Source organism: Rosa rugosa, chromosome 1 (genome assembly GCF_958449725.1).
Source record: "Rosa rugosa chromosome 1, drRosRugo1.1, whole genome shotgun sequence".
Classification (NCBI taxonomy): Eukaryota; Viridiplantae; Streptophyta; class Magnoliopsida; order Rosales; family Rosaceae; genus Rosa; species Rosa rugosa.
In genome coordinates this window covers 1932476-2001142 of record NC_084820.1, presented here as the reverse complement: position 1 = coordinate 2001142, position 68667 = coordinate 1932476, and the positions used below count along the sequence as shown (strand labels likewise).

The following is a 68667-nucleotide window of genomic DNA, read 5'->3' as shown; positions in this document are numbered from 1 at the left end:
GTTTTGATATGTTGATCTTATGACTGTCCCAGTGGCTTTGTGTGGTCATGGGCGAAGATCCGACCGTTGGATCTTCGTATAATTGCTAAACAGTGACTAGGAGGCGATTCGTGAGAATCCGTCCGTTGAATTTTCGTATAAATTAGCGGAGATGTTAGTAAGGACGATTCAGGAAGATCTGACCGTTGGATCTTCGTGATGATTTTTGGAGGATGATCCTAAAGGCGATCTGTGAGGATCCGACCGTTGGATCATCATTTAATTTCGATCCGACCGTTGGATTGTCGTTTGATTATGTTTTTGAGTTATTGGCTAAGTTAAGGTCATGTCTGATTAGGTGATCGACGGTTTGATTTGGCGGACGATTCGTGAAAGTGTATTTTGAGCTGTTAAGAAGACGCAGCGGGAATTTAGAGGTGAGTAAACCTCACGTGGTTCATATTACGAACCGAATAAATTTAATTACCTTGTTTTGTCGTAATTGCGTGAAAATATTTATGAAATAAATATTTGTTTTAAAATCATATGGACTTGATCAACTACGGTCCATGGGTAAGTAAAATGATTTTTACTATACAAATGAATTTCTCGGTTTTATTGCATGTGAACTATAGTTGGTATTAGTGATTATCCCTGAGCGGATAATTACGTATATATATATTTACGTGATTATATGTGAATGGTGTGACATTGAAGAGTGTGGAATTGGGATGATTAAATTATTATGAATTGACATGTGACTTACCATATTTATATGTGATGAACATGATTGATGAGTTCTTGTTAATATTCATGATTTACATTGGAGGATGTATAGAGTTAGAGAATGTAGGGTTCTGAGGATGAGGTGTCCGAAGTTCGACGGTTAAGGATAACCGGAGTGTTTGTGTACTGAGGACGGGGATGTCCAAGGTGCGACGGTTTATTATTAACCGAAGTTGTGTGCTGAGGACGGGGATGTCCAAAGCGCGACGGTTTATTATTAACCGAAGTATATGGTGCTGAGGACGGGGATGTCCAAAGCGCGACGGTTATAGTGTTAACCGAAGTATTTTTGCCGTTGCTTGACCCTAGGCCAAGGTGTCAGAGGTAACGAGGCAGTTAGAGCTCTAACGTGTTATGGGATGGGACCAAAGTGGTGATAGTGTTGTGAGATAGGACCAAAAATGGTGATAGTGTTGTGTGATAAGACCAAAGTGGTGATATTGAATGGGTTTGACGTTTGCGTCGTGGATGTTGAGATTGTTGGTTGTATTGTTGAGTTATAAGAATTGTAATTTAAAATCAACAGTTCTTTCTTGTTTACTCATACTGGCTGTAAAAAGCTTACCGGGTTTTGTGTTGTTGCAACTCCCGGTACACTATTCAAATTGTGTAGCGGGAAATCCTACAGGTCAGGAGAACCAGGACGGTGATCGGGCTGCTTAGAGTAGTGCTATGTGAATTACAGCATTATATTGTGAGGTTTGTTATGCTCATTTAGAGCTTTGCAATTTTACTTTGTAAGAGTGAATTGTAATAATTAACTCGAGGGTTTCGAGTTTTTGTGTTGAGTGGCGAGTGGTGTGTTTGTTTGTGAGAAAAAAATTCAGAACGTTATTTGTATTAATTGTTTATTCATGTTTCGGATTTGAATTGGTTATTCAAAATTCGGGGCGTGACATAGTGAAAGGGAAATATTGTGACCAGTTAAGAGTGATGTCTTTCTTCCTTAAACGATGAGTTTACAAATTTCAATTCCCCTCAACCACCTAGTCTGCCTCGTTCCTTGTTTCCCGTCACTGCAGCTGCCTCTGCTACAAGGAGTGTCAACCGTTGTGGCAACCATTACGTCTCCCAAGTTCTCATCTTCCAAGCAAGCATCTCTTTTCCTAAATTTAAGGCAAAGATTTTGTATAGATTGATGAGAAAACACTGCTTTACCTAGAAATCCAAATGTTCTGAAGCTTCAAAGCCTCTCCAATGGAGTCTATAAAAGGAGAGCTTTTTCAGTGTAAAAGGGGGGAGCACAAATCGAGCAAAAGCCCAGAAAGTTGAGAAGCACCTATAGCAGTCATGCCTTCAAGCTTTCAAGCATAAACCCAGTCCTCAGCTACCCTTCCAAATCGTCCTTCAAGCCTTCCCAGAAATCTCAAATCCAAAAACTATCCAATTCTCTCACCGCAGTGTGTTTCTAACTCCCACACCACGCTTCACGCTGCAAGCTCTGTTCATTATCTGAATCACACACAAAAATCCCCCCATTAATCAATTATTGGGTTGATAATTTTGGCCTAGTCAATGCTTAATTAAAAAAAAACCCTCACACGTGCATTCGTGCATGGTCATAGACAACTTTATAAAATGTGTCGATCTACAATAGTGTACAGTTTATATATTAAAAATCAATGTACTTATACATTGATATTATTTTTTCATCCTTTTACGCATTTCAATTAAAACATCATACAAAATTGTAATTTCAGCAAATTTGCCTCCTCTTGTTCACCAAAGCCTTTCCAACTAATTCCTATACATAAATTTGGATAATCTTCTACATTTTTTGTACTCCGGGAAGAAGTCAAGTAACAAACGTTACAACAATGAATAATACGTACGAATCACCAGAGCCTAGCTAATTAGACTATAACTTGACGTTAAGCCTTCTGAGCCAAACCGAGTGAAGCACCATATGAATCACGTCAAAAGGCTTAGCAGGTCGGTTGAGCTCAAAATGCCTTCTCACTTTCATCACCCTCTGCTGCATCTTCAAGTACTTTTTATCTGAAACTCCCTTCAAGATGGTCTTTATTTCTGGTATTCTACTAGACGGGATGAAAATCGAAAACTTGCTCCAATCGAGCACATCGTTAAAGGGCAATTCGTAATTGTCCGCAATGATCACTGGAACACATCCCGATTGAAGTGATTCGATAATCCTAGGACTTGCCACTTCCCAACCACTAGGGCAAAAGCAAAACTTGCTCTGTTCCATCAACTTATTGTAGTTGAGCTCCTTTGGAACCTTCTCGTACACTAGAATTTCAGCGTCTTTATTTTCCCAGTGTTCGAATAGCAATGGTCTTATGTCTCCATGAGCTCGACCACCAGCGAAAAATCCTAGTATTGAGCGCTTATCAGGTGGTTGGCCAAGAGAGAAAGAGTTGAGCTTCAGTTTGTCTAAAATGTTGTATTCTGGTACAGAAACATCTCTGATGGGTTTGAAACCTTCAGAGGTGTTGGCATTGCATAGTACCCTCATCAAGTTCGCATAGAGCTCAGGATCATCTTTAGTAACTCCTGGTGCCTGAAAATACATTTCTGTTAGAAATATCCAAGATGTAACTAGAGAGCACATCATCAATATACAAAAAATGCACATATGATAATGAATCAGAAATAGTGATTGTGGTAATTGAATGGCCAAACGATTTTCAAACCAATTAAGATTTGGCAAGTATGTATTACCTAAAAATAAATGATTTCAATCATCAAGCACAAAAGTATATACAGATTGATATATGTCCCGCATTATTTGTGGACATCCATGCCACTCAATACCTATGAAAGAAATCGACTTATGTATACTCACCCAATCATGACAAGAGAGCATAAAGTGGTCGGCTCCTTTGCTTCTATTCCAGTGTGGGTACCTGTCTGCTATAAGATTGACGTAATCTTTGACCACCCGTACCATCCGAGCACGATGCCAGTCGGTGACCGGCATGTAGATGTACTTCACAATGTTGACCACACTCACAGGAAGAAAATATACATGAGCCTCATCATGATGTTGAGCCATGAAGGGGCTTTTCCCATTTCCCATTTCGTCGATAAAATGACCTTCGATGGAGTATATGCAATCCATTGGCCCGACATGGGTCAAGGGAAGTTGTCCTTCCTTGTAACTCCACACCTTGAACCTCTTTATCATCTCGATATGACTCCTGAGAACAAATTAATGTAGTTGAATGTGAGCACCAAATTGATGTTTCATCTTCACTTCAAAAACGAAACCTAGTATTTTCTACTATAAATTTAGTCAAAGTAAACAACAGCAAAATTCAGGACTATTACTAGCTGGCTAGATAAGTTATCAAGTCATAGATCGAGTAAGGCCATCATATATATATATACCCAATTGTGACCATTGCTGGCCAGGTTCTGAATCCAATTTTGTAATCTAGATTTTAGATTTTAGATTTTAGATTTTAGATTTTAATTGCAAAACAATTGAAGATGAAAGGTTGAAAGTACTAAACTGATGAAACGCATAAGCATTCCTGTATATGTTTCCCCTGGGAATGAAGGACTCTTCTTTATCTGATGTATAATTCCGAGTCCGGGCTGCTTTGTATATAGCGGCTCGTGCTTCAGCCAAACCTTCTTCCTTCTTCTCCAGCAGACTCTTTGCTTTCTAAACCAAGCAAAACAAAATAACAATAAGTAAAGAGAGAGAGAGAGAGACAATTCGTCGATCTATTAGTGTCTTCTTTGTGAAGGGGTCATATTTTAAAATATAAAAACAAAATATGTTGGGTTATGCTAATTATAATCCAGAAATATTATTGCAAATAAACTATAAATAAGAAAATTCAGGGTATTAACGTTGCAAAGAAATGATGGATGATGAATCATACTTTTTTAGTCGGAACAAATGGTGGAGGGCTGCCATGTTGATGCTCATGTGGATGATTCTTCTGCTTCAAATTCTGCAGATCATTTAGAGTATCGGGTGCAGGTTTAGGGCTTAGGATGGAAATGTTAGCAACTTGTGCCGGGATGTTATTGAAGAAAAATACATCAGTGATATGGTAGTTCTGGTTTTGGAGTACGAGAGTCAAGTAGGTGGTGATCAGAAGAAGGAAAAGAATAGTTGGTACAAGTACATACGAGGGAGCTCGGGATTTTAAGGACGTAAAGGTTCCCATGGAGTTTCAAATCCCTCGTGGAGATCTCTGCTACTCGATCTTCTTCTTTCTCTCGTTCTTCTTTAAGTTGGGGAAGAGTTTTTGAGAAGAGAGAAAATTACATGGTTTGATATATAGATATTAATTACTAATTGGCAAGGAAAGCTTTTCTGGCTGGATTTTGGATTTTGTACATATATACTTGTTTGTTTCCATATCTGTTATGATTTAGGAATTAATTGTGACTTGTGATTGCATTCTCAAAAAAAAAAAAAAAAAATTAATTGTGATTGGATATATAATTAATGTTTTGAAGTAATTTCTTCCTTTTCCATATATTTCGAATACATGGTTCATGCATGGTTGGAATTAAAAGTTCAAATTAGATATCTTATTGGTCAAATTATATTCAATAAAAAAAAGCCAATTAAGAAAGAATGAAGGCCAACTTTTAAATAATATTTTCCATCTAGGCCAGGTAGAAAATAGATCTTCGATCGTTCAGGTCACCCAGCAAGGTTTAAGGTTTTTGCAAATGTTACTCCATCACTAGATGACCAACATTGTTTTTTTATTTTTATTTTTTTGAAATAAAGGTTTATTGCATTAGATGACCAGCCAATAAGCCACAAACCAACATTAGTGTATTTGTATAACCAATTATCTAAACCAAAATTCTTTTATCGATCGATTAGGGATTATATAATTTCTAATCGATAAAGAAATTTTTTTTCATATAAAATTTAGGTTGTATATTTTTTTTTGGTAACCATGTGGTCAAATTTAGGTTATATTGACCTGGAAGACAGTTGTGAAGTTAAATTTCTGATGCATGTATGCATTTATTGGTAACCTTGAATTGTGAAAGATTTTAGTTTTAATACATTCACTATATTAATGGAAAGTCCTTTGATTGAAGAAAAGAGAATAATTAATTCAAGGAATTGGAAACCACATTATTCCTTTCATTCCAAGAAAAAACTCATTCTTTTATGACAGGTTTACCTAATTGGAATGAAGATATTCATAAATGAGATACAACCTGAATGAAAGAGAAAATGAATAACTCTTCATGTCCCTAAATGTATTTGTTGTTGTACCAATCAATCTCTTTCTAATGTTTACATTCTTAGCGGGTTCTGTATGATGTGTAATAGGTGTGAACTTCTCCTGCACACACACGAGTTCCAATGAACATGAGCAAAATAGCAAACCAGATCTTCAAAAATACTAGCGATATAGCCCGCGCGATGCCGCGGGTTTGTTTGCTTGATGCAACACTTCTAATTTAACATTAACATTTTTGGGCCAATATTTGTTGTCAAAATAATCTCACTTTTGAAGAATTCATTCAATTTACTCCAAATTAGAAATTCCTAGTAACTATTATCGCAACTTAATGCTCAACACACATTACCTTCTTTGCGGCAGATAAGAGAGGTTCTCATTCAAAATGTACTAACAAAGAAATAGAGATAGGACAAATACAGAATCACATAAATCAACATTCCAAAGGCAGGCCATCCTAAATTGGCATTCAAAGTAAGGCAGGACTGCACACAACTGTGCAACCACAACTTTTGGGTCGAATAAACATAATTAGAACATTAGAAGATACTTTTTTTTTTTTTTTTTTTTGCGCATTCTAAAACACTCACTCTAGCCAACATATATAGTTTTGTTCAAATAATCTTTTGCTTGATTCATCAAGTCTGGTGCAATGTTAAACCTGAAAAGAAAAGAACAAACGGATTTAAAAAGAGAAGTAAATGAAGTTTATATTGAACTTATGTCGAAAGACTGTTATACACAATACAAAGGGTCAAGAGGATCTTCATCTTTTTTTTGAAATGTAGTAAAGAGCTTCAATTGGCATGACAAAAACGTTTAAAAGTGCCAAGTAAAGCAACCCAAACCATTCTCCAAGCTCTATTCTTCTCTAGTATAGTAACTATAGAATTCATTCAAACTTGTGACCCTAAAAATTTGCGCACAAATATAGCAGAATAGCATAAGTGGAATACGAAATAGCTATAATCAATGAAGCTTTTTGTTATCTAACTCCTCATAGAATACTGATCCATGCACTCTCACTCAGGTAAATAGTGAACCAAACTATAATAGAGATTCAAAATAATGTGGTTTTGAAATGAAAGCTTTAACCAAATGGTCTTTTCCATCTTTCAATAGGTGAATAGATTTTGTTTACCTTGTTACAGGATCAGGGTAATGGCAGACCTGCTTGCATACAGAATCTGCATAAACAAATACAATCACTATAGAGAGTGCACCTCTGTGGAGTCAAAACCTCTGATCCTCTAGTTTTTGTTCACTTAAACTAAGACGTTGACTAAACATAACAGGAAAAGAAAGTATCCATACGTTCAGGCTTGATGTTCAAAAGCCCATATTCCAGCTTGTGAGGGAAAGGAAAAGGGAAGAAACCTCACTATTAAAACTGGAAAGGAAAAGGGAATAACCTTTTTAGGGCAATGTATTACAGTTTAGAAACTCTACATGACTGATTCAAATAAACAGAGCTACATAAATTATGTATTGAACAACGTGAAGTTGATAAGACATACATATCATTAACATTGAATAGAAATCACTGTGGAAAAGCAATTTGATCGTGCAAAAATAATTGAGATAGTTAAGTACAATTCAAACAACGGGAAAGAATAACAAACTAACAATAGCAAGTGCACCCTCACTAAGCAATTCCTATACGGTTACTCCAACTACAACTAACCATTTAAATTGATGTAATCATTAAACAATACTATATCATACAGATCACGTATGAATTACATTGGCATATATAAGAGATCATATAAATCACCTGAGCCAATTACTGTTAAGTGGGTGTGAGCCAGAGAATGCAAGGAGCTGTACACAAACAAATGAAGACAGGTTTTAGTAAAAAGAAGAGAACAGGGAAAAACTAAAAACAAATCAAAATTTGAGAACCTCATCTGGAATGGATTCAACCCTCCGATCTTTTGTGTACACATGATCTTCTCCCATGGATTTTAGACTATGTCAAGCCCTAAATCTCTTCTGGCTTTTGGGATTATAAAGTTGCAAACTTGAAAATTAGGTCCAACCCTGAAACTGAATCAAACATACAAAATCCTCATAAGTAACAATTTTCTTCAATACGAAAATGTATTAAGCAAAAAACCAACAAATGTTCTTTCCCAAATCAAAACACATACCAGAAATCCAGAACATGAACTCTGAGAGGGAAAGTTATTGTTGCATTTTCTCCTCACAAAATTTTTCAATAAATGTGTCTGCTCCTTAGGAACCACTCATTTGCAAACTCCCACCAGTTTGGATCAACCTTCCTGAATCCCTGAACATTGATTTAATGATTTTGGAGACCGAAATTAAATCTCTACAGACTTTCCTCTCAATTAGAAAACTTCATGGGGGTCCGAAAATTCAAATCACAATTCACAATTGACTGGAAATCCTATTCTACTGAAAATTGTTTTTACTTCGACAACAACACTTGGTTTGCTTAAGGGTGTTTGTGACTCATTATTTGACCATATAGCAAAGAACACTCGTATCAGTACTCAGTAGTTACAGTGAGCTCCAGTAAATAATGCAATTAATTTTTTATTTTTTTTTTCAAAATGAACATACCTTCGGGCTTGGCATTACATTTACTCCCTGCATGAGTTATGATTGCAACGCCTCATACTCTTCCCACTTGACATAACGGCAGCATTTCTGAACTCAAGATGTATGGTGTCCTACATTCATAAAATTGTTGGGGTTTATTGGAATCTATCAAAGATAAATTACAAAAAAGCGAAAAACGGCCAACAACAGATTTGGTAAATACATAAATGTCTAATATGGTGATTAAACTTGCAATTCCTCAATGAATATTTTTCTGCACAACAACAATACCCAGAAAGAATACGCATCCAAAAAATTGAGCAATCCAAAACAAAAACCCAGAATCAGACAAAAGAAAAACTTACATGCGCAATCCAAAACAAACCCAGACCCAATCCTTCTTCTCCTTCTTTCTCGTGATTTCACTCTGCCATTTTAATATGGCCATTGAAAACACAAACATCCATTCCGCTCATATAAATTGGGGATTTGAATGCCATGATTGTAAAAGCGCACTTGTAAAGTTAGTGGCTTGTCGAACTGAAATTGGAATGGAGCGACTGATGTTGATAGAGGCTGAAGTTAGTGGGAGATTGTTGATTTTGATGGCTGGGTTTGATGCTGCAAAACAGTGAATATGGATGTTGATAGAGGCTTCCCGAAGAAACTAAGAATTTGGGATTTTTGCTTATATAATGAGGGGACATATGGCAGACCCGTAAGTCAAAGCAAAAACAGAGGGCAAAACCGTCATTTCCGCTTCCCAGTAAACAGTTAGGAATAGTAAACTCAGCTTTAGATATATGTATAATTATTGATAATAAGGGTAAAATGGGCAAAATTGCACACAACCACAAACACTTATGAAAGAATAATTAATTATTGGATTCACCCCTTAGGTGAACCTGCTCGGTCAGTCCTCTCTCAACCCACCAATCATGGATTGCCACCTATATTTAGTTAACTTAACTCTTTACTAAAAGAAATAATAATAAATCGGATGATGTACTTTCTAGGATAAAAATCTCCCAAAGTTAAAGAATCACCCTAAACTCTCTCTAGCCCTAGCGCTGTGAGAGAGCAAAAACACCAAACCGTTTCCTGTCTGGCGGCGGTCAAGGATGGCGTTGGCATCACCGCATTGTCACTGTACTGGCTGCCTGACGGGCACTTCAATGCCCTGGGCTGAGGTCAAGAGAGAAGATGTTTGGTTGGCCAGTTTGATGACATGTTTGGGCAGCTTTTCTAGGCGTTTGTGGTGGCTCTTGTGCAGGATGGCGCGTTCCAGATCCAGCGGCGGCGTGGATCTTGGAGCGTCTGGGCGACGGTGCGGCTCGAGGCTGGGCGCTGCTTCGGCAGTGGCTCGGGGCAGTGCTGGCTAGTGGCGGAGCTCGACGGCGCGGCTCGTGGCGAGGCTGATTTCACGGAAAGAATTGTGGGCGGCGCTGCACAGGCGGCTGCAGGCGTGGTGGAGTGGTGGTATGGGCTTGGGTCAACCCTGTTTTGCTGAGCCTTGAGTTGGGCCTCTTTTCTTTGGGACTGCCCTATTGGCCCTTCTAATTTAGGCTGGGTTTTTTTAGCCCTAAGCCCTTTTCTATGTTTTTTTAGTTAAGTCAAAATTACAATAAATTCCTTGTATTTAGGAAGCTAAATACCGTTGTGCACTCTATGTATCTCTAACGCCTCTGGAGTAGTACCAAGGAGGGTCTCCACTACCTCTACGTATTTGAATGTACAATGAGAATGTGTATTTATATGTACCACTTGTGGGTACTACCACTAACTTCCTGTCTGTCTATGTCCTTAAATGACAGCGGAAGGGTATGTAACGGCCTATTCTGACTTGTGATGAATATAATATTTCTTGATTAAAAAATAATAATAATAATAATAACAACAACAACAATAGTAAGGGAATGACATTAAATAACGCTGTTTTCCCAAATTTCATTCATACTGATAAACTCTTTGAAACAACAAGACGTCCCGACTTCTGAGACCCAGCGAATTTTGGCGATTAAAAGCTATACCTATGGGTAACTCCGACAAGGACGAACAGAAAATTGGAACATTATATGTTCGATCAATTCTTGTTCTTATTCTTGTTCAATCAATTCTTCTTTCTGGTAAATTGATTTCATATGTATGACTTTGATTCTTCTTCCCTTTTCTTTTTCTTCTCTGGACAATGGATCTCATATATACGACTTTAATTCTTCTTCTTCTGTTTTTCTTGGGTTACCAAACTCCTGAATATTCCAATTATCATGATGGTATAGAAAATTGCAATGGGGGCTTTTTATAAGATTGTCATGAGCGTATTCCAATTATCCAAATCGTCATTCTTGTAATGATTATAAAAAATGTGCATCCACTATATGGGGGATATTCCTATTGGACAATTTTTAGGGGTGAACGAGCATATTCACCCCTGTTGTCGATTAACATATTTTTACTTAATAAATTTATAATCCAACGGTCTATATCTTAAATTATCCTTTAAAGATCATCTCTGTAAAAAATGAATCGAATCAGAAATCGTTTAATTATCTAATTGAATCAAACAAATGGATGGTTCTAACAACACTTATTACTACTATGATGAACCGTCCATGTATTTCATAGAAATGAATAACTAAAAGGTATTCAATTTGACTTATTTTTTACAGAGCTAATCTTTGTATTACGTTATATAACATGAATGGTTAGATTAGAAAATTATAAATTTATTATGCATTAATCGCAAGAGATGGTGGATATGCTCAATATGCCTCTCAATATTGATGATTGATGATATTGCCTAAGAATTGTTCATCCCTATTTGGGTGCAATTTATGATGATATTGCCTCTCAATATGCCACGTGTATTTGGTTATGTCATGAAAAATACCCCTCAAAACACGTCAATCTTGATCATTATTCAACAAAAATGAAACAAAAATAAAAATGATGGTCAACGGACCGGACGGGTCTAATTTCAATCCATTCAAGTAGCTCACTGAAGAAGTTTCTGTTTAAGTAAAATAGATTCGAGAGAGAATTGTATAGAGAGATGTGTATATTATTATTGAGAATAGGAGCCCTATATATAGGGATTACAAAGTACTAGTTCTAATGTTACAAGGAATACCAATCCGTGTAGGATTGGGAAATCTAGAACCTTCTCTCCTATTGCTACTCCTAGTTTGATAAGGCACACTAAATCGATATTCCTTCAACACTCCCCCTTGTGCCGCTTCAAACTTGGTGGTGACGCTTCATCCGTTGCCTCGTTAAAAACCTTGCCAGGTAACAAAAACCCAGTGGGATAAAAATAACCCTGGTCGAAGGACAAAAAGAGCACAACACGTCCTTCACTCTTCGAGATCGAACATGTAAACATCATAACTCCCCCTGATGTCGATATCTCCCCCTGATTGCTACAATCGTGGGAGTTCGGATATCTTTCTCAATCCGATGCTCTTCACATGTTTCTCGAAGGTGGATTTAGGTAACGACTTGGTGAATAAGTCCGCTACATTATCCTCTGATCGGATTTGATTCACTTCAATCTTCAGAAGTGATTGTTGTTGCTGATTATAAAAGAACTTAGGCGATATATGCTTGGTGTTGTCGCCTTTGATGAAACCTAACTTCATTTGTTCAATACAAGCTGCATTATCCTCATAAATGCATGTAGGTTCATCTGTGGTAGACTTCAAACCACAACTTCCTTGAATATGTCGAATCACAGATCTTAGCCATATACATCCACGAATGGCTTCATGTAGAGCAATAATCTCTGCATGATTCGAGGAAGTAGCAACAAGGGTCTGTTTCGTAGACCTCCAAGATATCGCAGTGCTTCCCATGGTAAAGACATAACCAGTTTGGAGCGACCTTTGTGAGGGTCAGAGAGGTACCCTGCATCAACAAATCCCATCAAGACATCATTGTCGTTTTGATGGAGGGAGATAGCAGGACGCCGGCTACCATGAGCGGCGGCGGCAACATGACCAGCGACCATTCCATGGACGGGGGCGTTTTGCCTTTTGGGGTCCGATCCCAACTTTCCGTCATTCATTTTCTCTCTGTAGGGATAGAATAGGCCCATATCAATCGTACCTCTTAGGTATCGAAAGATGGTCTTTACACCAATCCAATGGCGGCGTGTTGGCGCAGAGCTATGTCTAGCTAACAAGTTCACTGCGAATGAGATGTCTGGTCTTGTGCATTGAGCTAAGTACAATAATGCGCCTATTGCACTTAAATAGGGCACTTTGGCCTCTAATGGTTCTTCGTCCTCATCCTTTGGACGAAACGGATCTTTTCCGGGCTCAAGACTACGACCAATCATTGGAGTACTCACAGGCTTTGCTTTATCTTCATGAAAGTGCCTTAGAATTTTCTGAGTATATGCAAACTGATGGATCAAAATCCCATCACTACGGTGCTCGAGTTCTAAACCGAGACAAAACCGTGTTTTCCCAAGATCTTTCATCTCAAATTCGGATTTCAAGTATTTAGCAGTTTCCTTCAACTCATCTAGAGTTCCAATTAGGTTCATGTCATCGACATAAACTGCTACGATTGCAAATCCGGAACTTGTTCTCTTAATGAACACGCATGGGCATATTTCATTGTTAATATATCCCTTCCCAATCAAGTAGTCACTTAGACGGTTATACCACATCCGTCCGGATTGTTTTAATCCATATAGTGAGCGTTTTAATCTTATTGAAAACGCGCTCCGTGGTTTAGAGCCACTTGATTTGGGTAATTGAAGTCCATCTGGAACCTTCATATATATCTCTGAATCTAGATCCCCATAGAGATATGCTGTAACCACATCCATAAGCTGCATGTCAAGTTTTTCGGAAAACTACCAAACTGACAAGGTAGCGGAACGTTATAACGTCCATTACGGGAGAATATGTCTCCTCGTAGTCGATTCCAGGGCGTTGTGAGAAACCTTGCGCCACAAGGCGGGCTTTATATCTAACTACCTCATTTTTCTCATTACGCTTTCTAACAAAGACCCATTTATGGCCAACAGGCTTTACACTTGGGGGTGTCTGCGTTACAGGCCCAAATACCTGTCTCTTTGTTAGTGAATCCAATTCAACCTGGATCGCATCTTTCCATTTAGGCCAATCTGCTCTTCGTTGACATTCTTCAACAGAGCGAGGTTCGATATCATCATATTCTATAATTCCTTTTGCAATATGATATGCAAATGCATCATCAATCGCCATAGAATTTCTATCCATCATCTCATGTACACTAGTGTAATTTATGGAGATCTCTCTATTCTCTGGAGTTGGTTCTGACATTGGAGCGTCCCCCAATGATGTCTCTTGGACATAACCATAATCCGGAATATTCTCATGAGATGGATTATTCACATCGATGATTAATGGATTATTTTGTGCCAAACTCGCTTTCTTTCTTGGGCGAGAATCCATCGAACCTATGGGCCTCCCGCGCTTCCTGGCAGGAGCCATGGGCCTAGCCAAAACGTCACCATCACTGTGAGAGGGGACGTTGGCGCCATGCTCATATCCTCTTGAGTTGGCGTCATGTTCTCTAGTTTTAGGGACATCAATCCTTGCAGGCACGTTTGCAGCAGGTATGTGTGATCTCGTCACTTTAGCGATATCAGAAAACGCATCAGGCATCGATTCTGCTACGTTCTGAAGATCGAGAATTCTCCGCACTTCAATTTCGGACTGTGCGGTTCGGGGATCAAGATGAGACAGAGTGGGGACAGACCACGACAATTCCTGTCGTTCCTGTTGAACATTGATGTTCTTATCTCCCCCTAACGACGGGAAGACTGTCTCATCGAAGTGACAATCCGCAAATCTAGCGGTAAAGAGATCGCCTGTCAAGGGTTCTATGTAGCGGATAATCGTTGGAGAATCATATCCAACATAAATGCCTAATCGTCGTTGAGGACCTATTTTGGTGCGTTGTGGAGGCGCAATAGGCACATAAACTGCACACCCAAATATGCGTAAGTGTGAGACATCAGGCTCATACCCAGTAACCATCTGGGACGCAGAGAAGGGTTGAGTGGCAGTGGGTCTCAGACGAATAAGCACAGCTGCATGCAATATTGCATAGCCCCAAGCAGAAATAGGGAGATTGGTGCGCATTACCAATGCCCTAGCGACCATTTGTAGTCGTTTAATGGCGGCTTCTGCGAGACCATTTTGGGTGTGAACATGAGGAACAGGATGTTCAACATCAATCCCAATGGACATGCAATAATCATCAAAAGTCTTTGATGTAAACTCTCCAGCATTGTCTAATCTTATAGACTTAATAGGATGATCAGGGTGGTGAGCCCTTAACTTAATTATTTGTGCTAGGAGTTTAGCAAATGCAGCGTTCCTTGTGGACAATAGCATGACATGTGACCAGCGTGTCGATGCATCAACCAATACCATAAAATATCGAAATGGTCCGCATGATGGTTGAATAGGTCCACAAATATCACCTTGGATTCTTTGCAAGAATGGTATATTTTCTTTGGTATCCTTTGCATAGGATGGTCTCGATCCTAACTTTGCTAAAGAGCAGGCTTTGCAGAACGAATGATGGGCTTTAGAAACAACCAATGAGGATTTTGGTTGAGCCACAAAATCACAAGTGACTTTAGAAGTAAAAGTTGGAGACAAAGGAGCCTTGGTGGCGTCAATGCCACCCTGAGGCCGCAGGGGGAAGGCGGCGCCGGCCAAGGATGGCCGGATTTGGGGGTGAACGGCGCCGTGAGGCGCAGGGGCTCCTTCGGTGTCCAAAAACCGAGTTTTACTTCTTTTCGTTCTGAAAAAGGGATGTCCGTGTGAAGTCTTTAATATACGGATCATCATGTCACGACCTGGGTGTCCCAAACGGTCGTGCCAAAGCCTATATGTGTCGGAATCCCATAAATCATCTCTCATGACATGGTTGGATTCAATGACTCGAATAGTGGTTGCATACAACCCACTAGAGCGACACATAAGTTTCTCTAAGACTCGTTTATGTCTGTAGTCATTAGAGGTGATGCAAAGGAACTCTTGTCCATTCTCACAATGTGTTTCCACATGAAAACCATTGGCTCTTATATCTTTGAAACTCAATAGGGTTCTTCCTGCCCTAGGAGCATAAAGAGCTTCGGTGACATTTAAAATTGTGCCATTTGGCAATATAAATTGGGCTGGTCCTCGACCATGAATCAATTGAGATGATCCAGCCATCGTAGTCACAGAAGATTGAGTAGGCGTCATCTCAAGAAATAACTGCCTATTTCGAAGTATGGTGTGCGTAGTAGCACTATCCACGAGGCATTCTAGCTCTCCGGGAAACATACTTGAAATTAATAAAGTTCGAATCAAAATCGACACTTTATTTCAATGAAAGCCAATGATTACGTCAAAGTTTCTAAATTTAATCCAAAAAGGGTAATCAAGCTTAGACAAGTAGTAGTTACTCAATCCGTTTGGTAATTCCAATTTGGTTGTGACCAGGTAAGGTAAGGCGAGATTTTGGTGGAGCGTTGCTCACTTTTAAAACCGTTCTCTCAGTTCAAACCTTGCCTAGACATCACAATTACTCTTGAGTACGCCTAGTGAGAAAGAGTTATAACCACTGTCTTTGTTGATAGTTTCCAAATTTTTGGATATGGATTGAAACCAATGACGCTTATATGGTCAGATTTTTATGCTTACGAACGCTCTTAGTCCGTAGCCTACGAACGCTCTTAGTTCGTAAAAATCGATGCTCACGGACGCTCTTAGTCCGAAGATTACGAACGCTCTTAGTTCGTATGTAGTGTGAATCCCCACGATTCCGCTTTGAATCGAACCCACGTTCTATGAAAGGTGGGATGAAGAAGAAGGGAGGTTTTTAAGTCCCCGAGAAAAAGAAGAAATATTTAAATTTCAAAACTTACTCTTGAATACTTACTCATGAATTTCAGAATTTGAAATTCTCAATACACGCGCGTGTTGATGCAGGCGTGTAGGATTGCAGGCGTGCTATCGATCCTGGGTCGGGGATTGCAAACTATCTTTCAATCCCTGCTGTGTGGCCGATACAGGTCTGGCCGAGGTAAGCCGAGGAGCTGGCCGACAGATGCGTGCGCAGGGGCGCGTAGGCGCTGCAGGGGCAGGCACGCAGATGAGGCTAGCGTGGGCTAGGAGCTGCTGCAGTGATGCTTGAAGGTGGCAGCAGCAGTTTTCAAGGATTTTTTTTTGTTGAAATTCGGAGCAGATCTGCCTCTGAACAGCTTTCACTTCGATTGGTGTACAGGTCTCAAAACAACTCCGATAAGGCTGAAATTCGGAGGTCAGATAGTAGAGATAGAGACGAACAACTTTGATGAAGGAAGAATTTTGATATGAGGTCCCTATCAAGACGTTTCGGGGCTTGCAAGCAGACTGATCTGCACAGTAACTAGCGTCCTGCTGTGCAGCAGGGGCAGCAGGTGTGCGGCGATGCTGCAGGGGCAGTAGGCGGCACACGGGTGCGTAAGGGCTTCAGGGGCAGCGTGCAGCGCAGGGGCGCGCAGGTGGGCAGCAGCGGCTAGTCTAGCACGGGCTAGGTGCAATTGTGAAAAGGTGATGTTGAAGAATTTTCTGGTTTTGGATTTTTGATCTCAAGGTTAGGGCTCGTGCTGATAACGTGTTTAAGTAAAATAGATTCGAGAGAGAATTGTAGAGAGAGATGTGTATATTATTATTGAGAATAGGAGCCCTATATATAGGGATTACAAAGTACTAGTTCTAATGTTACAAGGAATACCAATCCGTGTAGGATTGAGAAATCTAGAACCTTCTCTCCTATTGCTACTTCTAGTTTGATAAGGCACACTAAATCGATATTTCTTCAACATTTTATTACATGAAAAACAAACCTTGCACTAACCGTTGGAAGTCATTAACGTACATGAGTGATTGACTCTAGTATTTCTCAATAACATATATTTTGTGCATGGGGAACAAATTAGCACTTCACTTGCTTAGAAATCTGATGAAGCTTACGGTTTATGAGTTTGACCGTACCCAAATGCATGATCTAATCTCAAACGCATTTTTAGGAGAAATTTGCATCTTTCCAAGAGCATTAGAAATTCATAATCTCAAGTGGTGGCATTTGTCTTGGATCACAATCTTCTTGAGACTTGCTTCCCTGGCCTTGATTGAATTGCAAGTCATTTATCCACTGGCAGAACCAAGGATCGTGCCATATGCCTAAATTTGTGCATCAATCCACTATTAATATTTAAATGCACCAGCTTTTAAGTGATTATATGACCCACACGATTAGACTATATATGCTCTTTGTAAAAACGAGAAAATTACACATAAGTTGTTGTTGATCATGATCAAGTTCCAAGCTTAAAATTAAGTCGTCTCAACCACACTGAATGAAGTACCATGTGAATCACATCAAATGGCTTAGCCGGCTTGTTGAGTTCAAAATGCCTCCGAACTTTTAAAACCCTCCTCTGCATCTTTAGGTATTCCTCATTTGGAATTGCTTGTAAGATGGTCTTGATTTCTTGTATTTTCGCGACGGGAATTTGTATTGAAAATTGGCTCCAATCAAGGACATCACTAAAGGGTAATGTGTAGTTGTCGGAAATTAACACCGGAACACACCCTGCATAAAATGCCTCCACAACTCGAGGGCTTGCCACTTCAAAACCACTAGGGCACAAGCAAAACTTGCTTTGTCCCATTAATGCGGTGTAGTTCATGCCCTTGGGAAGCTTCTCGTGGACTTGAATTTCGTCATCTTTGTCCTTCCAATACTCGAGCAAGATTGGTCGAATCGGTCCATGAACTCTACCCGCAAAGAAGGCCAGAATTCGACGATTGTTTGGAGCCTGACCCAAATTGGGGGGACCGAGCTTTCCAGAAGGTACAAATATTTCAGGTAATGGAACATCTCTCTTAGGTTGGAACCCTTCAGAGGTGTTGGCATTGCAAAGCACTCTAATGAAGTTTTTGAAAAGCTTCGATTGGCCAGCTGAAATCTCTGGTGCCTGAGTTATATTAGGAAAAATCAGTCCGGATATATATAAACACAGTATCTACACCACTAGGATTGGTAAAACATTTCAAAACGTTTTAAAATGAAGCAACATACCCAATCGTGACATGAAGCCATAAAATGGTCGGCACCTTTGCTCCTATTCCAATAGGGATACTTATGTGACACAACGCCAATGTAGTCCCAGGTAATCTGTTGTAGACGATCACGATGGTAGTCCTGTTTTTTAGTGATAGGCAAGTAAACATAGTGAACAATGTTAGCTACACTAAATGGGAGGAAAAACATGTGTGCCTCATCAGGATCTGTAGCCCTAAATGGGCTCCCCTCCCTTTCTATTTCATCTATGAAGTGTCCTTCAATGCCATATATATCATTCATAGGACCAAAATGGACCAAGGGTTGTTCTCCTTCCTTGTAGCTCCACATCTTGAACCTCTTCATCATCTCTAGGTGACTCCTAAAGATCATAATTAATAATAATTAGAGCCATAAAGTAACCCTTAATTAATTATAAGATATTAAGCATCTTAATTGGGCACGTAAAACTCAACTGGTGAAAAGCATAAGGGTTTTTGTAAATGCCTCCTCTTGGGACAAAACTCTGTACTTTCTCTGATGTGTAGTTTTTAAACTGAATTGCCCTGAGAATTGATGCTCGTGCTTTAGCTAAATCTTCTTCAATTCTCTCCAAACTAGTCTTCTCCTGGTCACAGAAGTAACACCATAATTAATAAATAATGTGTAGATAAAACTAATTAAAGTCATAAATTTAAATGCGCATATATAATCTGCTCACTTTGGTACCGTCAACCTTGTTCCTAATCCTTCGCGATCGGTACATGGAGCTGGTGAGAACCTCATCTAAAAAAGCTACTTGTGTCGATGGAGTTGAGTTGCTGCTCTTTTCTGGATTAGTGAAAGGTGTAGTGAAAGAGGACACCAAAGAAATACTGAGATGGGTTTCAGACGATAAAGGTGCGAAGATTAGGAGGAAGAACAGAAGACAAAACAATGTAAATAACAAAAAAAGTGCAGGGCAGCGAAAGCTCATGGCTATCTGTTTCGATCAGTTCTATATCAAACACACTCACTGACTCACACACCCTCTATATATAAGAAGCTAGTGAGGATGAGTCGGTTACTGGATGAAGAAGAAGATGATGATGATCGTTAAGTGAGCAGAAGCTAGCTGAATTTTCCTGACTTCTATGGCTTCAGTAATTGTACATGCATATAGAATTTGACTTATATTATAGGTTTCATGTTGACTACGAAGATTGCTGCAGTTATCGATGATATTCTGCAATAAACTTATATGGAGTATGTTGCAAGTTGTCAGAATTAATTATCAACTTTTGCCATTCATAGATGGAAGTATATATATATGGTACATCATCTTTAAGTTAAAAAGTAAAACTTAACTGTTTTTACTTTGAGCTACGTACTTAAGCTAATTATCCGATTCTATATAAGTGAAAACTGAAGCATGAACCTGGGGAGTCAGTAAACTCTAATCCCAAAGGTATATATTTCGAGTTGGTCAAATTCACTTGGATGTTTTGGTCAAATTCACTTGGATGTTCTTATATTAAGCGTATAATGTGTATATGGAATAGGAATTGAAGTGAATTTCTTGGATCACAAGCTTCTTGAGGTTGCTGCTTTTTGATTGAATTGAAAGTAATGTGTTGTTAAAAGTCCAACCATATTAAAAAAATTCATGCCATAAAATATTTAAAAACCAATGGATACTTTGGAAATTCCCCAGTGCATGTAGAAATTAAACTTGGTTCGTGGTTTATATATAACCCAGCTAGCTAGCCCTATCAATCTATCATTCATACAGGTCATGATGAGTGGACTTTCTTCTTTGCTTTGTTATATAGTTAATTTGATTGTAGCTTGATCAGTGGACTTAGAGTTAATTAGAGTTAATTAATTAAGCCGAATAATAATACTGTAAAGTAGGGATATGCAATATACATGTCACGTGAGTGATATGTACTATATAAGCCATCTGGTTTAGTTTACATACGGTACATACATTAATATATCAATACATCAAGTACGTAGACAAGTTTGATATAGAGGTAATTGGCTTCATATATGCTTTGGTAGACTAGCTTAGCCTGATCTCGAGGTAGTCTACGAACGGTAGAGAGTTGGTTTACTGCTATAGCCTATAGGAAGTGCGATGTACTTGTACGTTGATGTGTGCAGCGTTAAATTTAGGGGTGGCCTTAGCAATTTCCATCTTAATTTCAATCTAGTTTGAGAGTTTCCTGAAGTGTGACTCAGACAGAAACATGGGGAGAAATAGAGTTGCATATCTCATGATTCTCATTTAAGTATTTCTATATTTTACAATTCCCAATATCATTTGGATAAGTTATACGAAGAAAAGTAATATTGGAGAAGAACTATTTTTCCTTACTTCTAGTCTAAGATCTTTGAAAGCGTCCACAATGCAAAAACAATTGTTATTGTTGGACATATTTCCATCGATCACTGAGGCATTAGACTAGGATATGGCAAAACAAGGGGAAATTTTGCACAACTTGATGTTCATCATGATCAAGTAGAGCCAATCTTAAAGTCAATTCGTCTCAGCCACACTGAGTGAAGTACCATGTGAATCACATCAAATGGCTTAGCCGGCCTGTTGAGTACAAAATGCCTCTGAACTTTTAAAACCCTTCTCTGCATCTTTTGGTATTCCTCATCTGGAATCGCTTGTAAGACGGTCTTGATTTCTGGTATTTTAGCGACGGTAATTTGTATTGAAAATTGGCTCCAGTCGAGGACATCGCTAAAGGGTAGTGTGTAGTGGTCAGATATTATCACTGGAACACACCCTGCATAAATTGCCTCCACAGCTCTTGCACTTGGCACTTCAAAACCGCTAGCGCACAAGCAAAACTTGCTCTGTCCCATTAATGCGGTGTAGTTCATGCCTTCGGGAAGCGTCTCGTGGACTTGAACTTCGTTATCTTTGTCCTTCCAATGATGGAGCAAGATAGGTCGAATCGGTCTATGAACACCACCGGCAAAGAAGGCCAGAATCCGGCGATTGTGTGGGGCTTGACCAAAATTGGGCCGGCCAAGCTTTCCAGAAGGTACAAAAACTTCAGGTAGTGAAACGTCTCTTTTAGGTTCAAACCCTTCTGAGGTGTTGGCATTGCAAAGTACTCTAATGAAGTTCTTCAGGAGTTCCGATTGACCTAGTGAAATCTGCGGTCCCTGGTTATACATGAAAGAAAGAAGTAAATTTGTGCATTGACTGCGTTCTAACTTAACTGAGTTTGAAGAGTGCATTCTTGTTCACATCCTTTAACAACCCCAATAAGATAAACAAAACAACATATTATAAAATGAGACAACGTACCCAGTCATGACATGAAGCCATAAAATGGTCAGCACCATTGCTTCTATTCCAGTAGGGGTACTTATGTGCCACAACACCTATGTAGTCCATGGCAATCCGTTGTAGGCGATCACGGAGGTAGTTCTCTTTTTGGATGACAGGCCGGTACACTTGGTGCAGAATGTTGGCTACACTAAAGGGAAGGGAAAAAATGTGTGCCTCATCAGGATGTGTAGCCCTGAATGGGCTCTCCTCCCTCACTATTTCATCTATGAATTGTCCTTCAATGCCATATATCCTATTCATCGGACCCAAATGCACTAAGGGATGTTCTCCTTCCTTGTAGCTCCACATCTTAAACCTCTTCATCATCTCTATGTGGCTCCTACTTATCATAATCATAGTTAGCACTGTTTAACCTTTAATTATAAAAAAATAGAATGATATTGGTTCATATAGTTAGCGAAAACTCAACTGGTGAAATGCATAAGGGTTTTTGTAAATGCTTCCTCTTGGGATAAAAGTCTCTTCTTTCTCTGATGTATAGTTTTCAAACCGAATTGCATCGAGAATTGAAGCTCGAGCTTCAGCTAAACCTTCTTCAATTCTCTCCAAACTAGTCTTGTCCTGGTCAGAAACGCAGCACCAATTAAGACAAATAAGTCAGAATTAATAATATGCATCAAACCAACATTTTGTATATCAAAACTCTTCCTACGAATGAACTAAGGCTATTAAAGAAAAGCATTACTAATTACTGAAAATGGGATTATTTGCTCACTTTGGTACCATTAACGTCACACCTACTCCTTCGATCCATGGAGCTTGTGAGAAACCCATCTAAAGAAACTTGCGGTGGGGGTAGTGTGTAGTTGCTGTTTTCTGGATTGATGAAAGGTGTACTAGTGAAGGTGGAAACAAAGGGAATACTGAAATGGTTTTTGGTCAGTAAAGGTTTAAATATCAGGAGGAGAAAAAGAAACGATAATGTAGTTAACAAAAATAGTGTAGGGTATCGAAAGCTTCTGGTCATGGTTTCACTTCAGGTTTAGCTCCGATCCCTAGCTATCTATATCAAACATACACCGTCTTTCTCGATCTTTTTATAGCTAATTGCATATAGCTATAAGAAGCGAGGATGGATCGCTAGCTGTTTGCACTTTGGATGAGGAAGATCGAAGACAAGACGATGATGATCATAATGTAATTAAGCAGAAGCTAGCTGCATCTTCCTGATTTCTATGGCTGTAGTAATTGTCCAGGCATATAGTTCATCTAGCTAGATATATTGGACCTTCCTATGATTAAGCATAATGTACATGTGGATCAGGAATTGAAGTGAACTTCTTGGATAACAAACTTCTTGAGGCTGCTGCTTTTTTGATTCAATTGAAAGCAAATGCTGTAAAAAAGTCCAACCAGATCAAGAAGTGAAGAAACCCATGCCAGAAAACATATAAAAAACCAATATTAACCTTGGAAATTGATCACCAGTTATATGCATATGCCAATGGGCCTTACGTTCTGTTTGTCTTCAAACGGATCGAAAATATTCTATACAAATAAAATTACACACAGTATGAGTAAATAAGTAAATGATAGAAAAAAAAATTTGTTGCACTTTTTTTTCTCCCTGGAATTCTTTTAAAACATAATGACAGCCTCTAGTTCTCTTATAAGGCTATCTTTTGAGACAAAGCTAGCTTACACAACCTTCTCTCAACAAATGAATATTGATGCCCTACTCAATCATCATCATCTAAAGCGTAGTTGAAAAAATGAACAAGTTGCTTCACTGTATATATTACAGAGTAATATTGATGTCACACCCCAAGGTGCTTCGCCAGTCTAGCATTACAAGTATGGCAGCATAATGAGCCAATGCACCCATCACCACCAAAACATGAAAAATCTGATGGCTGTGACCTGCCAAATCGAAGCACCCCGGTCTCCATCTCTCGGGAATTCGAGTGATGTAAAATCCGGTCCCTGTCAAATAGAAAAGCGCCATGGCAACCTCATAAACCAGAGTGATATCACGCTTCGGATTGCCCCAATTCACAACGCTGGCATGGACTGCAGGCACAATCCCAAACAACCCCAGTGAAGCAAAAAGCAAAGCTCGAAATGTTCGAAATTTGGAGCTAGAAAGCTTCGGGGAGAACAGTGTGATGATGGTGCAAATTCCCATTATTGTGATGCCGCCGAGGTAAATGAATTGCCAGCGCGGATCACATTGGAAGATGTAGTAAATCGGAGGGAAAAATGAGGTGATGATCATGGTGGTGATGCCTGCGTAATCTATGCGCAAGAGCAAGACGTTTAAGGGGTGAGAGTGGCATGAAAAGAGATGGCAAATGCTGCTGGAGAAAAGGCAGAACATAGAGCCAGCTAGGAACACATAAAACGGCCAAAGTGCCACGCTCAATCGATCACCAGGCGATGCAATGTTGTTCATTTCCTGAGATGTTATTTGCTTCAAATCATGAACAAAGTTTGTTGTCTCCTGCTAAATTTCTAATATCAATTATTGAAATCAATAAGATGAGGGAGAGTGACAATTCATAGGATTAGAAGATGAGTTATTACCGCACTAAAATTATGGGAAACATTTGCAGCCGCACTAAATGTGGACCTGCATATATCAAGCACATATAATCACTTAACCAGACATATATGCATGCTTGAGAGCTTTAATTCCAACATTAATTCAATATTCGATCACTTGACATAAATGAACCCAGTACATCAGTATAGATCTCTATTCTCGGTTGCAAATGTAGTTGACTAGTTGCTACTTAAGGAAATATATAAACAAGCAGGTTCAAGTATATGGTTTTGTTTTGATACAAACCTAATTAACCTTAAGTCCTTAACAGATCAAAGTTGCAAGCTGCAAAAACTCCAAACAAGTATAGTGTGAACACATATTTCTTAGATATTCCCAAAGTTAATGTAAACACCATTAACGCGGAAATCGCCTCTCGAAACACGAATAAAGCACACATCGTCAGACTTCGATGCCAAACACATATCCTTGAGCACCTAGACTACTTTTATCTCTAATTCCATTAGTTAGTTTTGTATTCTGATCCTAAATATCCTTGAAACTATGAAAGATAGGTTACATAAATAAATAGGAAAAAAATCAGAATTTTCATAAATAGAATTAGAAATGCTCAACAAACAAACCTGTTAAAAAAGCCAAGGAGATCCGCTACCTGAGGCACTTCCCACAAATTCGCCATAGTCAAACCCACAAACAGAACAAACCCAATCAAATGCCTGCAAACAAAATCAAATCAACCCCAAAATAAAACGAAAAACTAAACCTCCAAATCCATCAAACAATCCAATACAAAATCAAGAAACAAAGCAAATTATGAAACTGAAAATCGATGAACACATACGTCCAAACGTTGAGAGTTTCATTATGCCAACGGAAAACGCTGAAAAGAGCTTCGAGAATAGGCCAATCAGCTCGGTAATAATTCAAAATGAACTCGTTATCCTTCATATATTCCGGCAACTCCCAATACGACATCAGCTGGAACCGTTTCGACGACCCCCTAACGTTGTTGTTGTTCCCTTTACCCTTCTTCTTCCTAATCCTCTTCTTCTTGCTCTCATAATTAGAAGCCGAAGAGGACGACGAAGAAGATGACTGGTAATAACAACTATCTTCATGGTTTTGGGGTTGATCTTTCGTAGCTCCGGCGGCATTGTTTGACCGTCGTTTTGATCTCTTCCTGAAATTTACAGCAGCTCCTCCTCCTCCTTCCCCGGGACTCATGATGATAATTAGGTTAAAATCACAAGGAGGGCGTAGGTGGAGGGGCTAAGAATTTTCAGAGATAGAGATCGATCAAATATTGGATATAATCCCAACCAAGAAGACGAAGTTATGGATGAAGAGCTTAAATTGGGATTGATATTTATTTAGTGCAGTTTGGAGGTGGACATATACAACTGCTCCAACCGCAACCATTTAAAGATGAGAGACTGACTCGTCTCTCTCTCTCTCTCTCTCTCTCTTCATTCATTCATTTTTGACATGCATGGTGTGTTTATTCTGCTCGAATTTTTTTTTTTTTTTTGGGTAGCTTACCCAAAAAAGAAGGACTTTTGGTTCAGCTCCGTGCCTAAAATTATTAATGGGATTTTTGGTTTTGGGAGGGAGGGTTAGCTACATTTTCGTAATAAAGACTCACAGCTAACTAACTCTCATCAACTAATTAATCGACCACCCACTTTTCGGTTTAATATACCATACGTCAACGTTTTCTTCTTTGCATGCATCATGCATGGTTCTAAAGTATATGATGGTCAAGAGCCCATTAGCTTAAGTTACATCCCAAATTTATACTCAATGATGAGAGGGCCCGAAAGTATATGATGATGAAGTACGCACCGATATGTGATCACTCATCGTTGGATCTAAATTTAATAATGGAGGAAAAGTCGGTCGTGAGTGATCACAAATTTTTTTAATAATTAGATGAACTAATTAAGGTGATCTCCATGTGGGATTCGATCATTCGATGCTAATTTAGAAGCTAGGCAACATGTTAATATTTTGGGATATTTTACTATTATCACAGAGAACAAAAATCCCATGAAATAAAATTGGTAAACCAACTTCACCTCAAATGATCATGCAGAGAATATGCTATTTTAGATATCAACCGTTTGGAATTCTTTCTGTTCAAAAGATATAGTAGTTGTACGTGAAATCCAATGATCCGGATATATAGTTAGGTTAGGAAGCTCAGCCAACTATGAGAAATCCAGAATCTTAGGGTGCTAATTGTTTTATGGACTTACGGACGGATATGAACATTGAATACGGTTTGGTTGCCCTCGAGAACACTTCAACTTATAGCTCCACATTTCAACATCACAAATTTAGCTTATCACTAGATATATATAGAACTAGTTTATCCCTATCGAATATTACTGCATCGATACATTAAATATTACTGCATCAATACATTAATGTATCGTTGCTGATTTTCGCCGCTTAAATTGACAATATGACAATCTCATTTTTATTCTGGATCGATCAGGTAATGTATATGCGTCTGCATAATGTACACTTCGTTCTCCCATGTGGTAGTGACCCACAACAACAACCCAGCCTGATGAGGGTACGTGCCATACAGCCTTTAATCCGAGATATTGACACCAGCACAGAAAAAGCCGCCCATATTTGGTTCTAGCTTCCAAGAATTTAAGAGCACATTCTTCAATCTTTCATAATCTGATTGATCATCAATGCTGTCTTATTGTCACAATAGTGAATGCAAACGTTACGTCGTGGACAATAGACGATCATCTTTCATGTATGAGACTTCGTAGACGGAAAAATGAACAATCCAAGATGCAGCAGTTACACAAATTAAGTAGGTGTGAAATTGGCTCTTTATTTCTAAACAAATAGCAGCCACATTTGCCAGTGAAAGCAACCAAGGTTTTGCTTTGGAAGAGAAGAGATGGAAATATATGAATACAGGTATGGTGAGCTTTATGACTGAACCCCGCAAAGAAAGTTTAGAGGGCAAGGTTTCGAGATGGGAAAAGAAAAAAAGAATGCTTCTGATGACACTACAGGAATACACATTTCTAGTTCTTGACAACCTCTAATTTCTCCAAGGCACCGCGGATATCATCGCTGCCACAACCTTCAGTTGTCTGAACAATGTTGGGGCTGTCAAACGCTAGGACATCTGACAGAGGGTAGTTTCGGTTCGTGTGGAGTTGACTGATTGCATTGCTGCCGACCCCCTTCAGTACTACACTTTTGTGCAGCCCTCCAAGCAACCCTTCATAATCTGTGTCTCCGCATTCTCCAGCAACAACCACCATCTTTGATAACTCTACACCCCATCTTAAATATAAATACCTGAAGGACATGCACGTTTTAGTAATCACGGTTCCTGATCAATCTAAACAATTGTATCTAAAAGTTCAAAGATTAGATAAGACTAGGCCCTTCACAGAGATTAGTGTACCTGAGGGCTTGGGAACGAGATGCAGTCACTGGAATCACATTCAGTCTGTTACCATTTTGACAGTAAATTACATGGCACCGCAAAGCTTGAATCCTCAGCAACTTCCGAAGCTCCTTCACAGGGGGAACCTACAAAAATTGAAGAGAAAAAGTTCTATAGCGTAGAGCCAACAGTAGTATACTGTAATAGGGAATAGCTTAGAAACTACAGAACTTTCTGTGCCTAATAAAACCCTCGGTTTTAGATGAACACAAGCACAATATTACTTATTCATGCAATAGTCAAAGGTGAGGAATGTTTACCAATGCTGGCTTTTGCACTTTAAAAGCATAACAATAGTCGGTTGAAAGTTGTTCAGATGCAGTAACAATCTGTTCCTCACTCCCACTCTTCTTATCATTGGTTGAAGTTGCCCAGCGTACCAACGTCTTCCTCAACCCTTCTCCACCCCAGCGATATTCAATGTGCGAGTGGTAATAAAAGTCAACCACAAATGGACGATCATCTGAATTAATAGATGGATAATAGAGATCACTGCCACTGTTGCAAATAAACGCATCAAAATCATTAGGGCCCAAGCCCCCAGAGACCAGAAACGAGCGTATCTCGATTATGGTCAAGGATGTTGACAATATGTACCCTATTGATCCTTCTGTCCTTTCCTTTTCTGTAGCCTCAAAAATCTTTTTAGTGGTTTCGATCAGATCTGTAATGGTATCACAATCCACAGCAATGACAATAAGATGTTTCCTCCTCCTCAACACTGGGAACTTACCACTACTGTTATGGTCTGCTTTCTCTGAGAAACCAGCTTTCCGCGTGTCCCTTGAAATACCCTTTGACCATGCCAAAACAGCATTCTCTATTTTACTCTTTCTATCAATACTTCCTTCAGATTCTAAAGAGTTCTCATTCACACTAATTCCACTCCTTTCTCCATCCATTGAGAACTTCAAGTTCAAAGACAAATCCTGTATATCCCTCAAGGAATCACTTGGGGAATCCGATTCTGAAGATTCTGCTCCATCATCACTTCTTTGCCACTGTGGATGCCTTGTTTTGCAGCTGGCTATTCGAGATAGGTAAGTCTTGCAGTGCTCAGGCCATGAGTATAGGTGAATGTTCTTCAATCCATTCTGACGACATCTTGCCCAGAGCTGCTTATCTGCAACAAGCTTCAGAAGAGCATCGGCGATAGACTGCTGATCATGGGGATCAATAAGAAGACCATTGTCAAGGACCTGCAGCAATAGTTGAGTGAGTTTTGGAAATTTTTAACAATTGCATGTTATAAAACCTTTCATCAATGGCGATAACCAATGAGTAGGTATACCTGTATAATATCAACAGGACCGCCATTTTTTGTGGCAACAATAGGTAAACCATAAGCAGCTGCCTGTACAACAAAAAAAATTAGTTATACTGATTTCTGAAAAAATGAAAAAAATGGTTAATACCTAATATGTCAATGTAAACTTCTGTTAAATATGATGAGCACCTCAATCAATGTTAGTCCGAATGGCTCGATGAAAGCTGGATTGATGAAAACACCCTGCAAAAAAGGATTGGGATGAAATATTTAACCAGTAAAGGAAAAAGTATTTCTATACAGACATGACACACTAGAGAGGAGCAGACGAGTCCAAAGACATAAGTTCACATAATTAAATACCAGGAGCAGTTGTCAAAAATATCGTATTAGAAATTGTCCCATCATTAGCCCAGGTAAAAGCAGAGGAGCATTATTTTTACCAGGGTTTAGTGCAATAGGAAAAATAGGACTGAATGTAAACAATGTTGAACACTAGAAAACAACAGTGACATCAGTGGAAATGGAAGACTTAGGGGGAAAGAAAATACTTGGCAATAGAAATAGAAAGAGACAAGCAAAGTCGAAAAACACTTGCATGTGAAAGAACACACAAAGAAAAAGTAATTACATAAACTGAAGCTACACAAAATAATCTTAGTGAAAAGTTTCTAATAGGGTTTCACTGTTTCTTATATATAGCTCACATGATTAACTTATCTTTCACTTAAATAAACTATAATGAATACCTTTGTCTTTGCTGCAAGACGATATATCTCAGGAACATCAGACTGCTTGTGGTGTTTGGGGTATGCAACTTGCCCATACAAATCATGTTTGTCAATGAGCTTGAGAACTGAAAGAAGAACAGAAGCACTTGTGCTTGACATGTCATCAATTCCATCTCGATTACCCATAATTAATGTCTGAACAGTTGAGAGAAAAAGGAAAAGGTCAAGTAATGGAATAGGCTCAGCAAAAAAGCCAATTAAACTGGTCAGATAAATCACAGATATATTATACATGAAGAAGTACCACAAGAATTCTAACATACAAGATTAGCAAGCTCTCTTAATGGACGACATTCTCCAAATGCTTTGACCAAAGTTGTGATGTTCTTTTTTGGATCTGGTCTAGCAAGGGCAAGAATCATAGGCTTTCGAGGATTGGTAAAGAAGCGCATTATCTGCATTACAACAAACATAGATTGGCATCTAGTCAATGCATAACACATCAAAACATAATTTGTGACCAAGGACTTAAAACTTACGAAGTAGAACATTCCAAATGACTTATCAGCTATATTTCTGGGAGCCACCAAAGTAAATGTACAAAGAATAAATAATACCTCAGTCCAAATAGGTGGGTCTGCAGGAGTAGGATGATGGTCTTCGTTTGCCTCTGTTTCACCATCCATATCACCATCCTGTGGAACAATATGATGGAACTCCATTCCAGGAGGAATTACCTGCAGAGAACTACAAAATTGTAAGATCTTACTTATATCGTAAAGCTAGCAAGTAAATTACCAGAAATCAGCATAGCTTCCAAAAAGAGAAACTCATGAATATATACTCTTGAAAAATTGCTGATCAGGGTGAAAAAAGAAACCACAGCCATCTCAATCTGGACCAGCATTTCAAGTCGTCCCTTAGGTTGGGAAAACATTCCACAATAATATGAAAAAGGGACCTCAGTACTTACCACCATGCGGGGCATGAACCTGCCATAACAGCTCACATTACGCCTGATCCTGGCTCGTATTTTTCGCTCCAGTATGGGATCGAATCCATCATACAAGCGCCATTGCTCGTCAATCTCCTGTCTAGTGCTGGTAATAACTATTTCAGAGGCATCAAGGGATAACTCCTCAGCTTCTATCCGACGCATTATTTTGTATGTGGCGTTTATTTCATCCCTTGATAGACGGCCTTGTTTTAAAAGTTGCTCCAACTTATCTCTGCCAAGTGAGTGGCCAGTGAAAAGCATCGGTACATTTAAAGCACCAGATAGGAGGGCAGCAGAGTCACCTGCATCTGCATAATGCCCATGGATGGCAACTGGCCAAACTGGCTTCCCACCACCAACTTGTTCACCTAAAACTTTGGACATTTGTATTACGTGGTTCAATGCACCATCAACAAATTCGGGGATGTGTGGCCAGAGGTTTTCTTTGGGGATGTATTTATCTCTGGGACCAAATGGTATACGAATGATGTAAGAACCACTGCTCTCTCCTGTCTCTTCCTCGAAACCTTCTGCACTTAGTGGAGTTAGCATCTCTGTGGGCTCACCATAACTCCAATCTACGTCAGGTGATGACACTTGTCTAGTTAGCAGATCAACTCGATACACTCCTGGCATGCTACCCAAAGCCCTTGCAAGTTCCACTACATATTTAACCTAGAAAGAACATAAACCAAAGATTATACAGGTAGCTACATAAGCAACTAGAGAGGTTATCATATTATCAAACAACGCAGAAGTCATGCAGTTATATAACATCAATTTAAACACTAACAAACAACTATTACCTGACCACCAGTATCAGAGTCGCGACCGAGCTCCATATTTTCACCCCGGATAAGACCATGAAGACTGCAATTGCATACTTTTTGTCAGGGAAAAATAAAATAAAAACTCATCATGCAGAAGCAAAGATCATGATCTTCACCATCAGACCAAATGGAGTTTTTCTTATAAAGTTCCCTCGGCAGCTAGGCAAACTATCATTTCAATGCTTCTATGAGATGCTGAAAGCGTGATAGTATTTAACACAACTATCATGCTAGACGTACTAAGCAACACCAACCAATTACACCTAAATAATTGAAATGCTGAAGTTCTGTTCATGCCTTATTAAGACGATATATAGCTTCTTCCCCTTCTGCTGACTTATAAAAGTCTCCATTGCGTCAACAGAGTTAATCCTCGGCAGTCTGCCTCTGACACTATCACCATGAGCCGATACATCAGACGCCACTACATCTCCCTTCTCTCCCTCAGATAAGTCCTCCGACATATCAGCAGTAGCTTCTCTGCGGCCCCTTTCTCTTTCAAGACGACGCTTAGTCATCCTCTGAGCTTCCTTTTCCTCAAGCTGCCGAACAACACAGTGTAACCGGAGAAATCATGATTTAAGCAAAACAATCATATCCTTAATTCTCATTGTTTTCAAATTTACCCGAAATTATTACCATTATACTAGTTTGTCAGCATTTTATCAAAATCAGTAGCAATTCAATCCAATTTCTAACAGTAATTAAGATCTCAGATCAAGCTTTAACCTCCTCCACACAAAAATGAACAATTTTTAGATCCCACACTAGTCTGATTTGAAGCAAAAACTATCAGCTATCTACCAAATCACACAAGAAAACCACTACATCTCAAAAATTGAAAAAAAATCAGTTGAAAACTAACCTGCTTCTTCTGGCGAGCCAAGTTCCAAATCCGCCAGCACAGATTCTCCAACCTGGTGTTCCTCTCCTGCGGACTCCTCGTCGCCGCGGCCTGAAATTACCAAAACACCACCGCCACAACAAGCTCAGCAAATCGAATCTTCCAGAATCCAACTTCCAATACACACAGAGAAAACGAAAACGAAAATGAAAATGAAACCACCAGTACTAGTACTACTACTTACGCGAACCCAAGAGCGGTGGAGATCGGTCTCATCGAAGCCGGTGATGACCTCCTCCACGAAGTACCTCGTCGGACTGAAGTGACCTCTCTCCCGAAGCAGCAACGACGACTTAGCATCGTCGACGAGGCCGGGACCGACGTCGAGAATCGCCTCCAGGTAACTGTTTATCCAGTCGTTCCCGGCCATTCTGGTACCCTCCGGCATCGGCGGAGCTCAATTCAGACCAAATCAGTCTGATCGGTTTCGCTGATTTGATAAGAATTTTGATACAGAGAGAGAGAGCTCTCTGGAGTGTGGGAGAGTGAAAATGGAGAAGAGGGGTGGCCTTCTTTTTATGCATGTGATTGTGGGGTGGTGGGGCGCGTTTGCCTTAACACGGTTAAAATAGTCAATTTTTACCTCGGTCAAATTAGTCGTAAAGCTTGACTACTTTTAGGACCTTTGATTATTTACCTGTCGTAACAAAAATGAGGAAGTTTTGTATTTTCTTATTTGGTAATGGATAATTCTAGTACATTAACTTCTTTCTTTTTTTGGGTAACAAAGTAAAACTTATTCCCTTAAGATTCTTCGAATTATTCTGATTTTTCTTCAACTTGGCTGAAAAGATTCTCTTAATGAAAGATATGATTAGACTAATGATATTTTTAGTTTGTAATGAGTGCATTATATGAAAAAAAAAAAAAAAAAAAAAGATGCTAACTACATGATAATTAAGTAGTAAAATGTTAGAAAGTGAATCCGTAAAATTTGAAGAAGCTGTCGTAGATCGAGAATTAAAAACTTTGGTTAAATTATATGTTACGGTCTTTCTTGTGTATAATGTTCTTAAGATATTACACATTAATTTTTAAATATTCTATACGTCAATGTAGTTTAATTATACGATATAGAATTTAATTAAATATTTTTCGTACAAATTAGCCTGGACAGACAATAAATATTAAGTAATAGTACATTAGTACTTGATCTAAATTTGGCAAAATTTGGCAAAATTTGGTATGATGTTTCTTTCAATTAGAGGTGGTAATTCCTATTAGGTAGTAGTATACTAGTATAGGGAAGTGTTTTTTATTTTTTTGTTTCTCGAAAGGCATTTTGTCCGGACAAGTGGCAGGAAAATGTGGAGGGTAGAAGCTTTTTCCTCGTATAACTGCGAGTGTGGTTTGCACGTCAACATATGATTGAGTAAAAAAGAGAAAGTGCTTTGTAATCACTAATTAAAAATACGGACCTTTAGGGAATCTTCTGGTAATATCCTTGCGAGCGGTGGTTTAACAAATTAACTGCCTCACGTAATTAGGCAGTTTACCGAAAAATTCTTCTATACATCTTTTGTTTTTTTTGAAGAAGAATTCTTTTATACATCTACGGTACAAATGAACCAGCAGATTCGACAAATCTTAACCGTTGATTTTTATGAGATATTTTTTTATTAATCAAAAAATATTTTTAATGTTATCTAATTGTTTATTCCTATTAGTGTTAGTACACGTCAGTGCACTGAATACTCTCTCTATTTCTTTTTTGGGGCTAAATAGTCTCATATTACTTTAGTTTTTTTTTTTTTTTTTTTGAGTAAGGCCACGGGGGCAAAATAATAAATTCATCACAAGCTAGAATAGGCCGTTACATACCATTCCGCTGTCATTTATAGACAAACAAGAAGTTAGTGGTACGTACATATAGTCCTACTCATTGTACATTCAAATACGTAGAGATAGCGGATATCCTCCTTCGATACTACTCCAGAGACGCTAAAGAAACATAGAGTGCACATCGGTGCTTGGCTTCCTAAATACAAGGAATTTATTGTAATTAGACAAAACGCTAAAAACATAGGATTGGGCTTAGGGCCAAAAAAACTCCAGCCCAACATATCTAGATCAAAGAAACACCAAAGGAAGGCCCACTCAAAAGGCCCAGCAGGCCGGGCCCGACTCTAGCCCAGCATCCATCTCCAGCCCTAAACTCCGCGCACAGTTCCAGCAAAGCTTCGCTGACGTCGCTTCGTCGTGATCCCTGCCGCCATTGAACAGACCCGCCGCGACCCACCACATAACAGAGCACCCCGCCACCACCTGCCTCCCACTGAAACTCCCTCAACCCAGTCCCCTGCATACCCACGCTGCCGCCGATCTTGAACTCAACACCGTGGCATCGTTGACAGCCGAAGTAGCCGAAATCGAGGTCCACCAAACCTACAACACAAAGCCCAGAACCAGAGACGCGACCACCAAAGACCAAACTCGGAAAACCAGCCTGCAAAAAAATCCCCGAGCGACCACCCCCACCAGAGTTCTCCGACCCCATGTAGCAATCTCCGTCCGGCAGCGGCGTCAGCGAGGCCCAGAGGCCAGCCCAGAGCCACCACAGGATGAAGAACGATCGTGCAAAAAACCGCGCCGACGGTGCAGGGTTTTGGGATGAGAGCGATATTGACGATGGTGTTTTTTTATTACTTTAGTTCTTGTTAATCGAGCTCTTGAGATATATCTCATTGGATCAAAGATTAAACCATATTAGAATTCAATATCTTATGATAAAATATCAAATATCAAATTTTATATTACTCCTCACGTATAAAATCAAGCTTCACTCAGTACACAACTTCTCTTCAAATAATACGCAGCAAAGTGTTCACATCCAAAGCCACGCTTAATTTTGTATTTTTTTTTTTCAATTTTCTAATCAAAAGTCACAAATGAATAGGTACTTACGGGTAGGCAAAACCTTAGTGCTCGTGTATATTATTATTATCAAGACGAATCTTTATATCCCAATATCATATTGTTATCGCATGCACCATCAACATAAACAGATGTTAATCACGAATTGGAACACCGCACAGAATCCAAACGTCTACTATTCTATTGTATTATTATATAATGAAATACTCAAAACAATATTCGAGTCAAGAATATATGAATGAATTGAGTAGTGGCCTCTTTTTTCTTGGGTTCACCTCTCCAACCAAGATAACAAATATTATTGCAAGAATCCCAGAAAGAGTTATATGATTCCAGAAAGATCTCTCATCTCTGTTACTTTTGCAAAATTAGTACACGTCTACTCCAAGTTCCACATTGGTGCCAACAAGGTAGGCCTTACAGAACATGACTCATTTGGGTGGCTTTATTTGCTTCTGCACTATGCATGCTACTTATAATATGCATTTTAGGGTTTAGGTTTGGGTAAATTCCTCCTATGGTACCTGAGGTATTGCTACTTGGACAGTTTGATTCCCGATGTATTAAAGGGGACAGTTTGGTACCTGAAGTTAGACTCTGTTTGACACTTTGGTACTTCTGTTAATTTTTCTGTTAAATGTAATGATAAAATTGACATTTAGAATATATGTATAAAAACATAATAAAAAAACATGAGTTTGTGGGTTGATTGCCGTTCTTCATAATTTTATAGGTATGGATTAATGTTTATGAGTTATGTTGAAGGTGAAATATTCGAATTTTATGTTAAAGAAATATAATAATCAGATTTTTTTTTTGTACTATTCTCTATGAATCCACTAATTTTTCCTCCTCTTCATAAACACAATGCGATGATATTATTTGGTATTATTTTAGGTCTTCATCATTTTTTGGGTCATTTAGGAGAAAATGAAAATGAATTAATGCTTTTGGGTTATGTTAAAGTTGACATAATTGAATTTTATGTTTAAAAAAATTTAGTTGTACGAGACTAGTTTGAATGGTGTTAATGTCTAAAAGTTCAGCGGTAGCTGAACCTTTGTTAACGCTGATCCGGTGGGCGGATCAATACTTGTGACGTTCTCAAAGCTTCCGCTACATGTCAAGTAAAATACAGAGGGCGTCAAAGGGAGACCGCGCTGGGCGGTCTTCGACTCTCCGATGCCTAAGTTAGTCAATGTATTTATGTTGACAAAGTAACAGTAGGTAAGTATTAAATGCGTAATTAATGAGGAAGAGGTTGATCTTCTCTTTGTTTTCGATGTGGGACTGATGTGCTTCAGTCCCCAGCTCTGGGAGCTACTGATGCTATCTTGGCACGGCGCGTGGTGGCGCGTCGGCGGTGATCTGGGGGTGATCCGAGGCTCAGGCTGTTGCCCGCCTGGCTGTGTATCTGCATGTTATTCATTTGGCGGGAATTAGTGCCTCTAGCGGTACAATGAGCGTAGCCCATTATAGCTAATTATGCTTGTAAATGTACATGTATGTACAAATGGAGTACTCTCATGGGTGTTCACTATATGATTACTATATTTCTTAAACATAAAATTCGAATATTTAAATTCGAATATTTCACCTCACTACACCAAAACTGGTCTTTTACGGCCCACCATGTGCGCCGTAAAAGCCTATTTAGGCTTTTACGGCGCACAAAAACACGCTGTAAAAGCTCGCGCCGTAAAAGACCATGGGTCTTTTACGGCATGCAAAAATGCGTCATAAAAGAATAAGTAACACGCCATAAAAGTAGTTCCACAACCATCATTTAGGTCATTTACTACCCACATTGCACGCCGTAAAAGTCCTCATATTAAAGGCGTACACAGCACGCCGTAAAAGAGTGGCTAAACTCCTAGTTAAGGCACACACTGCCCGCCGTAAATGAGGTATGTTCAAACAAAAAAAAAAATTTCCTTTTTCCTCAAATATCATACTCATATTACCCTCATTGTAATTAATTTCATTTATAAAGTAACAACTGGAAATGTATTAGTAAAACTCATTACATCAATCAATTAAAGTCATATCCCTAAACCCTAAACATATTTGAAGTTACCTAACTACAACAGAGGAATTTAAGCAAGTTCATTGTTATACTATAACTGCCTTTGGTTTCCTTTCAATATGCTTCTGTTTCCATGTCCTTCCCTTCTCTGCTGAGCTTTTATTCTCGTCACTCAACTAATAGCTAGCATTGAGCTTTCATCCAACCTATCAACTAGAAACAAACAGCTTCTATCAACATACTTTAAAAGTTTAAATCATCACTTCAATCATATATAAATGAACTGAAGCTTTTAGTTGCAAGGTGTACAAACTTTTGAATTTGATCACTTACATATCACACTAAGATTGCACATACTGACCTCTTCTTTTGTCCAAGGTATCAATTGTTTGAATGTACCAGTGATCGATTCATCTAGTATAGCAAAAGACCTCATTGATCCTATTAAAAATATCATACAGAGGATGTCATTCACCAAGTAAAAACATAAGGTAATTAACTAATAGGACTTTCCAAACAAACATTGCTTACTTTATTTTCTTAATGAACACTAAAGACTATCAGTGGACTCTTTACCTCAAGATTGTTAAGAGTCACACTACACATACGATTAATAGAATTCAGTAAAAATTAATATGTACAAGGATCCCTAGGAATGTGTTAATACTAGATATGCATTATGTTCTACCATTCCTTTTTCCATCATATCCCTTGGGCTTCTTTACACTTTTCCACAGGCAGATACAACGACAAAGAAATACATGTAAAAAAATGAGCCTTGATACTTACCAACAGCAACTTTTGTAAGCCCAGGAAGGTCAAGATGTGTCAAGTTGATAACTGCCAGGAATCAAACATAAATTTGTTATGTCAGTAGAAGAGAAGAAGAAAATGTGGTAATCACAACACTACTACTCTCACAATCCGTGGCTAGGTCACTCATTCAACAATGTGGCACACTTTAGTTCTAGTTATACTAGTTTTGGAAATCCTGAAAAAGCCTTCCATCTTATCTGTTTATCATTTTAAGAAATGTGATAATATGCAAAACTTGAGTAGATTTTCCTAAGATTGTAAATGACATTTGAAACAAGATTGTCAAATCCAAGACAAATTACTATGTTAACAGTCTATGAATACCTCCACACATTCTTTCTCATTCCAATTCCCAAAGTGCCGGATGCAAAATAAGTACAAGCAAACAAATCAAGTACCCATTATCTTACCATTAGGAGAATATATGCTAAGATGAATTGGAACACTGGAGATCATTTGCTGCGGCCAGTTTCACGATCTGTCTAGTCTGAAATTTCCTTTCTTACAGCAGCTGTACATACATAATCAATATTGGCATGTTAGTCGTGTGAAGAAAATAAACAAGTAAACAAAAAAGATTAATCAAGCTACTGATTTTCATTTTATTATTCCTTGAGATATACTTTGAAAGTGTAATATGGAAACCTTACTGATATGGATACCAATAAAATTTAAATAGAATTGAAACATAGCAAATTAAATCCAAACGAGCAAAATCAGAAAAAGAATAAGCTCAGCTTGGCTTGTTTCCATGACTGAGCTTGAGCTTAGCTTGGACGCTTCGTACAACTCAGTGACAAATAATCAAACAAATAAAGATGTGCGATTAAATAGAGTAATGGACCACCCAGAGGCTTAATATGAACTTGGGAGGTGACATTAAGCTATTAAGTAATATGGACTCTATAGTCTATACCTTACTAAGTCAATATCACAGATTCAAAGTAGACGAGCATGCAACTCTTATATCTAACATCAATCACTAAACTTTTACTTTGGAAGGCTTCTGATGGACCCAAATTTAAAAACAAGCCTTCTCATTCTAAAAATTTGATTCATTTCAAATTCTTTCAGAAATTATGCCTCTTATATCTAACATTGATCACTACACTTTTGCTTTGGAAAGGCTTCTTGTCTTTCGCTCAAAATGGATCTATTTTTTAAAACAAGCCATCTGATTATACAAAAAATTGCAATCCTAAAACCCAGAAACTAACAAGCCAAGTTTAATTATATAAAAAACCATATATCATTCTGAAGAAGAACCTATTCAGTCTTCCAACAGGAAATCGTTCCCTGCTTTCTGTTACTACAGGTAAATAATTGACCTATCAAACAACTGATGAGCAGCAAGGCTTGCTTCCAAATCTTACTAAAGTATGTCTTGCAGCATAGAAATAACCCATCAGAACCCAAGCTGTAAAAGTAAATTGGACACCAATATTTATCCTTTCCCCACCGCTAACATACCAAAGGTAGAGGAAGCAGCTCATAGTACACTCTGTAAAACTGACTATGCTAGGATTGCTGATAGCTTGAAAGCTATTTCAATGCTTCTGCTTAACACAATAATCATACTCTCTATCTTCATCGCTAAGCAAATTATGCAACAGACTTCAATCAAGCAAAGCATTCACACAGCATCTACTAAGAAATAGGTTATACAGCTGACCAAAGCAGAGTCCGAATACCTGGATCAATCAGAGAGAAAAGAGAAGGTGGAGGAATGAATCGGGAGCTGACCTGGCCACCAACGGCAGCGATGGAGGGAAGCGAGTCCCGAAGAGTCGGTAATGCGCTAGCTTCGCCGTGGTCACCGAGAGCTGTGCAAGCTCTTTGGATTTTGTTGACCAGTGAGCGGTGACGGAGGGAGCTACGAACGGGGTGGGAGTCAAATCGCGTGGATCTGAGAAAACGTTCACGATTCGGAAAAGGTAGATCTGCTATGGGGATTGTGACGGTGATGAGTCGGCTAGACAGAAATAGAGAAAGGAGGTGTGGGGATGTTCGAGAGTATTTGAAAACTTAGACCTGAGCTGCTCAATAACCAGTAGAAAATTATGAAAATCAAAAACCCAAAAAGAGAATTGGAATAGCAATTGGAAGAGGGAAATTTCGCGAGAGAGCCGTGTTGGGCGTCTGAGAGGAGAGAGGTTTCGTTTTCGATGAGCACCTTTATTTCCTTTCACAGAACAAAAGAAAAAAAGGTGGGAAGTTTAAGTTTGGCGAAAAAAATTGAGCGGGCAACACAGTTTGATACCACCTCCATTTGCGGCGCACAACTAATGCACGCACTAAATACCTCATCCTCATTTACGGCATGCAACCAAGAATGCCGTAAATACCTCTACATAATACTACATTTATGGCGTGCTACCAATGCAAGCCGTAAATAACTCATGACAGGATCTTATTTACGGCGCACTTTTAAAGCACGCCGTAAATAACTCTATGTAACACTACATTTACGGCATGCATTAATTGCACGCCGTAAATGACTAATTTTTACGGCACACATGTATGCACGCCGTAAATTTTAGGCGGTAAAAGCCCAGATTTCTTGTAGTGCCTTCAACATAACCCATAAGCATTAATTCATACCTATAAAATTATGAAGAAAATCAACCCACAAACTCATGTTTTTTTATTATGTTTTTATACATATATTCTAAATGTCAATTTTATCATTACATTTAACAGAAAAATTAACAGAAGTACCAAAGTGTCAAACGGAGTCTAACTTCAAGTACAAAACTGTCCCCTTTAATACATCAGGTATCAAATTGTCCAAGTAGCAATACCTCGGTACCATAGGAGGAATTTACCCTTTAGGTTTCATGTAAACATATAATCAAGAAAAAAGCAACAATTTTGATAGCATATGGGAGTGTCAAGAACTCTAGATTATTTTATCTATACCGGGATAATCGGATTTATATTATCAATTTATGTCAATCGAGTTTAAATTTATTTATCTAAGCGATAACTTCATATGATGGTAAATTCATTTATAAAAAGATTAAATAAGATTTTTGCGATTAGCCATATTTCATCTCATGGTCATTTAATGTTTTGACGTAGAATCATAAAAATCCAAATAGTTACACATAGAAGTTGTCCTTTCACATGTAGCTTTAGGCTCTTTAGCATGAAAATGCTAGATAGGATAGATTAGTTCGATTGGGTCTATCTATAGTTTGGATGGCAATTTGGCTTCTTCTTAGCTAGTTCAATTGAAACCCATCCACACATAAAAGCAAATTGGATAAGGAATTACAGTCCCATATGATACCCGAGCACCCTGCTAGCTTTGCTCAAAGGACCTTCAGATTAATTTCATTCTCCAATTGTAAGCAAAATGAAAATGTTTACACAACTAAGAGCAACTCCAACAGCTTCCCCATATTTTGATTTTTCTCCACTTTAGGGAAAAAATAGTCTCTTTTGCTCCAACAGATTCCCTATAACTTTCCTTATTTTAGGGAAAGTAAGGAAAGAGAAAACCAAATTCCCTATATTTACAGCAATCTCTAAAATTTTAAGGAAGAATAAGGAGATTTTAGAGATTGTTGTAAAATAGGGAATCTGTTGGAATTGGAGAAGAAAAAAATGTTAAAGCTTTAACTTGTGTTTCCTTATTATACAGAAATTATAAGGAAGCTGTTGGAGTTGCTCTAAGCTTTCTAATTTCAAGTACTAATAGCCATAGGAACGTCATTATAAGCATTTATGATCCGAAACGACAATGTAACACATAGACTTTACTGCTCGGGATAAAAGTAATTAGTGAATCTGGTAGCAGGATATCATCATATAACCAACTAGGTATTAAGATTGTGAATAATGTTCTAATAAATCTGTTATTTCTCATCTCATTCTCTACAAACTACTAAGGCATGCCTCAAAGTGCCTCTTTTTTACAGTTTTGATCTTGCAAGTGATAATGTCACCCTTCTTCAGCTTTTTACTCAAGTCTTTAGTACGCCTTCCATGATCTGAAAAGTCTGCTTTCCGAGGCGCACCCCTCAATCCAAGTTCAGTATTACAAGATGCCCTAATAGGACACACGCTGCACACCGTTGCCTGCACAATTCTTCCTTCACAAATGGCATCATCAGTTAAACAAGTGAGCAGATGAAAAAGTTCATCAACACTTGGTTCTTCATACTCTTTCCTCGGGTCCCGAAAACCCTGTATTAATTCTTTCCTTATATAGTTATATCATACCAAGTTTGCATCTTATCCTCAAGTTGCTTGCTTCTAGCATATGCTTCAATGTCAAGCCTTTCAAGGTAACCAGGTCGGTACCAATAAATGCATTCTAGAGCATCGTTACCATCATAAACGTCTTTCACCAATTCCTCAGCAAGAATATAGGATTCTGGATGTATTCTTGTATCATCCAACAGATCACGAAATTGCTTGCCGCTCCTGCTGCTCAGCCGAACACGCAAGAAACTGACTGCTTATCATACACCTTTTCACCAAGCTGGTGCAGTGTAACAAACTCCCTCCGATCAGAGATTGTGCATCCAGATCTTACCAACGACTGCTGCAAATGTGCTGCCTTTCTAGTTTCTAGGTCCAAGTCCGGAAATGAATTGCAAAGTAGCAAATAACCATTCATGGCTTATGGCCAAATTTATGTCTAGGCCTACTTGGTTTGTAACATCTACACCATGACCTGTTCAATCACCTTATACTTCTCGTCCGGAGTGAGAATGTCCTCAAAAGGGGAACTGAGCAATTTCCAAGATAAGATATCTCTTCCAGGTCCGCAGAGTGTGGCAACCATTGCTAGTGGATTTTGAAGATAACACCCAAGAGCCACTGCCCGCTTGACATTATCTGATGATAACAGATAAGAAAGAATACTCAATCATCTCCATGACATTATCACATAAGATTCACAAGTTAGGAAACAATTAATACGTACCTGATTGCCCAGGTAGCTGATTGGAAGAGGTCTGAGAATTTTCATACAGGCGACCCAAAGATTCATCCCCATAAACAATCCTGAAGGGACACAAAGCTTTAGTCTTTTCACTCACTTCTCCTCTTACCTGATAAAGAGTTAATGACGAGTCAAATAAAGGTAGAATTAAGCAGTAAACATGTTAAGTAATGTAGCATATCCTCAAAAACTAATTAACCACAAAGTAAGAGCCAAATAACCAGCATATATGATTCCTATAGTAACACTTACCCAGAACATAAGTTGTCTTATGAGAGTACAAGACATATTAACAGCTCCGATAACCACAACACTTGGTTGGTGATCAGTCACGAACTTCAAGACCCGTTTTTTTTCATAATAATTATGGAGCCAAGTAACAGTATCATTGCAGTTTTCAGTGTAGTTGAAAGACTCCCAGGAAAAGGAACCTATACATAGCACATCTAGCAATTCCCATATGAATACATAGCACATCTAGCAATTCCCATATGAATCTAACATCACTAGAGTACCTTCAGCTTGACCCCAACAGCAAGCCATGACCCTCGGTGAAGCAGAAGCTTCATCATCTGACTTAATCTCATTGTCCTTATGTTGATATGCCGGAGCCATGGAGACTTTATCCCACCAGTGGCGTAGCCAAAAATCTCTCTTAGGAGGGTCAAACTTTATTAACTAACCAATTATATTCATTTCTAGTCGTCCTCTAAAAATAACACAATATTTTTTCCAAAAAAATATATATATTAGTATAATTAAGAAAATGTAGGTGTAATATTTCTTGTACTAATGCTGAAATTGAAATATCCTTAAATCATGTTGAATAAATTTTGGGTGTGTGTGTTTGGTGGGGTGGTAAGGCTTTGGTCTCATATATAAGAGGTCAGGAGTTCGAGCCCCATCAAGGGTGAGAATGGGGTGGGGTTTAAAAAAAAAAAAAAAACATTTAAAAAAAAAAAATATATATATGTTGAATAAATTTTGGGATTTAAGATGAATGATAAATATAGAAAAACTTATGTGTTACTTCAATTTAGCATGTTAATAAAGAATCGTAAATATGCGCATATGGGCATATATCGATCAATAGGGTAAGAAAACCTTGAAAAGATTCGTATTAATTAGATATATGTAGTGTATTAATAGTGTAAAATATTATTTCATTCCATTAAAGTTCAAGGATAATTAAAATTAATTAAGATAAATTTGTATTGAATTTTAAAAATTGAGACTAATTAAGGATTTTTCAAAAATTGAGAAGGGTCGATCAATTGACCCTTCTCGCCCTAGGCTAGCTACGCCCTTGAGTGTATCCCACAAAGCTTTGAGAGTTTGAGACAAGCTATGGTACTGTGATGTTTATTATACACTCATTTTACATCTATTTGAACAAAAATTATAATTATTTGAATCAAAATTACAACATTGAGAACAAAGTTACCATATTCATTTACACTATTTACATATAATTTAACAAAAATTACAACATTGACAACAAATTTGTTCAAAAACTTGTAACAAGGTCGTAAAATGGTGTAATTACCATTATTAGAACTAAGATTTGTGTACTCAACATTACCACTTTGACAACAAATTTGTTGTCACATTTATAAATGTGTGTATGAGATACGGGTATGTATTATAGAATTTTCCCAAAGGTTTTCCATATTTCATCAATAACCAGTTTTTTGCTCTACTGGTCAACAAGGATCTTGCTTCTTTCTCCATTAAAGGTAGAAGGAAATCAAAAATAACATTCTGCAATATCAACTTCCGCTGTTAGTTCCATAGTTGTGGAGATTTACTGACACTAGCTCTAGGATAAAACTTCTCAAAGTTGCTTAATAACTTATTTAGTTGGTCTTCTGGGAGCTCAAAAGTAACATTAATAAGATTATCCTCTTCGGCCTTCTGGACAAGCAACCATTGTGCGCGCAGCGGCTTTAATTCTTTGAAAAATATAATCTATTTCGTTTCCATCAGGTGTTTTTGGACGTGTTGATAACTCAAGAATATCCAAGTACTTGCTTCGAACATAATTTCTCACACGTGGCTCACAACTTATCTCAAGAGCAGCCTGCAGGAACGAACCATTGGAAAGCATTGATCAGACTACTTGCACAAGAGATGTACTACTAGGGTGTAAAACAACCTTAGCCTTTGTGAGAAAACCCTAAGTCAAATAAGAAAGGGTTTAAAAAAGCCTAAAACATCAAAAACAGAAGCCAAAATTCGTGACACCAGCTTGAGCATATGAGAAAGCAGCTCGAGCAGACATGCAATATTGCTGTCAGCTCAAGCCATTTATGGGTATTCAATCCTGATTGACATTATAAATGATCTTTTTAAGATGTAGATGCTAGAACAGGCATTGCTATTATCACCAGAGTACAAACTTAAAATGCATACCATATGCCTGGCTCCTATGAGGACGGATTGAGGTGTCTCAAACTCTGCACATGTAAAGTCGGATGCCATCTCCTCAGGCGTCTCCTCAGGATCCCCCTACAATAATCAAATCAGCAGAGTAGTGAACCTCATGTCAGGCTCTGGTTAGCCAAAGCATATCTAATGTGCATGCAATAAAAAGCAAAGTTAGTTAGTTACCATTGTGTTGTCTGATGACACTTGCAGTCCAAACTGCTCAAAGTTGAAACCAAATCTTCTTGCAACTTGCCATAGTCCAGCCTTTCTGCAGTTACTATAGAATGGTTCTTCTCTTTTGAGCCTCTTATATGGTCTAAACTCATCCCCGTGTACCTCCGCAGGGAATTGCAATTGAAACTTGGCGTCAACATCATCAACCTCTATCTCTGATTTTGCATAATCCCGTACGTAGTGCACTCATAATTGAGTGAAGACACCAAACTGTGAGAGAAGTCAGAGCAGCATCATAATCTGAGAGATATTTACTACTTTCACGATGAAAGTAATAATAGAGCAATGTTTTTTTTCGCTTCAGGAGCATCTACCATTTTCTGTGTAATTATCTTATAATTTATAAATAACCAACCCACAATCCTAATTCTAATGGGAGGGAGGCTTAATAATAATAATAAGGATCCTTTACGGTGCGTTTGGATGAGAACATTATAAAATCCGTAGGAATTTATAAATGATGGAATCTTTAACTCCATCAATCTAAAATTCCATTAATTGCAATTTCTATTGTTTGGTTGCATCTATTTAGGATTTGAAATGTGTAATAAATTAATAAAGTTTAAAACAAATAAAAATATAAAATAGAAAAAAGTCTTATTTTGGAAATAAAAATTGAATACTGCAAAGGAATTCGTAAATAACACCTATTTTGGTGGAAATTGAAGTGAGGAATTTAAATAACGAATTCCTTCGTTTTTTTCCACAGAGAAATTTAAAACTACCAATCTGATAATGCCAAACAAGGGAATTGGCTTTTAAGAATTATGAAATCCTCACTTTCAATTAAATTCCATCATTTTTTCCCTCATCCAAACACACTCTTAGTCTAATTAGGAATTCTGTGGTTTTTCATTGAGAATAACTTTTAGATCAACCACTGCAAGTGGCTTAGTGGTTCTTGCCTAGTTGGGTGTGCTCCCCAACCTAGGTTCGAACCCCGAAGCTGTCAAAGTGGCGAGGCACTGTGCTGCAATGCACAGTTGGAGCATTTCACATGCGCCGAAGGGGTTTATCTTGGGCCTAGGAAGCCTTTGGGTTCCCCTTGACAAAGTCAAAAAAAAAAAAAAAAAAACTTTTAGATCAAATGATCAATAAGGAATTAACCTTAATGTTTTTAATCCCCATCCCACGTTTGTAAGTATGTTCTTCTTTTTTTCTTTTTCTTTTCGAGAAACATTTGGTAAGTTTTTGACTCTTATAGATATTTAATTTTCTATGTATTTAAGATTTTTTTTCTTAATTTTCAGGATTTTTAGATTTACCGATGACCAAGAAACAAAAAGATAAAGTTAAGGGCTTCTATTCATACCTCCCTAATTAGTATTTAGACCTCTACTTCTTATTTTTCCCCAAATCTTCCAATATTGTCCCTCTTTAGTTTTTCTCACTTTACCTCATAATCACAATTCTCTTCCACCTGAGAAAAATTTTCATATTTGCCATCAGGATCAAGCCAGAGCCAATCATGCCCAAACCCCTTACTAGTATTGGCTCTGGTACATTTATCTTGCTGCTCATGGTATATATAATACTCATACACACACTGTAGCATTTTAAATGATTTTCAGATTTTTTTTTTTCGTTCTTCTATCATACTTACAATCTATTAATGGTTTCATTTGTCAAATTTTATGAATAGAAATTTAAAAGCTTATAGGCAGAAACCGTTCTATTCCATTTTGATTACCTTGGACATCATCTCATGAGCCCTCGTGGATGGCAAACATATCATAGATAGAGGAAAATAGAGATTGGGATCAATATTTTTCAATCTTGTATAATTAACATTGAAATCTCTCTCACCATGAACAAACATTACAAGCCAACACCTATATCTGCAAATAGAAGAAGAAGCAGATATAAAGAGGACTGTAGTGATTTCAATTTTTTTTTTTTTTTTTTCAAAGGGCAAAATTATATTTAAAAAGTTGTCAAAAAATAGGGAGGCCAACATATCAATTTAGGAGGTATGAATAGAAGCACTTATAAAGTTATGGGTTCTATGACTTCTATCCAAAAAAAAAGTACGATGTGCAATGGAGAGAGCCGATGCTCTTTCCAAACTCTAGCTTTTATGGCTTGAATTTAAATAGCGTCCGTTTTATGATAATTTTACTTACTTGGAATAAGTATTAAAATAAGAAAATCAATTTTTAAACTTTTTTTTTTTGAAAGGGACATGTTTTCGTTTCCTTTACGGCTTTACTAACACGGAAGGGAATTTGAACGAAAGTGAGGCCCACCTCAAAATTAAGAACTTATTCCTCAACGTTCTAGAGTTCAAGCCCCAAGGAATATAGGTCTAGAAATCAATTCCTTTGAATTCAACTTTGATTCATGAGTTTCTCTATTCCAAATAAGTAAACGTATCATTAATTATAATATGATTTTTTTCCCTCTAACTGTGGTAAAAGTGGCAGCGGCCGGATGCTCCTTATGTGGCAAACGGTGAAAATTTGAGTGAGGGTTAGACGACGGTTGGATGTAGGATTGGCCGGGTTGACGGGCTGCAATAGGGGATGAAGTTTGGGAGTTTAGCCTAGTGGAGTCACCCTTCTTAATTTTGTTTTTATTTTGTGACCTTGATTTTCTCGAAAATAAACTAACTTGCTATGATCATGTTGTGTTGTCAAGCATCATGTAAAACCAAATTATAGTATATTAATCACTTCTCATTTATCAACCTTTCAGTCCAAGTGATCAAGCCACTGCGAGATGCAATTTGGCATCCAAGGAGTGTATGTGGTAAAAAACGAAAAAGTGAGGATGTAAACACTGAGATTTTACGGAGATATGAGAAAAACGAAAGTTAAACTCTTACTTTTAATGTTTTATTACATTAGAACAGAGTAATAATATTTGATAAGAGAGAGCTCAATATAGAAAAATTGCTAGTATTTGGTAACTAGCAAGCTATACGTTAACGTTAAAATTTTTAATACACATGCTAAACTGATCTAAACGTTAATGGATTGTCATCAAAACTTGCCTAATAAAATATGTTAACGAAAAATTAGAATGAGAACAAGAGTTGATAATAGAAAAAAGTTGATGAACTTCTCATACTGTAGTTTTGTTTTACAGGATGGCTGATAATGAGAATAATAATTCGCACAGCTGGTTGGTAAGATACCAGGAAGCAGCTAAAAAAGTTAAAAGAGATGTGCTAAATTGCCATATTGCTACAAGAATGATCAACCGGCAGCTGAATGCTAGACTTGCTATAGAGGCACGAGAGAGGCTTCTCGGACAACACTGTCATGCAATCTATGTTGTGACTCAGCATGATGTTGATGATGTACTTGATTTGCACTGCAATTTTGGTTGGAATGGATGGGTGGAGTACGACTTTCGTACAATCTCTATTCTTTACAACCTTCACACGAAGTTGGAGGCTAACTATGTAAGCTACTGCAATCTTGTGACGGGTTCAATGTTTGATGGGAATTTGGCATATCGATCAACAAGATTTGGAGGACGAACAATACGATGAGATTGAGGATGATAACCAAGAACTTTTGGAGAATGAACAAAGCGAAGATGAGAATGACAACCAAGAACTTTTGGATAATGAACAAAACGTAGATAAGGTCGGATGACCACCAAGAACTTTTGGAGAATGAACAAAACGAAGATAAGGCCGGATGACCACCAAGAACTTTTGGAGAATGAACAAAATGAAGATGAGGATGACCACCAAGAACCTTTGGAGAATGAGCAAAACAACGACGATAATGATCATTAGTCGTCAGACATGATAGGTAGGCAAAGCTTTTTTGGTCCGAAGGTAGTCAACAACTAGGGTTTTTATCATGGGTAGAGTCCGTACTTTTATGGATCGGACTAGATAGTATCTGAACTTAAAAAGCAATCAAATAGGTACCTGGACTCTCAAAATAGCATCAATTAGATACTTCCGTTAAAGTTCTGTCAAACCTCCATTAAAATTAGGGGTAAATAAGACATTGCAATTACTTTTACATGAAAATGACTAGAATGGCTTCAGATTTACGATAGAACAAACTTTTGCTCAATTTTCTAGATTTACCGTAGTTTCTAATAAATTGATATTTAAATTATTTTCTCCATTTTCCATTTCCGTTTGGGTTTTCAAGCTGTTAAGCATGAGTGTTCCAATTTTTATCTTTTTTAATTCATGGTCAATCTTCTAAATTGTTTCTCAAATTTGAACAAAACTAAACACCTCATGTTCTAAAATTAATAACGAGGTTTATTTACCCACTCTATTATGATTTTGTGCCAAAATGGCTCTGCTAGGGTTGCGCTCACTCCGCCCTTGGCATCTTAGCACCCTCCTCCATCATCGATGGAGAGCATTTCCGATCTCAATCTCATCGGATTCATTGAGCGTGGCTACTGCCCTCTCCACCAATAACAGGTCATGGCTATGTCTTTTGCCTACTAAGACCTTTGTCTCTCAGTCCCAATCTAACTGTGGAGCCTTGTTGCTATGGGTGTTGTTGGGGAAAACGAATCGATCTAGTACTCTGCCTTCCTGGACTGAGACATCAAGGAGAGTTGGGCATCCTCGACCAAATCATGCACATCTGAAATCGTCGTGGATAAACAGAGGTTTTGGCATGATGGAGGTCTTGTAGATCGAAGCCCGGAATAGGCTGATGCGAGGTTTTGCAAGCCGTTTCACGAAGATGGAGGTCAGAGAAGCTGTGCTTTTTTTTTTTTGCAAGGATGGCGGTGCAATGCTCTAAGTTCCAATCTTTGGGAATTACGAAGATGGCCGGCATGCACTGTTCTGTGTTTCGTCCTTGCCAGAGCCACGACTCTAAGAGCATCTCCAACAATTGAGTCAAAAGCCAAAGTCATTTGCAAAATTTGGCTCCCCTAGTGTCATCCCTATTCATTCATATTTTGCATCTCCAACCATTTTTAGTCAAAAGTCAAAGTCATTTCATAAATTCATCACATGCTGTTGGGGCCCACCTCAATTCATGCCTCACCACATATGGCTTTCGTTCTACAATGTGTAGTCATTTTGACTCCCCTTTTGGCTCAAAAGCCAAAATGACTCTATCTTGGCTATTGTTGGAGATGGTGGAATTTGATTGGGGGAGCCATTTTGGCTTTTGACTCCATGGTTGGAGTTGCTCTAAGGGCTCAAGCAGGGTGACAGCGATCCTTACGCTCCGACCCGCTAGTGTGGCCGTAGGGCTGAGGGTGGTTGTCTCGATGGCGAACTTAGGGAAAGCAAGGGCGGTTTTGGTGACGGCTGCGATCGGGTTGGTAGCAGAGAAGAAGATGCTCACTAGTGCAAGAGTGCCCAAATCATTCGGGTGTCCAAATCTGATTTGGTGGCCCAAACCAAACTCAGATTGGAAGCTCAAAGCGAGTTGGAGGCCTAATTGGCCAAGGGCCTGGATGTGGGCTCAATTGAGGGCTCAAAACTGGACTTGGGCTCTTTTAGGTGTTAAACTGCTAGACTCTAATTCCCTAGGGTTTCGTATTTGGGACCCCGGTGGCCTTCATCCAACAAACTACGTCTATGTTTGACTTTTTTAGCCTGCAGATTATGATGTTTTCTCCTTACATCTTGATAATGGAAGCTTCTGGCGCACCGCAATTGAGCGCATTAGCAAAAGAAGTTTTCACACAAAATTATCTCTTTGTAGGGTAATGTTGTAGTTTGTTAGCAGGCTCCTTGATTAAGTGAGCTTTAATGTCTTAAGCGAATGGTGCATGGTGCATGATTCCTGTTTTTCCTGAGAAATTTGTAAGTGTCATTCTGGCCTGCGATTATCAATGAAATCTTCATTTACAAAAAAAAAAAAAAAAAAAAAAAAAAAAAAAAAAAAAAAAAAAACTCTATTTTGATTTTGTTTCATAAATTCCCAAATTAAATCAAAAGCACCAACTCTTATTCTCTGTTTTCAGCTAACTAGAGCCTTTTTTTTATTTCTTGGAAATAAGAGCCATTGATCCAATTGTCCAAGGAATTCAAATTTGGTGGTGCATTTGAAACCAAACAGCAGAAATTAAAGAACAAAAACAATACCCAATTCCCATCCACACCACTACAACTATCATCCAAATTGAGAATTCTACTAGCTACCACATGAAGTAATCTATTTCACCTGAGGATTACGCTGCATCACTGCATCCTGAAAGATGGTTAGATAGGACACAGTCTTGGATTGAATTGAGGCTTTCACCTCCAAAGCCACATTCAGGTTGTCGGAGTGCAAATTGAGCCGGATGTGAATTGTAAGGCTGCAAACCTGTTCATGGTCAATTGGGCAAAATTGATAGAACCCAGGTCACTTGGAATTCCCAGAGTCTTGTTATCCGACAAGTGGAAATGCAGCATGTCGTCAGCATACGAACTTAGGGCAACTCCAACCTTGGGGTGCCAAACCAGATTTTGGGCCATTTTGAGACTTTGGATCTCCAACCTTGTGTTTTTGGGGGGTCTGGTCCTATAAATATAGGACTTGGACTCATTTGTAGTCTCATATTTGAGACTTTTCCAAGACCAGAACTCATCACTGTACATGGGGGCCAGCCCACTTGCTGTCTCAGCCCAAATGCCAAACTAACGCGCCAGAGGGGATAATTGAAGGAGACGCGCGCGCCAACTGCTGGGAAGAGAGAGCACGCGCGCATCATCCGCTAGAGAGAGAAGATCGCCTGCTTTTTCGTCTGCAGACGTGGGCCTCGCGCCAATTGATGTCCCCTGGTGACCGTTGGAACCCCCAACGGTCATGAAATGTATGGTCCAAATTGATACCTGATCAATTTGGACGGTCCGATGTTGCCCTTTTTTTTTTTTTTTACTGAACGGATCTATTTTCAATCTGATGGCTCAGATTTGATGGAAAAAAACTCATCTACGGCTCTTAATAATTGAAGGGTTATTATATCCTTTTTGTTCCAAAAAAAATAAAAAAATAACCAGAAATTTGAGGGAAAAAAATCTACCCGTTGGAACAGTGAATTGTAGGAAATTCTATAAATACCTACCCATTCTTTTCTATTTCCTCACACCAAATATCCTCCATCTCCTTCACAATTTTCCATTCATTAACCCATCTTCTTGTTCTTAAATATATCTTCCTTTTTTTTTTTTTTTTTTTGTCTTGGAAAAAATGGCTCCAAGAGGGGATTCTTGGAGGCACAATGAAGAAGTTATTCTTTGCCAAGCTTGGATCACCGTTGGGAGTGATGGTTGCGTCGGAAAAGATCAAAAGTCGGATTTATTGTGAAGTCGTGTGGCGGAGGAGTACAATGCTCACAAACCGGCCGGTTGCATGGAGAGAACACATTCTAGTGGCGGAGGAGTACAATTTAAAACTTTTTTTTAATTCATTAAATAATAAGAATAATTTTTAAATATTATGATAAAATGTTAAAAAAAAATTTCCCTTATTTAATTAAATTAACATATTTTTAATATAATATTCATCCAAATTATACTCATATTATATTTTAGTCAAGAATAGTGAAAATAGCACCCCCATATAGCACCTCATGGTTGGAGATGAGAATTGAGTCTTATATGAATAGTGCAACTAGGGGGTGCTAAAATGAGAATAGCACCCCCAAATGGTGCCCATGGTTGGAGTTGCCCTTAGATTCACTTCGGTGTTGGAGAAGGAAATCGTCAAACCGTGATAAGGTGAGTTGAAGAACATCATTAGATTATTGATTACAGCGTCGACGCTCGAGGATCTCAGACGTCGATTCATATGTGGAGTTATCAGGAAAAGTGAGGTCTCAAATATTAACAAAACTTTAACAAAAGTATCTAATTGATGTTATTTTGGGAGTCCAGGTACCTATTTGATTGTTTTTTAAGTTTATGGAGGCATATTGATAGCAGTAACCCCATTTTGATACTGTATGTTAATTTTGGCCTCAAATCCCCACAAAGTCACAAACACATGTCAACTCTTAGTGGCAGCACATAATCCCAACATGTTGGATCACACAATGTTAATAATACTTGACAGTATGGGTAGTTACAAATGCTTGATATATTCCCTCACACATATGATATGTGTTGTTGAAAGGTAAATTCAACTAGCTCGCTCTTCTTTGAGTTTGGAATCAATTTTGCTTACTTTCCAGTAAAACTAGGTAAGAAAGTTACTTAACAAAGATTTGATCTGCTTGCTGGAAATGCATTGATATAGTAGCAATGGAAATTGAAGATGTTTGTTCAACTAGTTCCAGATTCAAGACTAGCATTTCCATTGCTTCAAAGTGTTAAAAATTAATCAAAATGCCACAAGCATCGACACCAGGAACGTCTCACTGTTCATGAGTATTTCTGATGCTAATCAATAAGCTTAATCATAACATACATGCTTATTTAGTCAGCATCAAAGTACTTAGGAAAAAACATATATGAATAATATGAAGAAGTCTGGAGCATAATTGAGGTACGAGTTCAACTTAGGTAATGCTTCTCGGTGTTTAAAACTTTAGCGGGCTCCCGCTTAAAAACCGGGCCCAAAAGCTTACTGAAAAGGCCCACTTAAGTCCAAACCTTATTTACAAAATTACCAGTAGGCCCATTTCCCTAGTGGGCGCACACGCACGACCTTCTTTACCATATCGTGGTTCGATCATGGGCTCAGGCAGTAAATATTATACGATGCTCATCAACCCAAATTCAATCCATTCCCACTCAAATCTAATGTGTAGGTTGAGTAAATTCCATCGAAAGCGAATCAAATGCGCCATGCGATGGAATTCAAGCTTATTTAGAAAATTTGGGTTCGATGTACGCTAAACAACAGTGTGCTAGCACGGGTACGTGGATGCTCTGCTCGTGTTGTGTTATTGTGTGTCGTAAAGTAAACAATTTGAATTCAAGTGTAGGTGTGACATGTGAGTTCACTTTTCTTTAACTTTTCAAAGATATTTAGCTCGATTTAGATAAAATTTGACAAGAGTAATCATATCGATTGGATTGTGTTAATTTAGGACTACTTTGTGCTTGATATAAAATCATCTTCACTTTACAGAATTATATTCTCTTCACAGTTGTTTATAGAAAGAGAAGTGAATTATTAAAAACTTTACAGGTGTAAAATCCGAGAGATATGACAAAAAATGCAGGGCAGAAGTTCCAGGAGGTTGCCCTTCTAATCATGGAGTAATCCACACAAGAAAAGATTCTTACATACTAAAATACAACGCGGCTTGTTTAATAATTTATTATTCGTCTTTGCAGTTTGTACCTTAGAAAATTCAACAGCACATGATCTATCTATTCACACATCTTGTGGTAAAGAAAATCATCACCATCAAACAACTTTAAACCATGGCCGGTTCACGTTCTTTTGGTCTGAGTAGATGTAACCAAACCAAAAGGAATGGATTCCCCGTGAAGCGAATCGGGTCGCACACCGTGCAGCCTCGCTTGCCAAAAGGAATGTGGGTCCTTTGAGATGGGCGTCTTCGCCACCACCTTCCCTGACTCTGGTTTTGAGAAACGACGGACTACCCTGCCCGCATGCAGATGAGAACTGAGTCCAGCAGTGACTGACTGCTGTATTTTTGTGTTTCTTTTCTGGGTTTGCTTTCCTGTCACTATTTCCGTCTGTTGGATTTAGTTGGGAAGTCAACTTTTCTTTCCAGCTGTATTCTGGGCCTTTGTAATTGCTTATGGGGCTTTGCCTCTAATGAAATCCTTATTTCCAAAAAAAAAAAAAAAAAACCAAACCAAGTATATGAATGAAAGAGACCTATATATGAAACAAGACAATATCTTTTCGAAAAAGAAAAAAAAAACAATAATTTACATTATTAAAAAAAATTAGTTAAAAACTTTATTAGAAGCTAATTATTTGATAAAAGTGGGATATAACATGGAATTTTATTTGCTAACACCAAAGAGATGGACTTGCTGTTGAAATTCTTTGTTTCAATAATGAAAATATTCCAGTAAAAAATAAAAATAAAGATTAGATAAAAGTTCGTTCCATCAGACCAAACAAAAAAAGAAGGTACTCGTTCCGTTCCTATCAAGAAACAAATAAATGAAGATGATGGTTTAGAAATTCTGCATCAATAAAGTTATATTTCAGATAAAAATATATATATAAATGAATTAAAGAAAATGTGACATGATCATTGATATAAATGATTAAAAATGTCAATTTACCCATATTTGAGTTACACTAACCCCATTTACCCAAACATCTTATAAGATTGCTCACTTACCTAACAAATTACATATTTTTTGCCCTAATACTCAATTAAGTTATTTTTTATTTATTTTTGGGACATTTTTGCCTTCTCTCCCTTTGTCACTTAGAGAGAAAGATTTCACCGGTCGCCGGAATCTGATCACCAGTCACCGAAATCCAATCACCGGCTGCCGAAATCCGGCGATAGGTGTCCGGTTTTGTTGTCTCTCAATAAACATTTTATTACCCCCAATAATACCCAATAAACTTTTTATTGTCTCCCAATAAACTTTATTGCCCCATAATAAACTTTTTATTACCCCCTAATAAACTTTTTATTACCCCATAATAAAAATTTATTTGGGGTAATAAAAGTCTCCAACGACCTCTTTGTGAACTTCCGGTAACCTCCGGACCGATGACCGGAGTCTCGTGTCCTATTTTATTGCCCCCTAATAATACCCAATAAACATTTTATTGCCCTTCAATAAACTTTATTACTCCCCAGTAATACCCAATACACATTTTATTGCCCCCCAATAAACTTTTTAAAAATTTATTGGAGGGTAATAAAAGTTTCCGGCTACCGGTAACTAGAGTCCGGCGAAGTCTCAAATGATTTTTTAATTATTTAAAGGGCAAACTTGTCTTTTTACATTTAAATTTGGTAAGTAGGCACACAAATCTTTTAGTAGAGTAAGTGGACATTTGTTGAGTCTAAATTTGGTAAATGGTCAAGAACCCGATCATCTGGTAGTTTCCCAACGGTCAATATTGAGCACTTGTCCAAATTTGAGGTTTATATTTTTATATTTTGAGACATCAATAAAATTATTAAATGCAAAAAACTCACAGAGCCGTGGCTGTTTACATCAGAATCCACCATCTTCCTCTTCTTCTTTAGTTTCTCCTTAATAGTTATCTAAAGGGCTCACTTAAGTCCAGACCTCATTTACAGATAACTAGTTGGCTCATTGATGGGTGCAATAAGGCCACGATGGATAAGGGCAAGTGCTGGGCTTCCGCCACTGCTTTTGTACAAATTGTTATTCCATGCCCTGATAGGCGTTGGTTTGCATTTCTTCTACAGTTTTAGAGGTCTTAAACTTGGTATTTGTTATTTATTTTTTATTTTTTTAAAGAGAGATACGGAGGTAAAAATGACAGTTCAAAACCTAATATGAAAGTCAGAAAATATAGCGTACTCACATGTTGGTGAGCTGTACTTGTTGATTAGCTATAATTCCAATATTATAAAGGTCATGAGTTCAATTATTACTGGCATATGTAAGAGTGAGGTGAGCTAAGGATTAAAAAAATAAATAAAAGTACTCACTGCGAACTAGGTCGGCTGTTTGTAACTTTAACATAAATAAATACTTATAATTAGAAATTCGGAAAAAGTGAAAAAAAAAAAACCTTCACTTCTCCTCAAACTTAAACTAAACTTGTTCGTATAAAACTCAATGAAATAAGACGAATTGGTGTTAGCTCAGTGGTTAGAGCACCCACTACCTAAGATTGACAAGCCACAAATAGTATAACCGAACCAAATTCGAGGGCAAAACAAATAACGGGAATGACCTTTTCTGGCTAACAATAGTGGAACGAAGATGATTAGCCGCTAACCACATGTTCATGTTTCCGGTTCTTTGAAGAAAGTAGATGAGACAGACATTGAGGCATTGAGCAAACTAAGCAATCACAAAAAGTACAAATTAAGCAGAGATTCCAGGATGATGCATGGTTCCGTTTGAAATAATTGAATGACTATTCAAATCGATTAAGTCACATCTAATCATGGAGTATTAGTGTAATACAACAGAAGAAGAGATTTATGCAAGTGGGCTGTTATATACCAACTCTTTTGTTCTTTTTACCTTGGAAAATTCCACAGCACATGAAATCTTTTCACACTACTAAAGAAAACCATTACCATCCAACTTTTAAACCATGACCGGATCACATTCTTTTGGTCCGAGCACATGTAATTAGCATACAAACTAAACAATTTTTGAAAATACAAAATAGTAAGTTCCAAAATTTGAAAGATAATTACTTGATAAAAGTGGGATATAACATGGAATTCTATTTGATGACACCAAAGAGATGGACTTTCTTCAACAGCAAGATTCTTTGTTTTAATATTCAAAGTATTCCTGTAAAGAACAAATTACTTGTTCCTATCAAAAACACAAATAAATAAGAAAAGGTGACACTATCATTGATAAAAAAAAATACACACACACGACACACACACACACACACATATATATATATATATATATCAAAAAACTGTACGGTCCAAATGACAATAAGTGTTTGAAAAATTAGTTTAGTAAGCGATTTCTTATGAGGGAGCTTCTATTCATATTTCCTAAATTGGTATTTGGACCTCCCCTTCTAAAATTTGCACAAAACTTCCAATCTTGCCCTTTTTTGTATCCACACAATTTTTGCCAATACAAATCTACTAGTAATATCTTTTTTTCGACACTTACAACTCAGTTCATAGCCAAGACTTAACACCATTCACCTTGTAAGCTTGAATACTTTTATGAACCTCCTTCTATTTCTTAATAAATCGTGTAATTTACAATACCACATGAGGACTATTATCAAAATTAATTTCCCTAAACCCAAATCAGGCCAGCAAAATAGTCTACTCTAGCAACAACTACAACAACAACAACAAAACCATAAAAAGAGACCAAGATAACAATTAACGTCAACTCTATGAAGTGAAGCAATTAAGCCAAACTAGAAAGAAACAAAAAGAATAGGCAATAGAAATTGCTTTTCGATCATTATTTTCTCAATTCTTCTTCTCTATATTTTTCGTCATTTATTCTATTTTGCAATTTTTAACATTCTACCTTAATCAAAGTTGTCCAATAATCCTCATGTATGGCTGTATGAGAATGAAGGAAGGGGAATGAGGGAGAAGAGAAGGTACAAATTTTATTTAATTTTTTTTATCTTTCATTTTGTTCATTTTTTAGAAGGGCAAAGTTGGATTTAAAAGCTTCCAAAATTTGTTAGAGGTCTAAATACCATTTTAGGAGGTATGAATAGAACTTTCCTTCTTATAATAACAAAAAAAAAAAAAAAAAATCCCTTATTATATTTATAGATATATAAGCAGAATGACCAAAACGCCCCTGGGTTGGTGTCGCCGCAGATGAGCTGGTAGTTTCCCAACGGTCAACATTGAGCACTTTGTCCAAAGTCCAAACCTCAAATTTCAGACGTCAATAAATTTATTAAATGCAAAAAAAAAAAAACTCACGGAGACGGCCGTGGCGGGTTACATCAGAATCCACCATCTTTCCTCTTCTTCTTCTTCTTCTTTAGTTTCTCCTTTATTTTCACTGTGTTCGATCGAGGCCGGTCTTTGTTTCTATTTCTGTAAGCAAGCAAAGCATCACCAGCTTTGCCTCAGCTTACCTATTATTCTCTTGCTCAGGTTTGGTTCTCTTATTCAGATGCTTTTTACTTGTTTTGTTCCTTTACTACTGGTTGGATTGTTTTTGAAGCTCTTGTCTTGCTCTTTGTATAGAGCTTTTATGGATGTTGGGTTTGTGAGTTTGGCAGAGTTCTGATGTGGGCTTGTGGTTTTCTGAATTGGGTTCCGAGCAGTTGAGTGAAAGATTGGAGCTTTTGGTTGTTTGAGGTTTTTGGGGAGGTGGGTTTGAATTGGTTTTTGTTGTTTTGACCAGTGACAGCTTTCTTTAATCATCTGAAGATTTCATCTAGTGTATCATGAATTGAGGTTCAAGATTGCTGATATCGAGTGAATGGTTTTGTATTAGACTTGGCTGTATGGATCAATTTGAATGGGTAAACTATCGGTAACATTGCCGATCAAGATGAAAGCTAGCTAGCAGTCAGTTTTGATCAGCTCCGTAGTTGTGTTTTGATTATGTGATTTGTAGAGTTTGGTTGGATTTGCAAGTGATGGTGAAACACTGATGTTGCATATATAGAGGGGTTGGAATAGTTGAACTCAAAATTAGTGAACTTTGGGGTTTCTATATTTGGAACTGCATAAGGTTTTTGGAGAATGTGAAAAGGTCTGTGTCTGTGTGGTAACAAGAAGAATACAGGGATGCTTTGTTATCGTTTCGTTGAGAAAATGGAAATTGTGCATATTATTCCGTTAAGAATGGCAATAACTATGTTAAGTTTGTTGATGTTGGTACAATTGCCAGCAATCCCTGCCTCTGCGTTTGTCATACAGTCAAAGGTTTGTAAGGACCAGTTTGCCTATGCGACTTCTAATGGTAAGGACTTGTTTTACATAAATGGGAATTCAGTGGAGAAAGCTTTATTCTGTAATGCTCTTCAAACATACTATGCAAATGGTTGTATTTTGGAGGGGTGCCTCGGAAGCAGCCATTGTGGATCAGTCATTTCACTAGGTATGCACTATTACTGAATGTTGCCTGTGTTTTTTGTTTCTATGATGCTATAAATCCACAGGAAGAAAACCTTTCGGACATTTATTAAGTGTGGCTCTTTGATTTTCCCTTCAAAACAGGAAGAAAACTTATGCAAAAGGAGTTGAAGGATGAATCCACTTTCCATCATGGAGAAAACAAGAACGCTTCTGAATCTATGTCCACGACCAAAACAGTTGCAATAGCAGCAAGTGGAGCGTTATTGGTGTGTTGTGTTTTCCTTTGTCCCTGCTTTTTTAAGAAAAGGACAGAAGCTGCTCACAATGTTCTTGCTAAGGACGCAAATTCAAGTAAGTCTCTTACATTTCAACCGTGTAGTGGAATTTATAACTACAGGTTATTATGTTGTCATAGAATTGTCTGATCAAATGTTCCGGTTTACCATTTGAATGCATTCAATCAAATATTAGATTAATAATTCTCTCCAACTTGTCCATACTGTTACAGTGTTATGTTTACAATTCTGCAGACTGTTGCACTTCCGTGTCCATCCTAGACTAGTTGTTTACTTAATATGACTTTTTCCTTTCATATATTGTCAACACTAATTGATTATCCTCTTGCAGTGGATAATTCAGCTTCTTCTTTTGAAGTGAATCATGCCGCTGAAAAGATACCGGCCAGTCCACATCGTGTACCACCTAGTCCTAGATATTCAAACTCTCCAAAACTCAGTAGACTTGGGTCTGTACATCTCAATTTGAATCAGATTGCCAGGGCAACCCGCAACTTCTCAAAATCACAACTTATAGGTGAAGGTGGTTTTGGAACTGTCTACAAAGCTCGGCTAGCTGATGGCCAAGTGGTTTCTATAAAACGTGCAAAGAAGGTATGGACAGTTCATAATCTGGAAACTTTGTTGTGGGTATTAGTGAAAAGCTGATGATTATTGGTTTTCTTATGAATGGAAATACCATCCAAGGGGACATTCTAGCTAGTAAAACACTAGTATCACCACTTGGGCAATTGCAGTTGTTTCTGATTCACTCAATATGTTAATAGTAGGAGTTAGGGATTGGAGGCTTGCACAGTAGGATTTTCTCTTTAGCTTTTGTTCCAAACTTATTAATTTTCTACATAATTTTAAATGAGAGTAATATTTGAGTTGACTTTATGGATTTCTTTTTTATATTCCCATCTAAATGAACATGGAAACTTTGTCATAGGAACTCTTTGAGAATTTGCAAACCGAATTCAGTACCGAAGTTGAACTTCTGGCCAAAATTGATCATCGGAATCTTGTAAAGCTACTAGGTTATGTGGATGAAGGAAATGAACGACTTATCATTACAGAGTATGTGCCGAATGGTAATCTCAGAGAACATCTGGATGGTAAGCCACTGGTACATAAAAATAAGTAACTTTACTATAGGAAGTAATGGTATCATAAATAATTGTGTTGCTACACTGACAGGTCAACATGGGAAAACCCTGGAGTTTAATCAGCGACTTGAAATAGCCATTGATGTTGCTCATGCCCTAACTTATCTTCATCTGTACTCAGGTAAGAATACTCTCCATTGTATTTATTGATGTGCATTTGAACATAATTGATCCCTAAGCTGTTCTTCATCTCACAACAGAAAAGCAAATTATCCATCGAGACGTGAAGTCATCCAACATTCTTCTGACAGAAAGCATGCGAGCCAAAGTTGCTGATTTTGGATTTGCCAGGCTTGGTCCGATGGATACAGATCGAACACACATTTCTACTAAAGTGAAAGGAACTGTTGGCTACCTAGACCCGGAGTACATGAAAACATATCAACTCACCGCCAAAAGTGATGTCTACTCATTTGGGATATTACTTATAGAAATTGTGACGGGTCGTCGTCCAGTGGAGATGAAGAGACCAGTTGAAGAGCGTGTCACTCTCAGATGGGTAAGGATCTTGTATTCCCTTCTCATCCCTTGATTAGTAATTGATTTTGCAGCACAGCTTTAGAAGTAGAACATGAAACAACAAAATGCAGCCCAACTGTTATACTAATATGCGCATCTTATTTTAACACTGCGCAGGCATTCAAAAAATCGAACGAAGGAAGAACGTGGGAATTGATTGATCCTGCAATAGAGGAAGCTGTAAATGCAGACGTACTAGTGAAAATCTTTGATTTGGCTATCCAGTGTGCAGCTCCAATTCGAGCTGATCGGCCAGACATGAAAACAGTGGGGGAGCAGCTGTGGACAATAAGGGCAGACTACCTTAAAAGTCTCAAAAGAGGGTAGTAGTATCGCGAGAGGCATCTCCCTCCCTCTCTCTGATTCAATCAGAGCTGTATTCAACTGCCCTGTAAAAATTATATTTGGTTCGAGGACGCAGTTTGGTTTTGATTTTTGCCTTTTTCTCAGCATCATTTTTAACTCTGGAACGTTAGACACTTGAATGTTGAGAACATTGGCATCCGATAAGGTTGTGGTTGAGATATGGAAAGATTGATTAGCTCATTTCTGTTTCCTGGACTCTTCGAATAACCATCAGCATATTGCTCGCTAATATCAAAACCATCACATCCCCAGCTAACCAAGTTGTACATTGTAAGGTGAATGAGATAAATTCAAATTTGGCACAAAGAGATTTGAAATTTCTGGGTCAAATTTTTCTTTATTATTATTATTTTAATTGATCTGGAGACCAAGAAATTTCAAAAGAGTAATTGTATAGATCATCTGAGCTTTACAGTGTTCCGCAATGTGCAAATACTTCATCAAAGGGCAAAAATGCCACGATTCATGGTTGACCATGAAAAACTTCATTCTATTCCTAGTTAACAATAATGGTTTTTTGCAGTGCATGATATATACTACTCCTCTTTAGCAGATCTTGACCTCTGGTGAAGAAATTGATAATTAATGGTACAGCTTGTCATGATTTTTGTAACCTAGACAAGGAAGCTGCAGCTCAAATGAGACTATTTACAATTACCTTTTCAAGGGAAACTAAGTTCTAGACTAAGATAGCCTAAAAGATTTTTCTCGAACGGGCAGCCGGAGTCTTAATCTTTTCCACCTGCTACTTACCAGCGTAGGGTGCAAGCGGAATATATGTTCTGGCATGAAGTCGTGCCTTGTCAGTATGCCCACTATAGGAGATCTCTGCAAAGGAGCAGGATTACAAGCAATTAGTAAGAGAGCTAGGAAAGTAAATTGTAACAGCAAGTAACATATATGAGAAATTGTAGATACTGATCATATATATAATGGCATGGCGCCATAGTGGCATTTGGATAAGATAACTGGAGGCACTGGTTGCCAAGTATTTATTCTAGTCAGCCAAAACTGGATCTAGTAGGTAAGCTCGTTGAGCAAATTGAAAAAGATCAACATGATCTATTAATCTAGTAGAAACAGTGGTAGAGGATTGATAATTTGATATATAACTAGGGTAAATAGTGGCAGTTCATATACAGAACAAGGATGTCATGTGAACTAGAAGAATATAAATGCGCAATGCAATGCAATGAAAAAGCTGATTCTACAGAATACCATATTTTGTAGTTTTAAAACAGAGACACAGAGAGAGGATGAAATCACTTACACAGGACATCTTTGGTATCACTAGAAGGTGCCTCAAACCAACTTGTCGGAAAAGTATGAGAGCCTTTGCTAATGACATTGTCTCCACAACAGTATAAGGTGAAGCATTAGTAAATGGATGCAAGTCTATGTACATTTCCATCTCCTCCTCAGTCAGTTCTATGTCTTCTATCTTGTCACCATTGCCTGAACCCCTCTTTGCAAAATCCTCCGACGAAAACTGTCTGAAGGCATCAGTAGTCGTCCGCACTGGAGTAGACACAAAAGATTTCTTCTTCAACAATTCAATAAGATGGGCACGGAGGACCAAACCAAACAAAACAGGAGGTTCAGGTGGTGGAGACTCATCAATTACAGGGAAACCATTATGCCCTGTAGTTCTGAGAACATGTACTATATTACCAACTTTCTCAATGCCATTAAAGAGTTGAAGTGGCCCCGTCACTACGTCACTTACTGTCAGCTGCCTCATATATGGTTCAGCATGACCCTTTAAATATGGAAGACCCTTTGCTTTCATAATAAGATTGTATATGTTGCCATTGAAAGCATCTGCTGTGGTCTTGGAAACAAGAAGAACTATCATTATCAATGGTAGCAACAACAGATTATTGGTCAGCTCCAGAATAATTACACACAAAGACACGGTCATCCTCATGGTTCCACCAAGTAAAGAAGCAGCCCCCAGCACAGCAAAAAGGCCATGATTGAGATCTGTGTATGAACCCAACAACATTCCAACAAAGCGGCCATATGATGCACCAGTCACAATAACAGGTACAAACAAACCAGCAGGAACAACAACCCCATAGCTAAAGATGCTTAAGAAAAAGCAGGAGATTAAAAATATGAGAACTGAGGAGTATTGAAACTCGGTATCAGTGTCCTTGCTGAAAAGATTTCTGATAGCATCATCATTTGTGTTAAATATGAGGCTGGCAAGGTCATTATAGTGACCAGGAGGACATTGGAACTTCTTGTAGTTACCCGACCTTCCAATTGTAGGACAGGCCTCTGATGCATCAGGTGGGCAAGGTCGGCAAGATGCAAGCCATGGCAATCCAAAGAGAAGACAAGATGTGAAAATGGAAATTGAGGAAGCAAGAAGAACTTTATAAAAGATGCCTTTCCTGGAAAAAAAAAATCAAGAAAAAATCAAGAGGAATGCAAAACAGAGTGTTGTACAACATTCTGAAATCACTAAAATATGCAAGACATCACCAAGATGCTTACTCGTGGATGAGATTGTAAATTCGGAGAACTTTTGTTAATAGATAATTGTAGAAGCTCCCCAATATGCCACCTACAAATGCCAGGACTAGCACAGGAGGCACATCTGTTAGGTGATAAGACATATTCGATGAATATACGTCAAACATTATCAGGCCTCCGGTACCAAATAGCCCACATTTTCCACTCAAGCAAAAATCAATCCAAGCTCGGAGCACAATCGCAATTACAGCTGTTGTGAAAAAAGCTCTCCACAAAAGGGCTCCTCGCCACCTACGGAACAAAACATTGGTTAAATTCCATTATTTTAAATATCTTTTCACAAAAAGCTAATCACTCTGGTTTGCTTTTAATCGTCTAATCAATAAACTACATATAGTTAGGTCTTGAGCAAAAACATGTACCAGGATGCCATCTCTTCAAGAGCAAAGAGCAGACCACCAACAGGTGAACGGAAAGAGGCAGCGATTCCAGCAGCTGATCCACAAGTCACAAGATCCCTACGGTCTCGATCATTCTTGAAGTATCGTAGCCACTTCCATGTCAAACCATACTTCTTTGATCCACCCTGTCCCAACAATGATGCAACACATGCACCGGTATGCACCATCGGCCCTGCCTTCCCAATTAAAAGAGACGATGACACGGCAGTAATACTGCCAACTATCTGAACAAAAACAAAAACCAAAACCAAAACCAAAACTGTCAATATGAAACTTTGCTAATTCATTGACAATCGTTACTAAAGAACTACTCAGTGCTAGCTAATGATATTACTATGCTGTTGTCAAAGAATTTACCCCAATATGAACAAAAACATCAACCCTAATGGTTTAAGACTTGTTGAATTCTTAGATAATCTCTACTCTGCTCATATAATTTCTGAACTAGATTAAGTTTGCAATGTCACCTTTACGATCAAAGTCCGAATTGAAAAAATCCCCGGAGCGTCCACTCCATTAAGGTAAGCCTTCACCTCCGGTATGCCGGAGCCGGCGGCCGCCGGCGCCACTAAAGAAGTGATAGTAGACGCAAACAGAGTGAGCGCCAAGTTATAAGAGAAGAAGACAACAAACGCCAGCCAAAACCTAACAAGAAAAATCCCCAATTACCATTCATAATTCGAAAATCAAACCAAATTCGAAGGCCGCGAAACTACCTCTGCTCCAGCATCATGTTGGAGGTGATGACGAACTTGACGCCGGCGATGTTCTCGACGGCGAGGTTATTGCAGAAACCGATCATCCCGACGATAATTCCGACGAGGAAACAGGTGAACCACTTCATGAAGATGTACTGGAAGACGTGGACCGTCTCGCGGCTGCGCCAGTCCTGCTTGAAGAACTCGTTCTCCAAAATCTCGTAGTCGAGGCTCTCGATTGGGGACACATTGGCGCCGACGAGGGCCACCTGAGAGGTGTGGTTGTTGAGGACGAATCGGCGGCCGGAAAGTAACGGCGCCGTGATTGACTCCGGGTCGTCCGCGCCGTTGAGGTTTCCGTTACTCGACATTGTTTCCGTTACGGAAGAGAGAAGGTGTTCAATGCCGTAGAAGCATCGGAATCTCTCTCTCGTCTCTCTCTTTCGTTGTGTGTCAATTCATGTTCGTTTGGTACACACTCTTTTTCTAGGCTTAGGCTACCTGTGCTTCTATGCGCTATAAATTTGACGGGCACGTATCAATAGGGACACTCTTCCATACAAGATTGGATTGAGTTCCAATTTTTATTTTTATTTTTATTTTTTTAAATAAGTTCATAAAATTTGAAAGAAATTAGTAATTATTGTGTTTTAATTCATTTCACAATAGAGAATTTTTTTTATTTTTTATTACAGACTTTCGACGAAGCATCACGAGAGCATCTTATCCTAACTGAGCAAATTGAAAGGCAATTGAAGCAGTGAGAGTTAGATAGATACGGTGTCAACTGAATGATTTGTGGAAGTAACAGAATCAACAATGCAGTTTTTTTTTTCTTTCTAAAAATATATTTGGAACGAGATTTGTGTTAGACATATACAATTAATGTCGACTGAATGATTTGGTACCATAAATTTGATTCTTTATAGAATTTGAAATTTGAATTACGATATAGCAAGTACCTATGGATTCATCAAATATGACCTCTAAAGTAAGATTACCAATATAAAACTCCATAGAAATATGTAAACAAATAAAATATAATGAGATGATTGAGAAAGTTATTAGCATTTATCTTATTAAAATGAACTGTGTAACTGTTGATTTTACATCACGAATGATTGAAGTTATTTTCTTAACTTTTCAAAAATAAAATATTATTCCCAAAAAAGAAGAAGAAAAGTACTACTTGTTTAAGGCTTCAAAGCCAGCTAGGTGATAATGATTGACTAGGATTATGTTTTCAATTACACTAATACAACAAAAACACTACTAGCTAAAGTGGGATAGTAGTTTAGACATTAGTCCAAAATTTCCTCATTGCCTGGCATGATCCAAGCTGTGTATTAATCGCTATTAGTATGCTGGTGAAAATATCTCTTTCTAATGACGATAATATCAGTCTTCCTAATAATAATTAGACACTAATCTCTTGTTTGGACCCCTCCGGCCTATCTCTCCTTGTTTGGAGAACAAGTTCCAAAACGTCGACAACGATTAAGTTCTAATTAATTACAAGAAAAATTTTTTTGTCTTATTTTTATAGAAGATTTCCTAATATTATTCGAACACGGAAATATCACGTGCGTCACGCGTGACGCGAATCGTGCAGAGTTTCAGGAAGGTCGTATGTGGTTTGTCCTCATCTGCTCCTGTGGGCGCGCGCGTAGGGAAAAGGAAACTTCGCTTTTGGGAACCACCAGTAGTGGTGGGCCACTGCGCGTGGAAACCATGCAGTACACGTCAGCAGAAGGCTCACGCTTTCGGTTAGTTTTACGTCTTGTCGTTTTTTGTAACAAAGACCTACCATTCCTCTCTCTCACCCACGTGCAACTAGCCACGGGTCTCGTTCTTGTCCTCTTACTGTTCTTATGGTCAACCTCTAATTTCCGGTCAACCCCGGGAGCCGCAAAATCTAATGATATAAATCATATGAATATCACATCATTACTAGTTAGAATTTTCAGTATTTATTTATTTTTAATTTAGAAAAAGAAAGTTAGTATTTAGTACATACTTTATGATATTTCTCCACCTTTAGTCTCCTTTATGAATCACTCTTTTTTCTATCCTTCTGCAGAAGCAATTGGATGATAGAC

The 68667-nt window shown here is 38.1% G+C and overlaps 8 protein-coding genes, 1 long non-coding RNA gene and 1 pseudogene across 20 annotated transcripts; 1 reads left to right on the top strand and 9 right to left on the bottom strand.

The window, feature by feature from the left end:
- Window positions 1-2623: 2623 nt before the first annotated feature.
- LOC133724956 (probable glycosyltransferase At5g11130) lies at window positions 2624-9884 on the bottom strand. Of its 3 annotated transcripts, XM_062151938.1 has the most exons (4): window positions 9846-9884; window positions 4242-4369; window positions 3572-3926; window positions 2624-3286 (listed from the first exon to the last, which is right to left on the bottom strand). In XM_062151938.1, exons 3-4 carry the CDS (start codon window positions 3911-3913, stop codon window positions 2624-2626), a joined length of 1005 nt encoding a protein of 334 aa, XP_062007922.1. In that variant the 5' UTR covers window positions 3914-3926; window positions 4242-4369; window positions 9846-9884. The 3 variants fall into 3 exon arrangements, with proteins under 3 accessions (XP_062007922.1, XP_062007923.1, XP_062007928.1); XM_062151939.1 differs by lacking the exon at window positions 9846-9884 and having other exon boundaries at window positions 4242-4384; XM_062151944.1 differs by lacking the exon at window positions 9846-9884 and having other exon boundaries at window positions 4251-4375.
- LOC133727049 (uncharacterized) lies at window positions 6120-8253 on the bottom strand. 4 transcript variants are annotated; one of them, XR_009854992.1, is made up of 6 exons: window positions 8108-8253; window positions 7860-8003; window positions 7732-7778; window positions 7272-7347; window positions 7099-7165; window positions 6120-6618 (listed from the first exon to the last, which is right to left on the bottom strand). It is a non-coding gene; the product is annotated as an uncharacterized LOC133727049 (long non-coding RNA). The 4 variants fall into 4 exon arrangements; XR_009854989.1 differs by having other exon boundaries at window positions 7099-7144; XR_009854991.1 differs by lacking the exon at window positions 7272-7347 and having other exon boundaries at window positions 7099-7144.
- Window positions 9885-17701: 7817 nt separating the features above from the next.
- On the bottom strand, window positions 17702-19099 carry LOC133727229 (probable glycosyltransferase At3g42180). The gene is made up of 2 exons (XM_062154837.1): window positions 18642-19099; window positions 17702-18537 (listed from the first exon to the last, which is right to left on the bottom strand). The coding sequence occupies exons 1-2, from the start codon at window positions 19014-19016 to the stop codon at window positions 17875-17877; spliced, it is 1038 nt and encodes a 345-aa protein (XP_062010821.1). The 5' UTR covers window positions 19017-19099; the 3' UTR covers window positions 17702-17874.
- A 1940-nt stretch (window positions 19100-21039) lies between these two features.
- On the bottom strand, window positions 21040-23363 carry LOC133709688 (probable glycosyltransferase At5g20260). Its single transcript, XM_062135510.1, has 4 exons — window positions 22694-23363; window positions 22388-22539; window positions 21934-22297; window positions 21040-21788 (listed from the first exon to the last, which is right to left on the bottom strand). Exons 1-4 carry the CDS (start codon window positions 22943-22945, stop codon window positions 21123-21125), a joined length of 1434 nt encoding a protein of 477 aa, XP_061991494.1. The 5' UTR covers window positions 22946-23363; the 3' UTR covers window positions 21040-21122.
- Window positions 23364-23508: 145 nt separating this feature from the next.
- Window positions 23509-25940, bottom strand: LOC133709697 (heptahelical transmembrane protein 1). Of its 3 annotated transcripts, none has more exons than XM_062135524.1 (4): window positions 25323-25940; window positions 25105-25197; window positions 24502-24547; window positions 23509-24421 (listed from the first exon to the last, which is right to left on the bottom strand). In XM_062135524.1, the coding sequence occupies exons 1-4, from the start codon at window positions 25703-25705 to the stop codon at window positions 23717-23719; spliced, it is 1227 nt and encodes a 408-aa protein (XP_061991508.1). In that variant the 5' UTR covers window positions 25706-25940; the 3' UTR covers window positions 23509-23716. The 3 variants fall into 3 exon arrangements, with proteins under 3 accessions (XP_061991508.1, XP_061991525.1, XP_061991516.1); XM_062135541.1 differs by having other exon boundaries at window positions 23509-24373; XM_062135532.1 differs by having other exon boundaries at window positions 23509-24418; window positions 25323-25939.
- A 1375-nt stretch (window positions 25941-27315) lies between these two features.
- LOC133709680 (probable sucrose-phosphate synthase 1) lies at window positions 27316-33183 on the bottom strand. Its single transcript, XM_062135498.1, has 13 exons — window positions 32879-33183; window positions 32656-32745; window positions 32088-32332; window positions 31767-31830; window positions 30937-31635; window positions 30581-30700; window positions 30287-30418; window positions 29982-30158; window positions 29422-29475; window positions 29257-29319; window positions 28226-29164; window positions 27924-28051; window positions 27316-27814 (listed from the first exon to the last, which is right to left on the bottom strand). Exons 1-13 carry the CDS (start codon window positions 33080-33082, stop codon window positions 27535-27537), a joined length of 3195 nt encoding a protein of 1064 aa, XP_061991482.1. The 5' UTR covers window positions 33083-33183; the 3' UTR covers window positions 27316-27534.
- A 4329-nt stretch (window positions 33184-37512) lies between these two features.
- On the bottom strand, window positions 37513-40663 carry LOC133726942 (phragmoplastin DRP1A-like). Of its 3 annotated transcripts, none has more exons than XR_009854953.1 (5): window positions 40154-40663; window positions 38821-38921; window positions 38384-38434; window positions 37956-38035; window positions 37513-37807 (listed from the first exon to the last, which is right to left on the bottom strand). XR_009854953.1 is itself a non-coding variant. In XM_062154580.1 (5 exons), the coding sequence occupies exons 2-5, from the start codon at window positions 38864-38866 to the stop codon at window positions 37767-37769; spliced, it is 246 nt and encodes an 81-aa protein (XP_062010564.1). In that variant the 5' UTR covers window positions 38867-38921; window positions 40154-40663; the 3' UTR covers window positions 37513-37766. The 3 variants fall into 3 exon arrangements, 2 of the variants coding, with proteins under 2 accessions (XP_062010564.1, XP_062010565.1); XM_062154580.1 differs by having other exon boundaries at window positions 37928-38035; XM_062154581.1 differs by having other exon boundaries at window positions 37513-37800; window positions 37928-38035.
- A 1474-nt stretch (window positions 40664-42137) lies between these two features.
- On the bottom strand, window positions 42138-46335 carry LOC133726887 (transcription elongation factor SPT6 homolog; annotated as a pseudogene).
- A 13138-nt stretch (window positions 46336-59473) lies between these two features.
- Window positions 59474-63108, top strand: LOC133709660 (calmodulin-binding receptor-like cytoplasmic kinase 3). 3 transcript variants are annotated; one of them, XM_062135488.1, is made up of 8 exons: window positions 59474-59666; window positions 59795-60621; window positions 60741-60950; window positions 61227-61489; window positions 61827-61992; window positions 62075-62164; window positions 62244-62542; window positions 62680-63108. In XM_062135488.1, exons 2-8 carry the CDS (start codon window positions 60309-60311, stop codon window positions 62887-62889), a joined length of 1551 nt encoding a protein of 516 aa, XP_061991472.1. In that variant the 5' UTR covers window positions 59474-59666; window positions 59795-60308; the 3' UTR covers window positions 62890-63108. The 3 variants fall into 3 exon arrangements, with proteins under 3 accessions (XP_061991472.1, XP_061991466.1, XP_061991457.1); XM_062135482.1 differs by having other exon boundaries at window positions 59760-60621; XM_062135473.1 differs by having other exon boundaries at window positions 59474-60621.
- Window positions 63109-63303: 195 nt separating this feature from the next.
- Window positions 63304-67086, bottom strand: LOC133709650 (putative chloride channel-like protein CLC-g). The gene is made up of 6 exons (XM_062135462.1): window positions 66587-67086; window positions 66338-66515; window positions 65832-66094; window positions 65431-65700; window positions 64199-65327; window positions 63304-63756 (listed from the first exon to the last, which is right to left on the bottom strand). Exons 1-6 carry the CDS (start codon window positions 66937-66939, stop codon window positions 63613-63615), a joined length of 2337 nt encoding a protein of 778 aa, XP_061991446.1. The 5' UTR covers window positions 66940-67086; the 3' UTR covers window positions 63304-63612.
- Between the last annotated feature and the right edge of the window lie 1581 nt (window positions 67087-68667).

Bases quoted from the DNA above. Each gene is read 5' to 3' on its own strand.
- LOC133724956 (XM_062151938.1), bottom strand. From the start codon at position 3,913: ATGATAAAGAGGTTCAAGGTGTGGAGTTACAAGGAAGGACAACTTCCC. The intron at 3,287-3,571 runs GTGAGTATACAT...ATGTATTTTCAG, and splicing joins TGCTCTCTTGTCATGATTGG to GCACCAGGAGTTACTAAAGA.
- LOC133727229 (XM_062154837.1), bottom strand. From the start codon at position 19,016: ATGATCTTTAGGAGTCACCTAGAGATGATGAAGAGGTTCAAGATGTGG. The intron at 18,538-18,641 runs GTATGTTGCTTC...AATATAACTCAG, and splicing joins TGGCTTCATGTCACGATTGG to GCACCAGAGATTTCAGCTGG.
- LOC133709688 (XM_062135510.1), bottom strand. From the start codon at position 22,945: ATGACCAGAAGCTTTCGATACCCTACACTATTTTTGTTAACTACATTA. The intron at 22,298-22,387 runs GTTGAGTTTTCG...TATGATAAGTAG, and splicing joins AACCCTTATGCATTTCACCA to GAGCCACATAGAGATGATGA. The intron at 21,789-21,933 runs GTACGTTGTCTC...ATGTATAACCAG, and splicing joins TGGCTTCATGTCATGACTGG to GGACCGCAGATTTCACTAGG.
- LOC133709697 (XM_062135524.1), bottom strand. From the start codon at position 25,705: ATGAGTCCCGGGGAAGGAGGAGGAGGAGCTGCTGTAAATTTCAGGAAG. The intron at 24,548-25,104 runs GTTTGTTTGTTG...TGATATATGCAG, and splicing joins CTCCTTGGCTTTTTTAACAG to GTCCACATTTAGTGCGGCTG. The intron at 24,422-24,501 runs GTAATAACTCAT...TTAGAAATTTAG, and splicing joins TTTCCCATAATTTTAGTGCG to CAGGAGACAACAAACTTTGT.
- LOC133709680 (XM_062135498.1), bottom strand. From the start codon at position 33,082: ATGCCGGAGGGTACCAGAATGGCCGGGAACGACTGGATAAACAGTTAC. The intron at 30,419-30,580 runs GTATTATTTATT...GTTGTAATGCAG, and splicing joins ACCCACCTATTTGGACTGAG to ATAATGCGCTTCTTTACCAA. The intron at 30,159-30,286 runs GTATGTTAGAAT...TCAACTGTTCAG, and splicing joins TAAGAGAGCTTGCTAATCTT to ACATTAATTATGGGTAATCG.
- LOC133726942 (XM_062154580.1), bottom strand. From the start codon at position 38,866: ATGATCTCCAGTGTTCCAATTCATCTTAGCATATATTCTCCTAATG. The intron at 38,435-38,820 runs GTAAGATAATGG...GATTCCTGGCAG, and splicing joins TAGCATATATTCTCCTAATG to TTATCAACTTGACACATCTT. The intron at 38,036-38,383 runs GTAAGTATCAAG...TATTTTTAATAG, and splicing joins GCTTACAAAAGTTGCTGTTG to GATCAATGAGGTCTTTTGCT.
- LOC133709660 (XM_062135488.1), top strand. From the start codon at position 60,309: ATGCTTTGTTATCGTTTCGTTGAGAAAATGGAAATTGTGCATATTATT. The intron at 61,490-61,826 runs GTATGGACAGTT...ACTTTGTCATAG, and splicing joins CTATAAAACGTGCAAAGAAG to GAACTCTTTGAGAATTTGCA. The intron at 62,543-62,679 runs GTAAGGATCTTG...AACACTGCGCAG, and splicing joins AGCGTGTCACTCTCAGATGG to GCATTCAAAAAATCGAACGA.
- LOC133709650 (XM_062135462.1), bottom strand. From the start codon at position 66,939: ATGTCGAGTAACGGAAACCTCAACGGCGCGGACGACCCGGAGTCAATC. The intron at 66,516-66,586 runs GTAGTTTCGCGG...TTTTCTTGTTAG, and splicing joins AACATGATGCTGGAGCAGAG to GTTTTGGCTGGCGTTTGTTG. The intron at 65,328-65,430 runs GTAAGCATCTTG...TTTTTTTTCCAG, and splicing joins ATTTACAATCTCATCCACGA to GAAAGGCATCTTTTATAAAG.